At 47.5% G+C, this 71,169-nt stretch overlaps 1 protein-coding gene across 4 annotated transcripts; it reads right to left on the bottom strand.

Moving 5' to 3' along the window:
• Nucleotides 1–34,804: 34,804 nt before the first annotated feature.
• On the bottom strand, nt 34,805–62,223 carry DNPEP (aspartyl aminopeptidase). 4 transcript variants are annotated; one of them, XM_050752415.1, is made up of 15 exons: nt 62,055–62,223; nt 48,861–48,954; nt 48,683–48,771; nt 48,455–48,568; nt 48,082–48,207; nt 47,769–47,899; nt 47,433–47,508; nt 47,238–47,345; nt 46,174–46,251; nt 44,514–44,597; nt 43,182–43,342; nt 42,751–42,790; nt 42,540–42,641; nt 35,466–35,633; nt 34,805–34,953 (listed from the first exon to the last, which is right to left on the bottom strand). In XM_050752415.1, the coding sequence occupies exons 1-15, from the start codon at nt 62,112–62,114 to the stop codon at nt 34,903–34,905; spliced, it is 1,482 nt and encodes a 493-aa protein (XP_050608372.1). In that variant the 5' UTR covers nt 62,115–62,223; the 3' UTR covers nt 34,805–34,902. The 4 variants fall into 4 exon arrangements, with proteins under 4 accessions (XP_050608372.1, XP_050608373.1, XP_050608375.1 ...); XM_050752416.1 differs by lacking the exon at nt 62,055–62,223 and adding an exon at nt 49,548–49,718; XM_050752418.1 differs by lacking the exon at nt 62,055–62,223 and adding an exon at nt 49,548–49,578 and having other exon boundaries at nt 48,683–48,739.
• Between the last annotated feature and the right edge of the window lie 8,946 nt (nt 62,224–71,169).

Here is a 71,169-nt window from a genome sequence, read left to right as displayed (position 1 = left end):
ACACTGTCTTACCTCCAGACAAGCCCGCTTAAAGAATTTTCATGAAAACCCACTTTAAAAAAACCAGTAGCAAGTTGTCCTAGAACTGCCTCTCTGCAGGGTAATGGGGCTGGGAGAGGAGGAAGGCCTTCCAATCTGTGACAAAATTTTGCTCAGAGAAGGAAACAGTTCAAAGAAGCTCTAAAATGGGAGGAAAATGGGATTTGAAATTTGTGTGTATATGTGCTAGGGGCTCCTCCTCCACAATATAAGCTCCCCTCACCCCACTATATAAGAGCCTCTAGTAGCAGTCTTGACTTGGGCAAGTCTTTAAGAATGGTGACTCAGCAACCACCTGACAGCTAGCTTCCCCTTGGCTCCAGTGTCACGATCTTCTCTCCCTCCCTGATTTTTCCTTAGGTACAGAGCTAGTCAAGGACCCTGAGCCTGCAAAAGAAAGGCAGATTCTTGTTTGCATAATTAGTAGCACCATGGCAACCAGTTCTTATTGTGAGGATCAGTCACTCAGTGCTGATGATGCCACTCCAGCGACCAATCCAGGTAGGAGAAGTGTAGCTGCCATGGTGACAGGAGTCTAGAAGCAATTTCCTTGGAAGCATAAGGATCTAGAGCCCCCTGAGGTTCAGGCTGCCTGTGGGGGTAGTGCAGGGCCAGATGGAGGTGCTCAGCTCCACTGTGATTGCCTCGTCCAGGTCACCACAGTCCTTCTTGGACCAAGACAACACTTCTTAGCTGATCTATTGATTCCACTCTTTCCCCATCAATACATTCTCAAATAGCCTTTTAAAATTGTATATCACATCATTCTATTCCGTTCCTTAAAATCCCCAGTGATTTTTCCTCTGTACTTTGCATAAGATCTAGATGCTCTACTGTTGCCTACAAAGCTCTGTCTAGGCAGTTTTGGGCTTATTTCTCTAGTCCCATCTCCTGTCATTGGTTGTTCTGTTTGTTCTTCCAATGTGCCATTTGAGAAATGAAAAAATATAATAACCAAAATAAAAACTCACTGGATGAGCTCCAAGCAGGATAGAAATGACAGAAGAGTCAGTCAACTTGAAGATGGGTCAACAGAAATAATCCAATCAGAACAAGAGGGAGAAAAAACACTGGGAAAAAAAAAGTTAACAGAATTTCAGAGACCTGTGGGACAATATCAAGAGTCCAAAATCAATGTCATTGGAATTCCAGATTGAGGGGAGAAAGTGTAGTACACACAAAAAATCTGAAGAAATAATGGCTGAAAAATTCCCAAATGTGTCAAAAGACATAAACCTAAAGATTCAATAAGCTTAATGAATGCCAAATAGAATAAACTCAAAGACTTCTATATACTCAGACACATTATAATAAAAATTCTAAAAACTGAAACAAAGAAAAAATCTTAAACAACACACGACTAAAGAACAATGGGATTCAGAAAACCAAATTTTTCATTATAAACCATGGGGGCCAGAAGGAAGTGAAATAACATCTTTAAAGTTGTGAGGGAAATGAGCTGTCAACTAAGGATTCTATATCCAGTAAAAATATACTTTAAGAATGAAGGTGAAATAAGGATATTCTCAGATGAAGAAAAACTAAGATAATTAATTGCTAGTAGAAACATCAGGAATGAAGAAGAATAGAAATGACAAGTGTCTGAATAAATATCATAGGCTATTCTTCCCCTTGTGAGTTATTTAAAATATATTTGGTTAAAAGCAAAAATTCCGGCCTGGGCAACATGGCAAAACCCTGTCTCTACAAAAAAAAAAAAAAAAAAAAAATTAGCCAACCATGGTGGCACACACCCATAGTCCTACTTACTCAGGAGGCTGAGGAAGGAGGATTATCTGAGCCCGGGGAGGTCAGGGCTGCAGTGAGCCATGATTGCACTACTGCATTCCAGCCTAGGCAACAGAGTGAGGCCCTGTCTCAATCAATCAATCAATAAATAAAATAAGGTTGGGCACAGTGGCTCACACCTGTAATCCCAGTACTTTGAGAGGCTGAAGTAGGAGAATCACTTGAGCTCAGGAGTTGGAGACTAGCCTGGGTGACATAGCAAGACGTCATCTCTACTAAAAATTAAAAAAATTCCAGCCTGGAAACATGGCGAAACCCTCTCTCTACAAAAAAATACAAAAATTAGCTGGGTGTGGTGGTGTGTGCCTGTAGTCCCAGCTACTTGGGAGGCTGAGGCAGGAGGATTGCTTGAGCCCAGGCGGTGGAGGTTGCAGTGAGCTGAGATCATGCCATTGTACTCCAATGTGGGTGACAGAGTGAGCTGCTCCCTCAAAAAAAAAAAAAAAAAAAAAAAATTCACTGGGTCTGGCTGGGTCTGATGGGACAGTATGCCTGTAGTCTTAGCTACCCAGAATGCCGAGGCACAAAGATCACTTGAGTTCAGGAGATAGAGATTGCAGTGAGCTATGATCACACTACTGCACTCCAGCCTGGGCAACCTGTCAAAAATAAAAAAGCAAAAATTATAACATTGATAGAATTTTCAATGTATGTAAATGTAATTGATTCTAATAGACAACTACAGCATAAATGGGGAAGGTAAAGAGATCTGTATCCTGGTAAGATTTCTATATTACACTTAAAATGGTAAAATAGTGATTAAAAGTAGACTTGAAAAAATTAAGTATGTATACTGTAATCCCCAAAGCATCCACTGAAAAAATTAAACAAAGAAATATAGTAAAAAATTACAACAGATACATTAAAATAGAATATTTAAAAGTGTTCCAATAATCTAAGGAAGGAATGGGGAGGAAAGGAACAACACAATGAAAAAAGAGGAAACAAACAGAAAAGAAACAATAAAATGGCAGATGTAAATCCAAAGATACCAAAAATTGTACATTGTCTAAACATATAGATTAAAAGACAGAAACGACCAGAATGACTTTAAAAAATAACCCAACAACATGTTATCTACAAGAAACACACTTTAAATATAACTATGTAGATAAGTTAAAAGTAAACAAATGAGAAAAAGTATGATGAATCAAATAAAAACTGGAGTGGCTATATTAATATCAGATTAACTGACTTCAGCACAAAGAAAAATACCAGGGTAAAGAGGAACATTACGTAATGATAAAAGGGTCAGGTCATCAAGAAGACAGAACTCTTGATGTGTATGTACCTAACACCAGAGCCTCAAAATACATGATGCAAAAATGAACAATCCTAAAAGGAGAAATAGACAAATCAGTAATAATAATAATAATGGTTATTATTATTATTCGAGACAGAGTCTCTCTGTCACTCAAGCTGGAGTACGGTGGCATGATCTCGGCTCACTGCAACCTCTACCTCCAAGGTTCAAGTGATTTTCATGCCTCAGCCTCCTGAGTAGCTGGGATTACAGGTGACTGCCACCATGCCCAGCTAATTTTTCCATTTTCAGTAGAGACGGGTTTTCGCCACGTTGGCCAGGCTGGCCTCGAACTCTTGACCTCAGATGATCCACCTGCCTCGGCCTCCCAAAGTGCTGGGATTACAGGCACGAGCCATCTCACCTGTCCCAAATCCATAATTATATTTGGAGACTTCAACATTTCTCTCTCAGTAATCAAGAGAACTAGTAGACACAACAGCAGTAGGCTTACAAGAACTTAATCACACCACAAACCAGTTGATTCTAACTGACATTTACAGAACACTCCACTCAACAACAGCAGAGTACACATTCTGGATTTCTTTCTTCTTTTTTTTTTTTAATCCTGCATATGTTTCTTTGGGATTTCTTTTTTTTTGAGACAGTAGAGTGGTGCAATCTCAGCTCACTGCAACCTCTGGCTCCCGGGTTCAAGAGATTCTCCTGCCCCAGTAGCTGGGATTACAGGTGACCGGCATAATGCCCGACAAATTTTTGTATTTTTAGTAGGACGGGTTTCGCCATGTTGGTCAGATTGGTTTCGAACTCCTGACCTCAGGTGATCCTCCCACCTCGGTCTCCCAAAGTGCTGGGATTACAGGCCTGAGGCACCGCACCTGGCCGGGAATTTTTACATTGAAGGCTTACATATGTTTTTGTAAAACTCTAAGCCATTAACGCTAAGTATTGTATCTCCCCATTCTGTCTCACCTCTCCTTTTCAGTCTTCAGTGAAGTGCGTGTTAAACATTATTGCTCTATCCTATATAGTTTTTTTTTTTTTTTTTGATACAGGGTCTTGCTCTGTGTCATCCAGGCTAGAGGGCAGTGGCACAGTCACAGCTCACAGCCTCAACCTCCTGGGCTCAAGTGATCCTCTCACTTCAGCCTCCTGAGTAGCTGGGATTACGGGCATGTGCCACCATACCTGGCTAATTTTTGTATTTTTTGTAGAGGCAGGGTTTTGCCATGTTGCCCAGGCTGGTCTTGAACTCCTGGACTACAGTGACCCATCTACCTCGGCCTCCCAAAGTGCTGGGATTTCAGGCCTGAGCCACTGCTCCCAGTTCCTGTATAGTTCTTACCCTCACTTCTGTATTTTCAACAGCCTTTATTCAGTATTTTCTTCTTATTTGTACTCCAGTTTATGAATGAATTATCTATTCCACTGTTTTAATCTGTTATTAATACTATCCCATGAATTTTTAAACTGGGGTTATATATATATATATATATATATTTTTTTTTTTTTTTTTTTTGAGACGGAGTCTCACTCTGTCACCCAGCCTGGAGTGCAGTGGCGCGATCTCGGCTCACTGCAAGCTCCACCTCCTGGGTTCATGCCATTCTCCTGCCTCAGCCTCCCCCGAGTAGCTGGGACTACCAGCGCCTGCCACAATGCCTGGCTAATTTTTTGTATTTTTAGTAGAGACGGCGTTTCACCGTGTTAGCCAGGCTGGTCTCGATCTCCTGACCTCGTGATCCGCCCACCTGGGCCTCTCAAAGTGCTGGGATTACAGGCGTGAGCCACTGCGCTCGGCCAGAAGATTACTTTTAAGGCACAAGTTACAGTTATGCCAATAGCAATAATGGCACCCAAAAGATACTATACTGATGTCCTCAATGTGCCAAAAGAAAATAATGGACAACCTAAAATTCTTTTTCTTTCTTTCTTTTCTTTTTTTTTTTTTTGAGTTGGAGTTTCACCCTTGTCGTCCAGGCTGGAGCGCAATGGTGCGTTCTCGGCTCACCACAACCTTTGCCTCTTGGGTTCAAACCATTCTCCTGCCTCAGCCTCCCGAGTAGCTGGGATTACAGGCGTCTGCCACCATGCCCAGCTAATTTTTTTGTATTTTTAGTAGAGACAGGGTTTCACCATGTTGGCCAGGCTGGTCTTGAACTCCTGACCTCAGGTGATCTGCCTGCCTCGGCCTCCCAAAGTGCTGGGATTACAGGCGTGAGCAACTGTGCCAGTACTAGAATTTTAAAATTCTAGAATTTTTCTTTGGTTCTTTTCCAAATTTGTTTTGAAATTTCTGATGGTTTTCAGTTCTGACAATATTTTCAAATTTGTCCTTTATTGCCATGAGCAGAGTAAGCTGTGATTTTTCATCTGTATCTGGCGACACTGTGGTACTATTTTTGTTTTCTATTATTTTTACTGCTTCTCACTCAAATTGTCTCATTTCCTCGTGTGACTGTGACTGTTTATCTTTGATTGTGTGCTGGACACACCGTTTGACCAAAAACATAGCAAAGCAAAAAAAAAAAAAAAAAAGCAGAAATAATTTGAGACCTACCTGCACTAGCAATCTAAAATCACCTTAATCTAATTTTAGGATTCCTCGGATGAGTTGAAGCTTGACTGCTTTATGAACAAGAGCTAGTGTACCTCAGTTTCGCCCTTCTCGGGTGTAACTCTGCAGTCCTAAGGGAAAATGAAGAAGCTTTTTGTTCTTGTTGTTTTTTGTTTGTTTTAAACCGGAGACCTTACTCTTCACAGGCTGTGAATTTCCACATTTGATTCTCTAGTCCCACAAGGCTGGCAGAATTCTAGCTCAGCCTCTCAGCTGCTTTTACCCAGTTAGCAAGCTTTCTTATCCCTCTGGATTCTGTCCCCTCCTGGATGCTATCTGGCCCCATTATTTTCTCATTATCTTGATAGTTCCTTGGTGCATTAAGAAGGTACGCTTTAGATCTCATCCATAATTTTTAGTTGTATATTAGACACGGCTCGTGCTCCACCTCACATCCTCCCAGCCCATCTCTACTCCAACCATTGTTGTGGAAGCCAGATGGGAGTAGATGTAGCCTGAGAGCAACTTGTCTCGGCTGTGCAGTCAATGCCTAGCTTTCTGCCCTAAAACTTATCTGTCCCTGCAGTGCGGGGTGCCTGCAAGAATCTACTCAGACATCCTAATGCATGAACAAACCTCCTCTATATACAGATTTCCTTGACTTGGGCTATTCTTGACTAATCAGGGACAGAAGCTGGTCAATAAGCACTGCCTTCCCCTCAGTCTTAGGCAAACAAATCACAGGCATATTCTCCTTGGCTCCTCAAGAGTCCCTGGTGAGCTTGAACCCTAATTGTCCACAGTGGTAAGTAGTTCAATTACACACTCTTAAATTGATTCTCCCTACTTTCCAGTTTTAATTTCTCACTTCCCCGACCAACGCCTGTTCTTTAGGATCATAGCCAAAAATAAGCTACCTGCATTTAAGCCCAATTCTTGAACTCTTAGGGGAAGTTGGGGGCTAAACACAAACTAAGACAAGGTGTCTTCAGCAAGATTGGTATAAATGATCAAGTCTACCCTTGCCAGGAGCAGAAATCAAGTTTTCTGTTGTTCTTCTATTTTTAATACGGGAGCTATTCCAGGATGTTTGTATGTGTATGGGAGCTATCTAGAAATGAGGAGAAAATGATAGAGAAAAGAGAGGAGAGAATTTCTTTCTTCTTTTTTTTTTTGTTTGAGACAGAGTCTTGTTCTGTCGCCCAGGCTGGAGTGCAGTGGTGCAATCTTGGCTCACTGCAACCTCCGCCTCCCAGGTTCAAGCGGTTCTCCTGCCTCAGCCTCCCAAGTAGCTGGGATTACAGGTGCCTGCCACCACGCTCGGCTAATTTTTGTATTTTTGGTAGAGACGGGGTTTCACCGTGTTGGTCAGGCTGGTCTCAAACTCCTGACTTCCGGTGATCTACCTGCCTTGGCCTCCTAAAGTGCTGGGATTATAGGCGTGAGCCACTGGACCCGGCCAAAAGAGGAATTTCTAGAGTGATGATCCTGAATAGGCCTCTGGCTTGCCCCTCTCTCCCTCCCCTCCCCTTCCTTTCTCCTTTCTCCCTTCCCTTCCTTTCTCTTTCTTTCTTCCTTCCTTCCTTCCTTTCTCTTTCCTTCTTTTTCTTTCTTTCTCTCTCTCTTTCTTTCTTTCCTTCCTTCTTTCTTCTTTTTTCCCCTAGAGATAGGGTCCTGCTCTGTCACCCAGGCTGGAGTACAGTAGCATGATCATAGCTCACTATAACCTCGAACTCCTGACCTTGAGGGATTCTCCCACCTCAGTCTCCCAAGTAGCTGGGACTACAGGCAGGGGCTATCACACCTGGCTATTTAGAAATTTTTTTGTATATATGGGGATCTTACTATATTGTCTAGGCTGGTCTTGAATGCCTGGCCTCAGGCAATCCTTCTACTTTGGCTTCCTGAGTCACTGGGATTACTGGCGTGAGCCACCGTGCCAGCCTCTGGCTTTAATTCTTAGGAGTAAACCAAATTTCTCTCTCAAATCCTTCCTTCTCCAGTCACCCCTTTTTCCTAAGTAGCATGATTATTTTCCCAGGCAATAGTTCTCTAAATTTAGGTGGCTTCTCTCTTTATCGCTTCACTGAAACCCACATAGTTGCCAAGGCCTCTCAACTCACTCTTCAGCACAACTCTCAAAGGTGTCTCCTATCCATTTGCTCCATCTCTGCCCAATTTCAGGCCCTTAGAGCACATGTACGTCATCGTATCACTGTTCTAGTTGACTACCTCCTTCTCATATATTTCCCCCCTCTCTCTCTTCCTGCATTCATCCTTCAAATATGTTGTTTCTTTGACTACAAAATATCAGTGTTCCCCATGGCCTCTTAAAAATGAGACCTAAATTATAAAGCCTGGAGCTCCGTCATCAAGCCTAAACCTACTTTTCCAGACTTACCTCCAGCTGTTCCAGAAGTACTCGTTCACCCACTAATCTTCCTGCTTTCCAACTTCTTCATCTTCTGTGCTATTGTCCATACTTTATCACCTCCTACTGAAATCCACCCCAGAGCTCCAGGGCCAGCTCAAAAAGTTTCTTCCTTGTTGGGGCCTTTCCATATCACCCAGCTGCATGTACAATCAAGGGTCACAGACTGTCAGAGTGGAGAGGTCCATTTTTAAGGACAGAATTCAACACCAATTTCATGGATGGAGCAGTACAGTCTTCCAGCTGTAGCTCTTTTTCTCCACTATGTTTATTTAACTCTACTCAATAAATATGTGTTGAGTACCTGTGCTGTACCTAGGTACTATGCTGGGTACTTATGACACAGAGATGAGTCAGTCATATACAGACCCCAAGGAAAAGCAAGGTATACCTACTTACAAGGTATAAAGTCAAACACTGAGTTTGCATGGAGAAGAGGGTGATGAAAAAATTGGAAGGTCAGAGAAGGCACAGTAGAGAAGGGGATATTAAGCTCATATTTTTAGGATAAGATGGATGAGGTGTGTTGGTGGGTACTTAGAGGTAGAGAGTACTGTGGGTATAAGGACTGAGCTGTGTAAACTAGCAAGGCCCAATTTGAGAAACACAAGGAGGGGCTGAATTGCTGAAGCACCCACACAGGCAGAAAGGAGAATGCCTTTAAATGAGACAGGAGAGGCTGGCAGGAGACTGAGGGCCATATGGACCATATAAGAAACCTGGACTTTTTCCTGTGGGTTATAGGGTCATTAAATAGCTCCAAGCTCATGGAAGCAAGGACTTTGTCTTGTTCACCACTGTATCCCTAGTGCCTAGGACTGAGCCCAAAACATAATAGATCATCTTAGTTTGGATTCACCCAAAAGGAAACTTGAAACGAAAATTGGGTGCAGGTGGTCTAGGTGGCAGGTCATCCCTGAAAGCACAAGTGAAGGAAGGGGAAAGTGAGAGAAGGAAAGAGAAAAGCCAATAAACAGAATGTTGGTGAGCAGGTTGTTGCTGTGGGCAATTGGAAATCAACCCTGCTGGGGGCTCCTGAGGATCCCTGCGGAAGTTGTCTCAAATTTATCCCACCAAGGGGAGGATACATTGGAATATTTACCCACTAACTCAGCCTTTTTCTTTTCTTTTCTTTTTTTTCTTTTCTTTTCTTTTTTTTTTTTTTTTTTTTTTGAGACAGAGTCTTGCTTTGTTGCCCAGGCTGGAGTGCAGTGGTACAATCTTGGCTCACTGCATCCTCTGCCTCCCGGTTTCAAGGGATTCTCGTGCCTCAGCCTCCCAAGTAGCTGGGATTACAGGCTCCCAGCACCACGCCCAGATTATTTTTATATTTTTAGAGATGTTGGCCTGGCTGGTCTTCAACTCCTGGCCTCAGGTGATCCACCTGCCTCGGCCTCCCAAAGTGCTGGGATTACAGGCGTGAGCCACCACGCCCAACTAACTCAGCTTTTAACGTGTTGATGATTGCCCCTGAGGGTGTTAAGTCCCAGGCACTTCAGGGCTCTCTGGTGCACAGGTATGCAAGTTCTCCTGGCATTCCAGAAAACCCACAGGACAAGAATCAGAGTGTTTCCAAGGTTCGAGGTGGGAAGCTGTCAGCACATTGACGTTGTCCACTTGCTGCTGCAGGTAACCTCAGAGATGGGCCATTGGATATGAGGCAGGGCACCTGCCTGGTCTGCTGCATAGGTGTTCAATATCTATTGCACAAGTACGTTGTATGTATGTCTTACTTTCCTGCCTAGCCTTCAGTTGCCTTGAGGCAGGAAGTATGTATTGCAGAGGCCAGGCACAGGGAAGCACAAATCTTTACAAATGTGGGTTGAATAAAAGAAAGTAAAATGTTTGATGGGGAAAAGTAAAGTGTGTGGCAAGGGTCAATCTAGCTAATAAAAATAGGTATAAATAAATATGAGTAGTTGAGCATTATATTTATCGATGTCCTTACAAGCAAAGCGACAGGGGAGAGGACATATATTGGTGGCATCATTGAGCCTATATACCAAAGGACTCTCTTGTAATTTCTCTGCATTCCATAGTGGAGGGGCTTGATATTTTCTCCTGTGCTCCCACTTATGAGGATTGAATGAGCTGACTACCCAATGAACACTGAAAATTGACAAAACAAAACAAAGTAATTGAGTTGAGTGTGCAAGTGCTTTGAGAAACATAAAACTCAAGGCATGGGACCCGCTGGAGCTTGGTTGGGTTGAACATTGGTGGCTAGACTCCCCTTTCCCAGGGGAAAATTGACCATAGGTACCAAAAGTGAAATGTGCATAGCATTTGGCTGTGGAATTGTTTGTGGATTCTTGGGGTGGGGCTTGTATGACTGCTGTGTAGGGAACCCTAATGCTGAAAGGGTACCTTGGACCTCTGAAGGCAGAGCAGGGTCCCAGAACGGCTTGACCAGGAGTTTGGAGGGGGAGATTTCCTTCTGTCAGGGGAAGGAAGACCAGTAAGACACATCTGAAGGCTGTGTGGGGATGGCTGCCTTGCCACCCTGCCTTTCACCTGCTTTAGAAATGACCCATGGAAGGAAAAAGGCATCTGAAATGAGGCCTTTGGACAACCAGGGGCTGGCTCTCTGCGCCCACTCCCCAGGCTTCCCTGCATTTGGCTCCCACCTCTCCCAGCTCTCACCTGGAAGGCTCTGGCTTGGTCCCCCAGCCCACCCATCCTGCCTTCAGACAAGTCTGCTGAGTTTTTTTGAAAATTGACTTTAATAATCCAGATTTGGTTCAGCCTGAAATTGTCCTTCCCGAGAGCATCAGGGAAAGTGTGAGGATGAGAAGCTTCCCATGTGGCCTTAATCAGCTACGAGGTTGTGACTCAGAGTAGGGAATGGCTTAAAGACATCCTAAAATGGGAAGAAACAAGGGATTTTCAGTTAATGCACCCAGGCAGTGGTTGCCACTCCCCCTGCTCCCCTCCCCCACCAAGTGCAGAACCAATCTCAATAACAGTCTCAAGACCCTTCCCTTGTTCCTCATCTCTAATCCCATCTCCTTCCTGGGATTTTCCATGAGACACATTAGGGATTTCTCAGGTTCCCTGAGCCTGAGGCATAGCAGCTCCTTGTTTGCATACTTGACAGAACCATGGCAACCAGTCCCCATCATGGGGTCAGTCACAGGACTAATGATGTGGCCCAGCAGCCAATCCAAGCAAAGGAGCCCAGCTGCCATGGTGATGGGGGGCGGGGACCACCAGTTTCCTTGAAGGGCTGAGGGGCTGGAGCACCTCTGAGGTACAAGTTGCCCTAATGGAACCCATCTAGAAGTTTTCCAGATCCACTGCCACGATCTTAGTTCCAGGTACCTAGGATCCCACCTGGACAACCTGGTTGCACCAAACAGGTCTAGCTGTTTCCACTCTTGTCCATTTCAAAATCCATTTTCCAACAGCATCAGTGTGTCTTTATAAAATGCTTATCATATTGTCCTACTCTCTTCCTTTAAAATCCTCCAATGCCTTCCCACTACACTTTGAATAACACCCAACCCCCTGTCTATGGACTACAAGCCCCAAGTAGTCCTGGGACTATTTTCCAAGCTCGTCTGCTGTCACAGGCCTGTGTCTGTTCCCCCAACAAGCCCCGGAATCTCATCTAACAGCAGATGTATTTGAAAGCCTCTTTGCCTTGGGGACTTTTCCTCCAGATCTCGCCCTGGCTGCCTCCTTGTCATTTAGGTCTAAGTTTAAATGTGACCTCCTGAGGCCCTTCTTAGCCTAAGGTGTGTGAAACAACCCAACCTCTATGGGGGTCGCTGAGAGGAAGGGTAGGGGCTGTGCAGGGGGAAGGTGTGGAGTCAGGATATGGGGGCCAGTCCTGGCTCCACACTTGCCCAGCCTGGACCTGATCTTGTCATCTGTAAAGACGGCTGGAGGCACAAGATAGGTAGTTTTCCGTTTGAGCTCCAAAGGGCTCAGAGGTCCCAAGGAAATGTCTGAGAGCCTTGCCCAGGTGACTTAGTCAACACCACAGAGATGAACAAGGGGGTTGGGGGGCTGATGTGAGGGGCTCTGGGCCCTCCTCTCTCACTCAGGGAGAGAAGTGCCCCCCACACGCATACATACATATGCACATATATGTGTATACAGTGTATGTATATGTAAGAATGGGTGAGGTTGGGATTGGGGTCATGGCACACTTGGAATTCTCAGAAAAACAGAGAGCCCATATGTTTTTGTTGGTGGGGGGGTTGTGTTTTGTGTTTTTTGAGACAGGGTCTCACTTTGTCACCCAGGCTGGGGTACAGTGGTGCCATCACAGCTCACTATAAACTTGAACTCAAGTTCAAGCTAATCTTGCCTCAGCCTCTTGAGTAGCTATGAATACAGGCATGTGCCACCACACTTTTAAATTTTTGTAGAGACGGGGATCTTGTTATGTTACCCAGGCTGGTCTCCAACTCCCGGCCCTAAGTGATCTTCCCAATGTGCTGGGATTACAGGCATATAAACCACCACGACCAGCCCACAGAGAGCCTATATGTTTTTAAAAAACATTGAAAAACCTCTGAAGCAGATTTCTGTAGACCCTTCAATTTCTGTGCCCATGATTGATGGTATAGGACCAAGCCCTAGGAAGCCCCAGTCCCTGCTTCCTGAGTTGCAGCAATCTATGAAAAGGAGACTCTGAGAGACAGAGAAAGTGGGGCGCCCTCCAGTGGGGAAATGAAGAATTTTCCTTCCATCAAGAACTGCTGACTGGCCTTTATCATATTGCCTTTAATCCTCACAGCAGCCAGGGAGGGTGGCCGTTACGACCACTCCACTGATGTGGAAGGAGGGCTTGTAGAGCTTCAGTAAGGTAATGACTGGGAAGCAGCAGTGCCAGGACTGGCCTGGGTCTGTCTGTGTGGAAAGCTGTGTTCCTTCCCATCCATCAGGCCCATGCTTCCAGAAGATTCTCCATGAGGCTCTGCCTTAGTGAAGCCCTGTCAGTCCTCATGCTGCCAATGTCGATCCCCTCCATCACTCTGCCTCCCTCTTGAAATAGGCCTTGCTGGGCTCAGGCTTCCTGAACAACGCCAGGCCCTTACCTGCAGCGGGGCCTTGGTGTGGCTGGTCACCTCTTGGTTCAGGACCTCTGAAACCCGTCAGAGTTAAAGCATTGCTCCCTGCTCACTCTGGTCGTGGGGCTCTGATGGGAGGGCAGCCAGGAGCCAAGAGTGAGGAGAAAATGGTGAACAGGCCCAGAGGAAAAGAGAAGGGGCCCAAGTGAAGGATTTCAAAATCTCTGAGGGAACCTCACCTTAGGAAAAAAGAGTCTCCTTGTGCTTGCCCCTAGAAAACAAAGATTAAGCAGGGATAACAAATGGGAACTGTACCTTCCAGCCCCTTCCCCGTGCAGACATCACTAATGGATTGTGGATTCCTTCTGGTGGAAATCAGATGGGAGCTCTTATTGTTCCATTCCCTGAGCTCCTGATGGCTGCTGCTTGCAGCCCTGATACTCATGCCCTTCCCAGCTCCTCTGTCTACCGGCAGGTGCAGTGAGGACCAACCATAGGCCCAACACATCTCAGACAGGCCTCTGGGGCATGGAGCCAGGGCATGTGCTCTGTCTGCTGGGTCCTCACACCTTGAGTGATATCATCCTTCCAGAACAGTCCTGCAGAGTGAAAGGATGGGGTGAGTTGACACTTGGGGCACTCTGATTGGCCCATCCCAGAAACAAAAGTGTGATTAGAATTTTTCCTTTCTCCAAAATGCACAGGTACCACAATGTAGAGGGCCAGTGGAGGGGGGTCTGGAAGCTGACTGGGGTACAGGAGTTTGCCTTCTGCCCACCGCCGTGGCTTAAACCCTTGCTCTTTCTAACCCTGTGGCCATGAGAAACAAACTTGCTGAGCTTATTTCTCGCTCATGAAGTGATGAACTTCATAGGATTGAGAGAATGAAAGGAGATAGTGCACACACATTTCCTAGCTTATTGTTTGGCAAGCAATAAGTGATCAAATAGGAACTGTATTTTATTTTCACTTTTAATTTTTTTTTTTTTTTTTTAGCTACACCTGTTAGAAAGGGACAAATAGGAATTTTTAAATGATGCTGCTGTGAGAATCAAATAAGGTTAAAGATACAAAGTGTGCTTCCAGGCCAGGCATGGTGGCTTATGCCTGTAATCCCAGCACTTTGGGAGGCTGAGGTGAGCAGATTGCTTGAGGTCAGGAGCTCGAGACCAGCCTGGCCAACATGATGAAACCCCGTCTCTACTAAAAATACAAAAGTTATCCCGGCGTGATGGTGCATGCCTGTAGTCGTAGCTGCTTGGGAGACTGAGGTATGAGAATCGCTTGAACCCGGGAGGCGGAAGTTGCAGTGAGCCAAGATTGTGCCACTATGCTCCAGCCTGGGTGACAGAGTGAGACTCTGTCTAAAAAAAAAAAAAAAAAAAAAAATCTAGAACCTTAGGACATTACACATTATACACTATGATTATTAGTAGTAATCTGAACTCAAAGCGGATCTCCCTTCTGAAGCCTGAAGTCACACACTCTGCTTTCAGAAAGCGTCAGATACTTTTCCCCAGGAAAAATATCCTTCCACCCTCCACTCTGGCCTTTCATGTCTTCCACTTGTCATAGTCTCTGAACTGCCCACCTCCTTAATTCAGAGTCTGAAGTATGTGTGTGGGGGTGGGAGCGGGGGCTGGTTCTGGCTGAGGACTGCAAGATTCCTAGCTCTGGAGCCATCAGACAGTACCAGGGGTGGTAAGCCAGGCCCAGGGAGATGGATGCTGGCCTCTTCTGGGGACTTCCAGTGGCCTCTGCTGTGTTCCTCTAGAGTCCATGTGGGAACGAGTCCCTGGCTTAGGTTGCACCATGACTCTGTCTTGCCCATCTCTAGCACAGACTGGTCAGGTAAGGCTCCAGAGGCGGTATGATGCAAAAGTTTCAAGCAGGGAAGTTAAGGGAGGAGGTTTTAATGTCAAGCTGGAGATTCCCTCTATCTGTATCTACCCCTGTATTTGACCAAACCCAGTCCCTCTCCTTAGCCCTCCCAGGTCTCACCTTGAGGCACCGGCTGCCAGAGTACACCTTGCTAGTATCGGAAGGCCACGTGGATGCTGTCTTGGAGGGGCGTGGCCTGCAGTACTCCCACCTGGGTCTGCCCCCTAAGGGAACAAGAATGAAATGAGTAGGTAACTGGGCCAAAAGCCTTCAAAAGGCAGCATCCTCTCCATTGTCACTCCCATATCCCCACGTCTCCATTCCTCTGCCGGTCCCCACTTCCCAGCTATCTATCCTGTCTCCCTCCCTGGCCACCCTCTTCCTATTCTGGGTCTCACGCACTCTTGATACAGACTTCCAGGTAAGAACAGAGTCTTCAGGCAAAGAGGCAGCCTGTGGAGGGAGAGTTGAACAGAGTCTCAGATGGCTACAAAAACTGAATGCACAGACAGGTGGGCAGGCTAGATAATGGGGGAAGTTCAGCTGCTTCCTGGGAGGAGTTCTGGAATCCTTGGAAGACTACAGTATGGAACCTAGCTTCAGACAGTTAGGGCTGGTGAGTCCAGATCCTTTTCCTGGAAGCCACGGTATACCCAACTCACTATGGGGGCATGGCCTTTCTATGATACAGACCCTCCTCCTGGATACAGATCATCTCCATCCAGGTAGATGGGGTCAGGTGGAAGAGAAGTCAGGTTTTCCCATCCTAATTTTTCTTATCCTCCAGTTCACAAGCAGATCCTAACAATGATGCCAAAAAAGGCGAGGGCCCCACTAAAAAGACAAATAACCCAATTTAAAATCGGAACAGACATTCTCAAAAAGGATAAACAACTGGCCAATAAGCACATGAAAAGATGCTGAACTCCATGAGCCATCAGGGAAAGGCAGATCAAAACCACAGTGAGGCTGGGCGTGGTGACTTATGCCTTTAATCCTAGCACTTTGAGAGGCCGAGGCAGGCGGATCACTTGAGGTCAGGAGTTTGAGACCAGCCTGGCCAACATGGTGAAACGCCATCTCTACTAAAAACACAAAAATTAGCGAGGCATAGTGTTGTGTGCCTGTAATCCCAGCTACTCAGGAGGCTGAGGCAGGAGAATCTCTAGAACCCAGGAAGTGGAGGTTGCAGTGAGCCGAGATCGCACCACTGCAACCCAGCCTGGGTGAAAGAGCAAGTCTCCATCTCAAAACAAAACAAACAACCACAATGAGACACCACTTCACACACACTAAAGTGGCTACAATCAACAGGACAGTTAATAACAAGCATTGGTGAGGATGTGCAGAAATTGGAATGTTTCCTTCCTTCCTTCCTTCCTTCCTTCCTTCCTTCCTTCCTTCCTTCCTTCCTTCCTTCTTCTTCCTTCCTTCCCTCCCTCCCTCCCCCTCCCCCCTCCCTCCCTCCCTCCCTCCCTCCCCTCCCTCCTTCCTTCCTTCCTTCCTTCCTTCCTTCCTTCCTTCCTTCCTTCCTTCCTTCCTTCCTTCCTTCCTTCCTTCCTCCCTTCCTTCCTTTCTTTCTTTCTTTCTGACGGAGTTTCACTCTTGTTTCCCAGACTGGAGAGTCATGGCGCGATCTCAGCTCACTGCAACCTCTACCTCCTGGGTTCAAGCGATTCTCCTACCTCAGCCTCCCAAGTAGCTGGGATTACAGGCATGCACCACCATACCCGGCTAATTTTTTTTTTTTTTTTTTTTTTTTTTTTTTTTTAGCAGAGACGCGGTTTCTCCATCTTGGCCAGGCTGGTCTTGAACTCCTGACCTCAGGTGATCCCCCTGCCTTGGCCTCCCAAAGTGCTGGGATTTACAGGCATGAGCTACCGTGCTGGGCCAGAAATTGGAATGTTTCTACACTGCTGCTGGGAATGTAAAGTGGTCCAGATGCTGTGGAAATAGTCTGGCAGTTTCTCAAAATGTTAAACAGGCTGGGCACAGTGGCTCATGCTTGTAGCCCCAGCCCCAACACTTTGGGAGGCTGAGGCGGGTGGATCATCTGAGGTCAGGAGTTCGAGACCAGCCTGGCCAACATGGTGAAGCTGTGTCTCTACTAAAAATACGAAAATTAGCTGGGCGTGGTGGTGCACACCTCTAGTCCTAGCTACTCGGGAGGCTGAGGCAGGAGAATCACTTGAATCTGAGAGGCGGTGGTTGCAGTGAGCTGAGATCGCACGATTGCACTCCAGCCTGAGCAACAGAGCCAGACTCCATCTCAAGAAAAAAAAAAAGTTAAATAATAGAGTGACCATATGACCCAGCAATTTCACTTCTAGATATATGCTTAAGAGAAATGAAAACAGATATCCACACAGAAACCTGTACATGAATTTCATAGCTATATTATTCATAATAGCTACAAAGTGGAAACAACTCATATGTTCATCAATTGATGAATGGAGAAATAAGATACAATGGGAATACTCTTCATCAATTACAGGAAAAGAAGTGTTGATACACGCTACAACATGAAAGAGCCCTGGAAATATTATGCTAAATGCAAGAAGCTAGTCACAAAAGGCCACATGTTGTATGACTCCATTTATAAGAAATGTGCAAAACAGGGAAACCCATAGAGGAAGTACATTGGTGGTTGCCTAGGGCTGAAGAGGGTGGTTGGAGGAGGGAATGGGAAGTGGCTGCTAATGGTCACAGTTTTCTTTTTGGGGTAATGAAAATGTTACAAAATCGATTGTGGTGATGGTCGTGCAACTCTGTGAATATACTAAAAGCCATTTTAAATGGGTGAATTATATGTCAATAACGTTGTTATTTAAAAATCACTAATAACTGGCCGGCTGCAGTGGCTCATGCCTGTAATCCCAGCACTTTGGGAGGCCGAGGGGGGCAGATCACCTAAGGTTGGGAGTTTGAGACAAGCCTGACCAACATGGAGAAACCCCGTCTCTTACTAAAAATACAAAATTAGCCGGGTGTGGTGGTGCATGCCTGTAATCCCAGCTAGTCGGGAAGCTGAGGCAGGAGAATCGCTTGAACCCAGGAAGTGGAGGTTGCAGTGAGCCGAGATGGCGCCATTGTGCTCCAGCCTGGGTAACAAGACCGAAACTCTGTCTCAAACAAACAGACAGACAAACAACAACAACAACAACAACAAAAACACTAATAACTTTAACGAAATGGAAGCACAGCTTTCCCCAAACTTTAGTTATTTGAGAACCACCAATGTGATTTTTTTTTTTTTTTTTTTTTTTTTTTTGAGACGGAGTCTCGCTCTGTCGCCCAGGCTGGAGTGCAGTGGCCGGATCTCAGCTCATTGCAAGCTCCGCCTCCCGGGTTCACGCCATTCTCCTGCCTCAGCCTCCCGAGTAGCTGGGACTACAGGCACCCGCCACCTCGCCCGGCTAGTTTTTTTTTTTTTTGTAGTTTTAGTAGAGACGGGGTTTCACTGTGTTCACCAGGATGGTCTCGATCTCCTGACCTCGTGATCCACCCGTCTCGGCCTCCCAAAGTGCTGGGATTACAGGCTTGAGCCACCGTGCCCGGCCCACCAATGTGATTTTTGACTTATCTTTGTACCATTGTGCTATTACTGGCTTACTCTTCAAGTTGATGATTCATGCTTTTTATTTAAGTGAAATTATTTTAAATTTATTTATTTATTTAGAGACAGGGTCTTACTCTGTCACCCAGGCTGGAGTGTAGTGGTGCAATCTCGGCTCACTGCAACCTCCGCTTCCCGGGTTCAAGCAATTCTCGTTCCTCAGCCACTCGAGCAACTGGGATTACAGGTGCGCACCACCAAGCCCAACTAATTTTTGTATTTTTAGTAGAGATGGGATTTCACTGTGTTTTGGCCAGGCTGGTCTCGAACTCCTGACCTCAAGTGATCCACCCGCCTTGGCCTCCCAAACTGCTGGGATTACAGCTGTGAGCCACTGTGCCCAACCAAGTGAAATTGTTTTAAAGGGCAACTTTGCTACTGTAAATGGAAAAACCGGTGTTTCTTGGCATAAGTAGAAGCTAATTATAAAAAATAAACTCCAGAGAAAGAGAGAGAAGATAAAAACATATAGAGAGAGGCCCCAGCTCCCTACACGTGGGGAGGGACTTCAGGACTGAGGCAGCAGTCCCAGGACTGACAAGTAAAGGGCGACCTTGGGCGCCGCCCCTACTGTCATCAGCGCTGACACCCTGGGCCGAGGCAGCAGCGGGGTTTGGTTTGGAGGTGGCTCCCAAAGGCGAGGGCGGAGCGGGGGAAGTGAGAGCACCCAGGCATCCTCACAGGCGTGACCCTCTGCCCACCAGGCACCCTGCCCACACACGGCGCCGCAGGAAGCCCTCCGCGTTGGTGGCCAAGCTCGAGCACCAGGTGGAGGAACCCGTGGCCATCGGGTGTGGGGTGTCGGGGGTAGGGGGTGAGGAGAAGCCTAGGATTCCTCCCAATCCTCTGCTGCTTCCTCCCCCAGACGCCTCCCTAGGTAGAGGGGAGGCCCCGGCCCCGGAGTGGGCTCTTCCGTCGGTGGAGACTGGATGTCCGCGGTCCGGGCTCCTTCTGCCGGAGATGCCAATCCCTCCAGCGCTGGGTACCTTGCCCTGACCCTTCGGCGCGTCTCGCATGACCCGGATCTCTGTCCCTTGGGCACTCCCTCCTGCCCAACTCCTAATTGGAGTCCTCCTAGTTCTTCTAGTTTCCACTCCATCTTCCGACGTTTAAGACCCTGCCTCCAAGACGCCCTCTGGCTTTCTCTTCCCATCCCTCACACTTTCCCGGCTTCTGAGCTGTGTGCGCGGCCAATCGCGGGCCGGCTGCGGCAAGGTCCCCAACCCCGGCTCTCCCCTGTCTTGACGTCGGAGTCCTGCTTTTAAGAGTAGGGTGTTGCTTGAATATGGTCGACCTGTATCTAGAATCCCAACCCTCTACCCCGCTACACACACACGCACACCATATTGCCTGCCCCTCACTCCCACTTCTTATCACCAGGGATTAACGATGGAGGTGGGGGTTTGATAAAATCCAGAATTGAATATTGGCAAATGACACTGGGTATCCTTCTTGAGAAGCAGTGTCCCTTACTTGCTAAAATAGTGTGCTGGGACCGGGTGCGGTGGCTCACACCAGTAATTCCAGTACTTCGGGAGGCTGAGGTGGGAGGATCGATTGAGCCCAGGAGTTTGAGATCAGCCTGGGCAGCATAGTGAGACTCCGTCTCTAAAAAAAAATTTAAAAATTAGCCGGGTATGGTGGCATGCACCTGTGGTCCCAGCTACTTGGGAGGCTCATGTGAGTCCAGGAGGTCAAGGCGTCAGTGAGCTGTGATCCTGTACTCCAGCCTGGGCGACAGAGCAAGACCCTGTCTCGCTCTTCCTACCCCTCTCTCCCCAAAAAAGACAGTGTGCTGAAGCCAAATCCAAGTACCTGCAGGCAGTTTTTTGCTTCCTCTGTGCCCCAGTTCCCTCATCTGTAAAATGAGTTTGACAGTAACATCTAGCTTACAGTATTCTTAGAAGGATTAATAAATTTAGCACCTTTGAAGGATTTAGAAATATGATGGGACCGGCACATCATAAACATACATCATAAGCATTCAATTAGTGTTGGCTGTTACTGTTCTTTTTGATGCTCCTTCTCTGTCAGTGGCACCTCCTACGCATTGTTCAGGTTTCTCCCTGCAAAAATTTTCTCCTACAGTTTACATCTTTTCCCAGACCCAATGCCTTTGCCCTTGTTCAAACCACCATCATCTTTCTTTTTTTATTTTTTAAATGTTTATTAGAGACAAGATCGCGCTATGTTGCCTAGGCTGGTTTCAAACTCCTGGGTTCAAGTGAACCTCCTGTCTCAGCCTTACAAAGTGCTGGGATTATAGGCATGCGCCACCATGCCCAGTCGGCCATCATCTTTCGCCTGTTACTGAAATTGCATCTCATCAAGTTGCATGGAGTAACTAATGACTTGGGGTATGTTCTAGGAGCCTGGGATTGTGTCTGGTGTTCTGTAGGTGCTCAGTCATTCTTGTTGAATATTTGTTGTTCTACTCTTGCCTCCCTATAATCTCTTAAGCACCGGGAGAAGCTTTCTAAAATATAAATTAAAGCATGTTACTCCCTTGCTTAATACTGTCCAATGGATCACCTCCTTTACACTTTTGAATAAACGCTAAATTCCCGACCACGGCCTATGAGCCCCAGCATGATCTAGCCTTGCCTTCCTCTCCTGTCTCATTTCCTTCTCTCATCTTGCTCTCTCTGTTCCCAGCCTCCTTTCCATTCTTTGAACACCTGAGTCCTTCTCAGAGGCCATTTCTGCTTCTCCCCACCCTCCATTGCTAATCTCTTTGTTTTAGTTTCTGGTCCCTAGGAATGATCGTTACTTCATTACCTTCATGACACTTGCCACTGTGCATGACTTCGTGTTTTTTGTTTGTTTGTTTGTTTTGTTTGTTTTGAGATGGAGTTTTTGCTCTGGTGTCCGTTGGAGCACAGTGGCGATCTCAGCTTACTGCAACCTCTGCCTCTTGGGTTCAAGCAATTCTCCTGCCTCAGCCTCCCAAGTAGCTGGGATTATAGGCACCTGCCACCACATCTGGCTAATTTTTGTATTTTTAGTAGAGAAGAGGTTTCACCATGTTGGCCAGGCTGGTCTTGAACTCTTGACCTCAGGTGATCCGCCTGCCTTGGCCTCCCAAAGTTGTAGGATTACAGGTATGAGCCACCGCGCCCAATGGACTTCTTCCTTTGTTTGCTTGTTTATTTGCATCTCCCCACTGGAATGTAAATTTCAAGAGGACAGAAGACACGTCTGTTTCATTTGCTGTCACACCCTCCGTGTCTGGCTCAGGACCTAGCTCAGCCTGGATGCTTAAAAATGAAACAGACTTTGGGTCCTGAGGAACAGATGAAACACCTCTGCCTCAGTGCTCTTATCAGATGGGCAGCTCATGAGGATGACTGTGAAAATGAAATGAGTTGACGGATATGAAGCAGCCTCGTGTTGCACAAATGCATTGAGTCGAATTCTAGTTCCTTTCAGCTTCAGCCTCCCTGGGATTTGTAGATCTTGGCCCATGCCCCAAGGTTTCAAGGTGAAAGACTTTGAAACCTAGAAGGGCAGAGAGGCCTGGTCTGGTAGAGAATCAGGAGCAGAATCCAGGAGACCTGCCTTACAGCTCACCAGGGGGAAGGCGTGAGACAGCCCAGCTGACCCCAGGGAACAAAGGCTGCCCATCTTGATAGGGAGAGGGTGAGGCCTGAGTCAACCTCATCACAACTGGGCTCGGTACTGGAGGCCGCTGAGGAGTTGCCTGTCTGTAGGTCATCTTGGCTGGGAGACAGTGAGGCACAGGCCGCCCGTGCCTGTGCCTCTTCTTGGATAGCCAGTGGGGATGGTGCTATCATCGCGTTGAGGTCTACAAGAGCCAGGCCACCACCCTTTGTCGGGAAACAAGGTCTTCCCTCAAGGACAGGATCACCTCTGGTGGGAATCTCCTAGAGAAGGGGCAACTCCTCAGGGCGGGCACGGTGGCTCACACCTGTAATCCCAGCACTTTGGGAGGTCGAGGTGGATAGATCACGAGGTCAGGAGTTTAAGACCAGCCTGGCCAACATGGTGAAACTCTGTCTCTAGTAAAAGTACAAAAATTAGCCGGGCATGGTGGCGTGTGCCTGTAGTCCCAGCTACTGCGGAGGCTGAGGCAGAAGAATTGCTCGAACCCAGGAGGCAGAGGTTGCAGTGAGCTGAGATTGCACTGCTGCATTCCAGTCTGGGTGACAGAGCAAAACTCCATCTCAAAAAAAAAAAAAAAAAAAAAAAGAGAGAAGAGGCAGCTCCTCAGAGATGGGTCAGGGGTCAGAGCTCTGCGGGAGCCTCAGGTGGGCATCTAGATGGTGATGAGCCTGAAGACTCTAGAAGTGGGTTCTCAGGACTTGCTCATGTGTACATGTGTTTGTATGTGTGTACATGTAGAAGAAGCCACTCTTTTCCTCTTTCCATTTAGAATAGGTGCGTGCATGTGTTTGTATGAATCAATGTGTGCTGTATGCATGTGTGTTTGTGTGTGCGTATGTAGGTTTGTATGTGGTGGAGATGTATTTGTGTATGAGGATGGGATGTGTGTGTCAATGTGTATATGTGTACGTGTAGTGTACTTGTATTCATTATCTATTACTTTTTTTAAAACTCCAGTTTTAGTAAAGAATATCTATGGCTTATTGCTACATGACAAATTACCCCAAAGCTTAGTGGCTTAAACTACAAACATCTCTCTCACAGTTTCTGTGGACTGGGAATGTGAGAGAGGCTTAGCTGGGTACTTTTGGTTCAGGGTCTGTCTTGAAGCTGCAGTGAAGATGTTACGCGGGGTTGGCTGTAGCTTCTGAAGGCTTGCATGGGGCTAGAGGATGTACTTTCAAGATGACTCACTCACCCTCCTGGCAAGACGATGCTGGCTGTTGGCAGGAGGTCTCAGTTCCCTACCACATCAGCCTGTCCATATGGCTGCTTGAGTGCCTCATGACACAGCAGCTGCCTTCCTCTGGAGTGAGTGACCTGAGAGAGAAAGAGTGAACTGGGCAAGAGCCACAGTGTTTTTAAAACCTAGCTTTGGAAGTTTTAAAAACTTCATTTCTGCCATATTATACCGGCCGCAGAGACCAACCCTGATACACTGTGGGAGGGACTACACAAAAGCATGAATTCTAGGAGGTAAGGATCACTGGAGATCATCTTGTAGCATGGCTGTCACGAGCAGTACGTGCCTGTGGGTATGTGGGGTGTGTGTTTGTGGGTGTGTACGTAAAGCTGTGTGTGTTTGTGTGTATATGTGTTTGTATGTTTTTGCATATGTATATATGGGTAAATAAATAGCAATATGTTTGTGTGACATGTATCTATGTATTGTCTGCATATGTGTATGCTTGCATTTATGTATATGTGTCTGTGTATTGCACATGTGTGTGTTTTTTGTGCACACGAGTATGCATGCATGTATATATTATGCCTACATGCATGGGTCTGTGTTTGTATGTGTTGTGCATGTGTGCATATGTGTTTGTGTATGCCTTTTTGTACGTATTTGTAGTATGTGAATGAGCATATGTATGTGTGTGTGTGATGGGTTTGTATATGTATCCAGGTGTATATGTGTGTCTATGCCTGTGGCTGTATATGTATGCACATTGTATGTGCATGTGCACCTGTGTTGTGTGTGTGTATGTATGCTTATGTGTATGTGTTTCCATATAAATGTCTATGTGTAAGTCTGCATGTGTGTGTTTATGTGTGTGTAGGTATATATATGTTTATGTTTGTGTGTGAGGTGTATGTGTGTAGGTTTGAGAATATATGTATGCATTACCATGTACATATTGCACTTGTATATATAAATGTGTGCTGGCACATGCATACAAGCTTAGTAGTGTCACCTGCTGTGGGAGGCAAGCCTGGAGTCAGGAGTGGGGAGACCCAGGGAGGAGTCCCTCTTATTCCTGGGGTAGCCCATGCGTGGAAGGCTCTGGAGCCCAGAGAGCAGGCTCTCCCTTGCATTTAGGGTATGTGGATCCATGATCCTCTGCATCTGGCTTTCCTTTGTTGAGGCTTTCTGTTGTTGTTCATTTTTATTTGAACATTTCAGTCTTTCCTAACCTGTCAAATAAAGCAGCAGAGAAAGGGCTGTCTCTATTGCCTGGAAGTTGAGAGTTCAGTGTAGACTAGCGCCCCTTTGGGGCTGGCCTGGGGAAAACAAGTGGATTTCCCTGGAGAGCCCAGCTGATGGTCTCTCTCATCTCTTCTCTGCTCAAGGCCACTCTGGGAGCTTCTGTGGTTTATTGGGCAAGAAGCGGGGCATTTCTTTACTTCTGATAATCCAGTCGTCTTAGAAGCCACTCTTTTCCTCTTTCCATTTAGAATATTTCTGACACCAACTTTTGTGTTTAGAAGCTTTTATGCTTTTTTCTTTTATAAAAAAGTATTTTTACCTTTTGATTATGAAAGGTAATACACATGAACAGGAGTAGACAGAATGTAAAGCTACAGCTCAACAGATTATTAGAGTGAATAGCCATTTATACTATCCAATGACAGGGTTCAGGACACGCCACCTGAAAACATGGCACACTGGCATGTTGAATATTTCAAGCTGGAGGGATCTGAGAAACAGCATGTGCAGGACAATCTCTCTGACCTCCCTGATCCTTCTCCCCTGACGGGGGCCATGTGAAAAGTATCCTTCCTCCAAAGATGGGGACACAGAGAGGAATCTGAACACAAGGGCCTTACTAAGTCTCTTGGGTAAATAAAATTAGTTTTAAGATTGTTGGCAGGCTGGGTGCAGTGGCTCACACCCCTAATCCCGGTGTTTTGGGAGGCTGAGGCAGGAGCATTGCTTGAGCCCAGGAGTTTGAAACCAGCTTGGACAATATACTGAGACTTGGTCTTTACAGAAAGTTAAAAAATTAGGCTGGGCTTAGGGGCTCACGCCTGTAATCCCAGTACTTTGGGAGGCCGAGGTGGGTGGATCACTTGAAGTCAGGAGTTCAAGAGGAGCCTGGCCAACATGGTGAAACTCTGTTTCTATTAAAAATACAAAAAATTAAACCAGCATGGTGGCGGGCGCCTGTAATCCCAGCTACTAGGGAGGCTGAGGTGGGAGAATCACTTGAGCTCAGAAGTTCAAGGCTGCAGTGAGCTGTGTTCACACCACTGCAATCCAGTCTGAACAGCAGAGTGAGACCTTGTTTATATATATATTTTTAAAAAAAATCCAGGCACAGTGGCTCACGCCTGTAATCTTAGCACTTTGGGAGGCTGAGGCAGGTTGATCACAAGGTCAGGAGTTCAAGACCAGCCTGACCAACATGGTGAAACTCCATCTCTACTAAAAATACAAAAATTAGGTGGGCGTGGTGGTACACGCCTGTAATCCCAGCTACTCAGGAGGCTGAGGCAGAAGAATCGCTTGCACTCAGGAGGCGGAGGTTGCAGTAAGCCGAGATGACTCCATTCCATTGCATTCCAGCCTGGGAGACAGAGCCAGGCTCTGTTAAAAAAAAAAAGATTGTTGATAAAATAAAAACAGAAATGTCTTCGGAGTTGTCAGCATTAGATAGAATGCAGACATACAGTTTTACTCTACCTGGGTTTACCGGTCAAACAGTGTTATATCAGCTAGATGTTTAAGGCTATAAAACTATAAATCCAAACGAAGAATAAAATATACAATAAAAATAAATTGCTTGATGCATATCAAGCACAGCAGTTTATTTTTAAAAAGACAGAGAAGAACCATATATTTAACTTTTTAGGTTTTTTGCTTCTGTGATTTTTTTTTTAAACAGGGTTTAGCTTTGTTATCCAGGCTGGAGTACAATGGTGTGATTATGGCTCATTGCAGCCTCAGCCTCCCAGGCTCGAGCTATCCTTACCACCTCAGTCTCCCAAGTAGCTCAAACTTCAGGAGCATGCCACCATGGCCAGAGAATTTTTGTATAGACAGGGTTTGGCCATGTTGCCTAAGCTGGTCTCGAACTCCTGGACTCAAGGGATGGATCTGTCCACTTCGGCATGTCAAAGTGCTGGGATTACAGGCGTGAGCCACCGTGCCCGGCCATTTTGTACACTTACCTGATTTGTCAACAAATGTGTGTGTGTGTGTGTGTGTGTGTGTGTTGTATGTTTTGAGACACAGTCTTGCTCTGTCACTCAGGCTGGAGTGCAGTGGTGCGATCTCAGCTCACTGCAACCTCCACCTCCTGGGTTCAAGCGATTCTCCTGCCTCAGCCTCCCTAGTAGCTGGAATCACAGGCACGTGCCACCACACCCAGCTAATTTTTGTATTTTTAGTAGAGATGGGGTTTCACCATGTTGGCCAGGCTGGTCTCCAACTCCTGACCTCAGGTGATCTGCCCGCCTCGGCCTCCCAAAGTGCTGGGATTACAGGCGGGAGCCACTGTGCCCAGCCAGCTGTGGGTTTTTCATAGATGCCTTTATCGGGTTGAGCAAGCTCTTTTCTACTTCTGAGTGTCGAGTATTTTTATTATGAAAGGGTTTGGGATTGTACTAAATGCTTTTTCTGCATCAATAGAGATAATGTGGGTTTTGTTCTTTATAATATAATGTATTACATTAATTAATTTTCATATGTTGATGTAAACCTGCATTCTTGGGATGTCCACTTTATCATGGTACATGACCAGCCTGGCCAACATGGCGAAACCCCATCTCTACCAAAAATGCAAAAATTAGCTGGGCGTGGTGGCACGTGCCTGTAGTCCCAGCTACTCAGGAGGCTGAGGCAGGAGAATCACTTGCACCCAGGAGGCGGAGCTTGCAGTGAGCCGAGATTGTGCCACTGCACTCCAGCCCGGGCAATGAGCGAAACTCCATCTCAAAAACAAAAACAAAACAAAACAAAACAAAACAAAATTGCCACTTTTGTCATAAATCAAGTATCAAATATTCATTTGTCTCTACTCTGTTCTATTGGTCAGTTTTATTCTTTTTTTTTTTTTTTTTTTTTTTTTTTTTTGAGACGGAGTCTTCCTCTGTCACCCAGGCTGGAGTGCAGTGGCTGGATCTCAGCTCACTGCAAGCTCCGCCTCCCGGGTTTACGCCATTCTCCTGCCTCAGCCTCCCGAGTAGCTGGGACTACAGGCGCCCGCCACCTCACCCGGCTATTTTTTTGTATTTTTTAGTAGAGACGGGGTTTCACCGTGTTAGCCGGGATCATCTCTCGATCTCCTGACCTCGTGATCCGCCTGTCTCGGCCTCCCAAAGTGCTGGGATTACAGGCTTGAGCCACCGCGCCCGGCCTGGTCAGTTTTATTCTTGAACCAAGAATATACTTTCTTAATTACTATAGCTTTCATAATAAGCTTTGACAACTAATAAGGCAGTTGTCTTCTTCAAATCTTAAAAAAATTTTTTTTTAAGATATTGGGTCTCACTATGTTGCTCAGACTGATCTCTAACTCCTGGGATCAAGCAATCATTCCAGCTCAGCCTCCCAAGTAGACAGGACTACAGGCACGCACCACTACACCCAGCTTAAATCTTGGCTATAAAAAAGTATCAGCTTGTCAACTCCCACACAAAAAGAAGAAAAGCAAGGAGGAGGAGAGAAACTGTTGACGTTTTTATTAGAATTGCACTGAATCTATATATCAGTTTGGAGGATAACATATTTTTATAATATTGAGTTTCACATCATGTATAAGAGATATCTTCCAAATCGTTTGGACCTTCTTTCATTAAATTGTCTCTATAGAGGTTGGGTGTGGTGGCTCACACCTGTGATCCCAGCACTTTTGGAGGCTGAGGCGGGCAGATCACCTGAGGTCAGGAGTTCAAGACTAGCCTGACCAACATGGTGAAATCCCATTTGTACTAAAAATACAAAATTAGCCAGGCATGGTGGCACATGCCTGTAATCCCAGCTATTTGGGAGGCTGAGGCGGGAGAATCGCTTGAACCCGGGAGGCGAGGGTTGCAGTGAGCCAAGATCATACCATTGCACTCCAGCCTGGGTGACAGAGCAAGACTCTGTCTCAAAACACACAGCACACACACACACACACACACACACACACACACACACACACAGATTTTCTCTGTAGAGATCTTGCATAACTTTATATTTATTGACAGGTACTTGATTTTTATGCTTTGTAGAAGTAAACCTTTTAAAAATTTCATTTTCTACCCATTTTTTGTTGGTATGTAGAAATAAAATTGATATTTGTATGTTGATTTTTCAGTCAGCTGTATTGATAAACTCTCTTATTACAACCGGGTACAGTGGCTCACGCCTTTAATCCCAGCACTTTGGGAGGCCGAGGTGGGCCGATCACGAGGTCAGGAGATCAAGACCATCATGGCCAGCATGGTGAAACCCTGTCTCTACTAAAAATACAAAAATTAGCCGGGCATGGTGGCGCATGCCTGTAATCCCAGCTACTTGAGAGACTGAGGCAGGAGAATTGCTTGAACCCTGGAGGCAGAGGTTGAAGTGAGCCAAGATCACACCACTGTACTCCAGCCTGGGAGACAGAGTGAGTCTCGGTCTCAATAAATAGATAAATAAATAAATAACTTTCTTATTAATTCAAATAGTGTAACTTCCAGATTTTCTACATAACAAATAATATAAAAAGAAAGGTTTTTTTCTCCCTTTCCACCTTTCTTTTATTCCTTTTCTTGTTTTAGTACATAGTTAAAGACCTGGAGTACAATGCTGAATCGTAATAGAATAGCAGATATCCTTATCCAAAAATCTCAGAAGATTTCTAACTTAGTTTCAGTTATCCCAGAAGCAGACCCTGAAACAAGGATCTGTGTACAAGGAATTTATTGGGAGGTGAAGGAACACGTTGGTTAGGGAGTGGGGAAGTGAGACAAGGAAGGGGAGGTGGCCAATCGAGGCATGTGTTATCAGGCTTAACTCTGGAGCGAAATTCTGCTAGGGGGCCTCTGGGAGCCAGTGTAAACTACACGCCTCAGAGTTCTCTCACCCCAGGTGGGAGGGAGCTGCGGTATTCAGACACAAAGTCTTGCCAGTTATTGGTTAGAGCTGCTCTGGGATGGAGCTTGAATTCCCCAGCACTTCCAACTGCCATGGGAGTGGAAAACTGTAGTCAAGCAGCAAAAGAAAGCCCTTGGGAAAGCCCTTGGGCAAGAAGCGCAGATGCTGGCAGCTGAAAACGGTACTGTGTACACTGAAAAGGTAAAAGTGATGGATACAGGTAAGTTGTCAACAATGTCTTCTACAAAACCCTTCAACATTTTACTGCATTAACAAGTAACATTTGCAGTCCCAATAGGATAACGGCAGCTGCATAAGTCCAACCTTTCTAGATACTCTCCTAAAATCATTTTGTCAATAAAGAGAGAAAGAAGGGGAAGAATACACATAATTGCTGGGCATGGTGGCTCACACCTGTAATACCAGGCCAAGGTGGGGGCATTGGTTGAGTCCAGGAGTTCAAGACCAGCCTGGGCAACATAGTGAGGCTGTGTCTCTACTAAAAACTAAAAAAATTAGCTGGGTGTGGGGGTGCATGCCTGTAGTCCCAGCTATTCAGGGGCACTGAGGCGGGAGGATCACTTGAGCCTGGGAAGTTGAGGCTGCGGTGAGCCAAGACTGCACCACTGAACTCCAGCCTGGGCAACAGACCAAGACACTGTCTCAAAACAAACAAACAAACAAACAAACAAACAAACAAAACACACACACAATCCATGCTTACAGCATAATTAGGAGACAGAAAACACCACAAACTATGATGGTAAAGTGCTGCCACCTGGCCACTGTTACTCTGAAGTCCTACTATCACCATTAACACCAGGGAGCTCAGTTCTCTGGTAGCATTCCCTACTGTGAACCCTACTGTGAACTGGCCTACAAAGGACAGCCACCTCTCAGTGAAAGTCTAGTAACTGTCATACTACAGCATGCAGGGTTTACCACCACCACACTTAGCATTAACAAACAAATAAGAATCCTGGTACTTAGAATAGAATAAGAATACACAGAATAGACTAAGTTAAGGAAAAGAGGAGAATGGACAAATACAAGAGAAAGAAGGCGGAGGAGGAAAAAAAAAAAGGAGAAAGAGGAAGAGAAGAAAAAAGGGGCTGGGCGTGGTGGCTCACGCCTATAATCCCAGCACTTTGAGAGGCTGAGGCGGGCACATCACCTGAGGTCAGGAGTTTGAGACCAGCCTGGCAAACATGATGAAATCCTGCCTCTACTAAAAAAAAAAAATATTAGCCGGGTGCGGTGGCGGGCACCTGTAATCCCCACTACTCAGGAGGCTGAGGCAGGAGAATGGCTTGAACCCGGGAGGCAGAGGTTGCAGTGAGCCGAGATGGTGTCACTGCACTCCAGCCTGGGTGACAGAATGAGACTCCGTCTCCAAAAAAAAAAAAAAAAAGAAGAAGAAAATAAAAGAAAATTCTAGAAAAGGTAAACTAATCTATAGCGACAGAAAGGAGATCAATGGTTACTTGGATGTCAGGAGTGGAGAGAGAGATTGACTGATTGCAAAGGGGTACAAGAGGATGATGGAAAGGTTTTATATCTTGATTGTGGTGGTGGTGTCCCAGGTGTATAAGGTATATCTGTCAAAATGCATAGAATTTTACACTTTAACTGTATAATTTATTATATTGAAATTATACCCCAATAATTTTTTTTTTTTTTTTTTGAGATGGAGTTTCGCTCTTGTTGCCCAGGCTGCAGTGCAATGGCGTGATCTCGGCTTACCACAACCTCTGCCTCCCCGGTTCAAGTGATTCTCCTGCCTCAGCCTCCCGAGTAGCTGGGATTACAGGCATGTGCCACCATGCCCGGCTAATTTTGTATTTTTAGTAGAGACAGGGTTCCTCTGTGTTGGTATGGCTGGTCTTGAACTCCAGACCTCAAGTGATCCGCCCACCTTGGCCTCCCAAAGTGCTGGGATTACAGGCGGAAGCCACTGCACCCAGCCTTCATGTATAACTTTTAACTCTCCGTAAACGTAATTACTGTTGACTGGAAGCTTTACTGATAACATAAACAGTAGATTATCACATATGATGTATGTTCTATGTATTATACACTGTATTCTTACAATAAAATAAGCTAGAGAAAAGAAAATGTTATGCCTGTAATCCCAGCACTTTGGGATGCTGAGGCAGGAGGAATGCTTAGGACAGGAGTTCAAGACCATCCTGGGAAATGTAGTGAGAATCTGTTTCTACAAAACATTTAAAAAATAGCTGGGTTCAGGAGGCTGAAGTGGGAGGATCACTTGAGCCTGGGAGGTGAAGGTTGCACTGAGCCAAGATCTTGCTACTGCACTCCAGCCTGGGCAACAGAGCAAGACACTGTCTTTAAAAAAAAAAAAAAGCGGGGGAGAGAGAATATATTTACTATTCATTAAGTGGAAGTGGAAATGGCTCATCATAAAGTCTTCATCTTCATCATCTTCATGTTGAGTAGGCCAAGGAGGAGGAAAAGAGGGGTTGGTTGGAGTATTAGTGGGAGAAGAGGCGGAAGAGGTAGAATAGGGGGTTGCGGGGGCGGGGGTTCAGAAGAGCCAGGCATATCGGTATAACTTTTTTTTTTTTTTTTCGAGATGGAGTCTTGCTCTGTTGCCCAGGCTGGAGTGCGGTGGTGTGATCTTGGCTCACTGCAACTTTCGCCTCCCAGGTTCAAGTGATTCTCCTGCCTCAGCCTCCTGAGTAGCTGGGATTACAGATGCCCACCACCACAACTGGCTAATTTTTGTATTTTTAGTAGCAATGGGGTTTTACCATGTTAGCCAGACTGGTCTGGAACTCCTTTCCTCATGATCCACCCACCTCAGCTTCCCAAAGTGCTGAGATTACAGGTGTGAGCCACTGCGCCTGACCAGTATAACTTTTATTGGAAAAAATCCACATGTAAGTGGATGGATTTGAATTGCACAGGTCCATTTATATGTGGATTTTCTTCCATCTCTGGGGTAACATTTCTATCACCCTCTTAAAGTTTTCTTGCACCCTTTTGCAACCAAACTCTCTCTTAATCCTTGACATTCGAGCAACCACTGGTCTGCTGTCACTATAGTTCAGTTGGCATTTTCTAGAATTTATCCCATGAGAAAAATGTAGGCAAATGTACAATAATATATGTATATTTATCTCAGTGTTGTTTAGACTTGTCAACTGAAGAAAAATATTAAATGACCATTATTAAAAGACTGAATAATGACCATCTATACAATAAAATACTGTACACCAATTGTAAGAGTAAATATAGTGCTAAGGTAAAATTTTTTATGTAAGTAATACATGGTACATTCTGTTATACAAAAGGAAACCATTACAAAAAGGGTAAGGCTCTTTTGTCACTCCCAACCCAGAAAATCACTATAAAAGTTTGATATGCATTTTTCCAGGCTTTTTCTATGCATGTATACATCTACATGCATATTTATACACACATAAAAATATATATTAATTTTTTTTGAGACAGTCTTGCTCTATTGCCCAGACTGGAGTACAGTGGCACGATCTTGGCTCACTGCAACCTCCGCCTCCCCGGCTCAAGCTATTCTCCTGCCTCAGCCTCTCAAGTAGCTGGGATTACAGGCACCTGCCACCACGCATGGCTAATTTTTTGTATTTTTAGTAGAGACAGGTTTTCACCATGTTGGCCAGGCTGGTTTTGAACTCCTGATCTCAAGTGATCTGCCCACCTCAGCCTCCCAAAGTGCTAGCATTACAGGCATAAGCCACCATGCCCGGCCACATAATAGTATTTTGAAGGTACATGGGTTTTGCACAAATTCCTTATCCTATGTCCAGTTCTGCAACCTGCCTTTTCTACTCAACAATGTCTTTGTAATCTCTTCATGTTAGTACATACAATATACAATTTACCTTTTTCTCAATAGCTACCTATAACAGACATTTCATAGTGTATTTGGCCTTGCCTTTACTGAGAAATCTTTAGATGAATTCTAACTTTTTGCCATTGCTAAATTAAATTTATATGTATTGATATAGAAATATCTCTATATTATATTAAGTTTTTTAGAAAGCTGAAGTGGAATATTTATATAGACATAAACTTTTATATAGATATCAAAAAGATTGGAAGGACACCAGTTTGTACATTATTTTAGTGGAAGGAAGGAGATTGGTTTATAAACAGACTTTGACTTTTTCTTCTTTTTTTTTTTTTTTTGAGACAGTTTCACTCTTGTTGCCCAGGTTACAGTGCAATGGCACAATCTTGGCTCACTGCAACCTCCGCCTCCTGGGTTCAAGTGATTCTCCTGCCTCAGCCTCCCAAGTAGCTGATATTACAGCATGTGCGACCACGCCCGGCTAATTTTGTATTTTTAGTAGAGATAGGGTTTCTCCATGTTGGTCAGGCTGGTCTTGAACTCCTGACCTCAGGTGATCCACCCGCCTCAGCCTCCTAAAGTGCTGGGATTACAGGCATGAGCCATCGTGCCCGGCCTTTTTTCTTTGAGACAGAGTCTTGCTCTGTTGCCCAGGCTGGAGTACAGTGGCACCATCTCAGCTCACTGCAACTTATGCCTCTTGGGTTCAAGCTATCCTCCTGCCTCAGCCTCCCGAGAAGCTGAGATTACAAGTATGCGCCACCATGCCTGGCTAATTTTTTTGTATTTTTTCACCATGTTGGCAAGGCTGGTCTTGAACTCTGACCTCAAGCGATCCACCTGCCTTGGCCTCCCAAAGTGCTGGGAATACAGGTGTGAGTCATGGCACCCAGCCAGACTGACTTTTCCAATTTTTTCAGTGATAATCTTTTTTCCTGATAATATGTTCACAACCAAGTAATACCAGGGACTGCTGAGAAGTGGATGATGAAGGGTGATAAGGTATAGACTGTGCCCTTCTCTTTGCAGCTCCTGAGAGGGGTTGGGGAGGGACTGGGGGAGGTGGGAAACAGCTTTGGCTGCCCAGAGCAGCTCTGAAGGGGGCCCGATGCTGAACAGGATATCTGAGGGCAGAGCGGGACACCTATTCTGGGGATGGAAGGAGGAAAGACCGTTGAGGCCACTTCCTAGGAGGAGGACTAGGGGTGGGAGAAGTGATCTTCCGCTTAAGGACCCAGCCCACCCTTCACCCACTTCAGGTATGGACTTGAGACAGAGAAGAGATTTAAAATCAGATTTAAAACCATCATCTCCCAGGAGTGTGGCCTCCTCCACCTGCTCCCCAACTGTTCTGGTTCCAAAGGTTCAAGCCAGGTTCAACTCCCACTCCTCTAGTCTCCAAATAAGCATAGCACGGAGAGTCTGAGTGAAAATCCACTTTAATAATCCAGCTTCAGCTCAGCTAAGAACTTCCCCTCTCAGGTGCAAAGGGATGGCAGGGAAGTCTTTCCAAGAGGGCTCAATCCACTAAGAGATTATGGCTCAGAGAAGGGAACAGCTCAAAGAAGCCCTATAATGGGAGGCAACATGGAATTTGAAATTAGTGAGTGACCAGATGGAGATGTCCTACCACCCACCTCATACCAACATTATGTTCCAGCAGGAGAAGCACCGAGGTTTCATCTGTTCTTGACAGCCACCCCAGTCTTCTCAGCCCTGATACCCTCTTCCCATCCCTTCATTTTCCATTTCTTTGGGTCAGGGCCCCTGAGCCTTTAGAATAATATGTACCGTTGTTTTCTCTCTTTTTTCTCTTTTGTAGAGACATGGTCTTGCCATGTTGCTCAGGCTGATCTCAAACTCCTGGCCTAAGCAATCATCCTACCTTCCAAAGTGTTGACATTACAGCATGAGCCATTGTGGTTGGCCAGGACCCTTGTTTTCCTACATGGCCCCAGTAAGACAACCAGCCCCCACTACTCAGGCCAGTCACTTTGTGATGGCAATGCTGTCCCAGCAACCAATCCAGGCACTAGAGGGGAAGGAGCCCAGCTGCCATTGAGAGGGTCTGGGGTGGGTTACCTTGAAGAGGGTGAGGGTCTGGAGGACTCCTGTAGTACAGGCCATCTCCCGGATAGAGTGCATGGCCAGTTGGGGGCTGCCTAAATCTAGCACCCGCAGCCCCAGCCGAGAAGCCAAGATAGGTCCAATGGTGGTTCCACAAGGGGAGTCATTCCGGACCATGAGATCCTAGGGGGAGAAGGAGACTCATGAGCAATATGCAGTGTGTGCTTATCAGAGCCAAGGAGGACGCCATCTTAGAACTGCAGGGCGGGAAGGGGCTTGGGAGACAGTCCATTCGGAGCAAAAATCAAAGCCAATGCTAAATGGCAGACCCCAAAGGACAATATATTCTGAATTGGTCCCATTCGCTCTCCATCACCACCACCCTAGTTCCAATCCATTCTCCACACAGCAGGAAGGGGGATTTTAAAAAGTATCCATCCTTGTCACCCTCTTGCTTAATATCCACACCCAGAGAAAAAGAACACTCAGTGATATTAATGTCTTTAAAAATATTGCTACTGACATTTTGAAATGATTTTCTTTATATTATGGTAAAAGAGTCAATAAGAAAATGAAAATACGATGCTAGATATCAAGGTTTTCAGTGTAAGAGGAAACAGAATTACAAAATCAAATTGGTAATAACTATTTAACTAACCAAGAATAATTTTATGAATAAGAATTACGGTATTAACTCATGATTTTTATTTAAACATTTTTATTTTATTTTATTTATTTTGAGATGTAGTCTCCCTGCGATGCCCAGGCTGGAGTGCAGTGGCACGACCTCAGCTCACTGCAACCTCTGCCTCCTGGGTTCAAGTGATTCTCCTGCCTCAGCCTCCCGAGCAGCTGGGATTACAGGCACCCACCACCACGCCCAGCTAATTATTGTGTTTTTAGTAGAGATGGGGTTTCACCATATTGGCCAGGCTGTTCTCGAACTCCTGACCTCAACTGATCCATCCATCTCGGCCTCTCCAAGTGCTGGGATTACAGGCCTGAGCTACTGCACCTGGCTTCATGATTTTTAAAATATGTACTTTTTTCTTGCTGTGTCCATGGAAATGTTCCCAAAGTACCATCCCCTCCCCAAAGAACAATGAACACTTGCAGTGCCAGACCATGGTCTCTAATACCATTGCTCATCAAAAGCTATTGAGTCTGGGGGGTGAAATGAACAAGACACGCCTGCAATTTTTGTTGTTCCAAAGAGCAAGGAGACTTCCAAGAGTCAAAGGCCACAGGGGTTATGCTGAAGGGGCTCCCATTGGTCAAAGCCATGACAATTCACACATCAAATATTATAATTATAGTGGACACTGAATAAATGAAATTCCATGATCTATGATAGTCAGAAAGGGAAAAGCAGGCCAGGTGTGCTGGCTCACACCTGTAATCCCAGCACTTTGGGAGGCCAAGGCGGGCAGATCACATAATGCCAGGAGTTCGAGACCAGCCTGGCCAACATGGTGAAACCCTGTCTCTATTAAAAATACAAGAAACAGGCCGGGTGCGGTGGCTCACGCCTATAATCCCAGCATTTTGGGAGGCCGAGGTGGGCGGATCACGAGGTCAGATCAACACCATCCTGGCTAACAGGGTGAAACCCCGTCTCTACTAAAAATACAAAAAAATTAGCGGGGCCTGGTGGTGGGCGCCTGTAGTCCCAGCTACTCGGGAGGCTGAGGGCAGGAGAATGGCGTGAACCCAGCAGGTGGAGCTTGAAGTGAGCCGAGATCACGCCACTGCACTTCAGCCTGGGTGACAGAGCAAGATTCCAACTCAAAGGAAAAAGAAAAAAAAAAATACAAGCAACAGCCAGGCATGGCGGCTCACGCCTGTAATCCTAGCACTTTGGGAGGCCCAGACGGGCGGATCACGAGGCCAGGAGATCGAGACCATCCTGGCTAACACGGTGAAACCCCATCTCTACTAAAAATATAAAAAAATTAGCGGGGCGTGGTGGTGGGCGCCTGTAGTCCCAGCTACTCGGGAGGCTGAGGGCAGGAGAATGGTGTGAACCCAGGAGGCGGAGCTTGAAGTGAGCCAAGATCATGCCACTGCACTTCAGCCTGGGCCACAGAGCAAGATTCCAACTCAAAGAAAAAAGGAAAAAAAAAAAAAAATACAAGAAACAGCCAGGCATGGTGGTGCACGCCTGTAATCCCAGCTACTCGGGTGGCTGAGGCATGAGAATCTCTTGAACCTGGGGGGAGGAGGTTGCAGTGAGCAGAGCCTGGGCGACAGAGCGAGACCCTGTCTTAAAAAAAAAAAAAAAGGAAAAAGGAAAAGGAAAAATCCTTCTTTGTCACTATTTGAGATGACATTTCACCTTGAAAAGTGGATAACAGAAAGAATTAGCATTTATCCTGCTTTCCAATAGGAATGATATTCCATGATAACCAAAGAACCCTAGTTGATTGGAGGGAAGAAGTTCCACTTCACAGAAGAATGGAAGACTGAAAGAATTCAGGGGAAGCAGGCATTTTTCGGTAAATTCTAATGAAATTACTGATTTAGGCAAGGATTACTGTGTTAAAACCATTAGGTGTCTGGTTAATAGGGAACTCATCACTTATATGGGTCACTGTCAGGTCAATAGTGGGAAAACCACCATATAATGAAGGGGTAAGAGGCCATCACTGGTCCAGTGGTCAATCTTTGCAAGGCTAAGGGTGGCCCACCCAGATATCATGTGTGTGATGCCATATGAATACACCAGCCATGTCTTCTAGCCAAAAATGTTTAACTTGAGGCTGGGCACAGTGGTTACGCCTGTAATCCTAGCACTTTCGGAGGCTGAGGTGGATGGATCACTTGAGGTCAGGAGTTCAAGACCAGTCTGGCCAACATGGTGAAACCCTGTCTCTACTAAAAATACAAAAATTAGCTGGGCATCATGGTGCACACGTGTAATCCCAGCTACTTTGGAGGCTGAGACAGAAGGATCGCTTGAACTGGGGAGGTGGAGGTTGCAATGAGCCGAGATCACACCATTAGACTCCAGCCTGGGCAACAGAGTAAGACTCTCACTCTGTCAAAAAAAAAAAAAAAAAACTTTAACTTGAATGCATCAAGTCTTTAGAAATTCCAGTTGATAGGAAATACAGGGCTTACAGACAAGCGAAAGACACCATGGGGCAGCAAGGAGACATATCCAGAAGTTTCTTGAATAAGCCAATGTAAAAAGGGGTGGAAGGAACTGTGCTACGTTAGAAGACATTTAAGCAACATATTAGCCAAATATAACGCATGGTCCTGAGTTGGATACTAGGGTGGGTCAAATAACTGTAAAAAAATATTTTGAGGATAACTGGGGAAAATGGAAAGTTATCTGTGCATTAGATGAGGTACAAGTTTACTGAAACAACAATTTCCTGAAATGGGATTGAGACTGGTAGATCATGCCTGTAATCCCAGCAGTTTGGGAGGCCAAGATGGGAGGATTGCTTGAAGCCAGGAGTTCAAGACCAGCCTGGGCAACATAGCAAGAACCTCATTTTAACTAAAAATAGAAAATTAGCCAGCATGGTGGCATGCATCTGTAGTACCAGCTACTTGGGAGGTTGAGGCAGGAAGATCTCCTGAGCTCAGGAGTTTGAGGGTGCAGTGAGCTATGATCATGCCACTGCACTCCATCCTGGGAGACAAAGCAAGACCGTTTCTAATTTTAAAAAAACAATTAAAAAAAAACTGAAATAGAAAGGTGAAGATGACTGAGTGAAAAGAGGCAACAAAAATATATCCAATATAATATCATTTTTAAAAACTGTATATGAAGTTCATGCATAGAAAAAAATCTGGACGACTACACCAAATTTCTGCAGATTAGTGTTTTACTTTCTCATCTCTATCTGTATTTTCTAATTTTCTAAAATACATGTGTCCTACTTCTGCCGTAAGTTATTAAAGAAAAATCTCCCAATGTCTTCTCACTGCCTTAGAATAAAATTGAAATGCCCTTCCATGGCCTAGGTATTCCTGCATGATCACTGAGCTGGGCCTCTTCCCTGACCCCCTCCTGCTCTCATCCTGGCTCTACCATCCTGCCTTTCTCTCCTCCTAATAGAGAGCTCATTCCTGGTCCCCTTGGGGCCTTTCTACTTGTGCCCTCTGGCTGGGACCCTCCCATAGCTGCTTGTTTCTCAGTGGTTAGGTATCAGCTCCAATATCCAATATCAGAGAAGGCTTTCTGGGGGCAGAACAATTCAGCTTTCTGAAAGGAAGAGCTAGCACTGTACAGCAGAAAGAGCCCTGGGCTGGGAGTCAGGATGCTGCAGTTCTACGCCTGACTATGCCAGAACTTGCCTGCTATGATTGTCACTGGACCACCCATGCCCGAGTCCCTGATATAGACAGGTAGATAGATATAGAAATAGACAGTCATGTACTACATAGTGACATTTCAGTCAAGGATAGACTACATGGCAGTGGTCTCATAAGATTATAATGGAGCTGAAAAATTCCTGTCGCCTAGTGACATCACAGCTGTCGCAATGTTGTGGCACAATGCATGACTCACTTGTCTGTGATGACGCCGGTGTAAATAAATCTACTGTGCTGCCAGTCATATAAAAGCATAACACATGCAATTATGTACAGCATGCAATACCTAAGAATGATAATAAATGACTATGTTATGGTTTATGTGTTTACTATATTATGCTTTTTATTGTTATTTATTTATTTTGAGACGGCGTTTCACTCATTGCCCAGGCTGGAGTGCAATGGCGCCATCTTGGCTCCCTGCAACCTCTGCCTCCCAGGTTCAAGCGATTCTCCTGTCCCAGACTCCTGAGAAGCTGGGATTACAGGTGTGCACCACCGCACCCAGCTAATTTTTGTATTTTCAGTAGAGACGAGGTTTCACCATGTTGGCCAACTGGTTTTGAACTCCTGACTTCAAGTGATCCGCCCGCCTCGGCCTCCCAAAGTGCTGGGATAACAGGCGTAGCCACAATGCCCGGTCTATTGTTATTTTAGAATGTACTCCTACTTAGTGGGGGGAAAAAAAAAGTTAACTGTAAAACAGCCTCAGGCAGGTTCTTTAGGAGCTGTGCCAGAAGGAGCTTTGCCAGAAGAAGGCATTGTTATCATAGCAGATAGCAGCTCCCTGAATGTCAGTATCCCTGAAGACCTTCCAGTGGGACAAGATGTTGAGGTGGAAGACAGGGACATTGATAATCCTGATCCTGTATAGGCCTAGGCTAATGTGTATGTTTCTGTCTTGGTTTTTAACCAAAAAGTTTAAAAATTTTTAAAATAACTAAAAATTTTAAAAATAGAAAAAAGCTTATAGAATAAGGATACAAAAACGAAATTATTTTGAATAGCTGTACTATGTGCTTGCGTTTTAAGCCAAGTGTTATTACAAAGGAGTCAAAAATTTAAAAAATGGAAGTTTATAAAGTAAAAAAGTTGGCCGGGCGCAGTAGCTCACGCCTGTACTCCCAACACTTTGGGAGGCCGAGGCAGACAGATCACAAGGTCAGGAGTTCGAGACCAGCCCAACCAACAGGGTAAAACCCCATCTCTACTAAAAATACAAAAATTAGCTGGGTATGTGGTGGGTGCCTGTAATCCCAGCTACTCAGGAGGCTGAGGCAGGAGAATCGCTTGAACTAGGGAGATGGAGGTTGCAGTGAGCTGAGATCGCGCCACTGCACTCCAGCCTGGGTGACAAAGCGAGACTCCGTTTCAAAAATAAATAAATAAATAAATAAATAAATAAATAACAGTCAGCTAATTTATTGTTGAAGAAATACAATTTTCAAAATAAAGCCTAAGTGTCCAGCATTGATAAAATCTGCACTAGTGTACAGTACTGTCCTAGGCCTTCACATTCACTCACCATTCAGGGCAACTTCGAGTGCTGTAAGCTCCATTCATAAGTGCCCTATACAGGTGGACCATTTTTAATCTTTTATAACATATGCTTGCTGTACCTTTTCTCTTTCTTTCTCTTTTTTTTTTTTTTTTTTTGTTTTGTTTTTTGGAGACAGGGTCTCACTCTGTCACCCAGGCTGGAGTGCAATGGCAAGATCTCAGCTCACTGCAACCTCCACCTCCTGGGCTCAAGAGATCCTTCCCAAGTAGGGAAGGCCTCCCAAGTAGCTGGGACTACAGGCATGCACCACCACGCCTGGCTAATTTTTGTATTTTTTGGTAGGATGGGGTTTCACCATGTTGGTCAGGCTGGTTTTGAACTCCTGACCTCAAGTGATCTGCCTGTCTTGGCCTCCCAAAGTGCTGGGATTACAGGTGTGAGCCAACGTGCCTGGCCTCCTGTACCTTTTCTGTTTAGGTATACTTACCATTTTGTTACAATTACCTACAGTTTTCAGCACAGTAAGAAGCCGTACAGGTTTGCAGCCTAGGAGCAATGGGCTACACCACACAGCCTGGGTGCACAGCAGGCTGTCCGTCTCGGTTTGTGTACATACACTCCATGATGCTCACACAACAACAAAATTGCCTAATGATGCCATTTCCCAGAACGTATCCCTATTGTTAAGCAATGCATGACAGTATATGTGTGTATATATGCGTACGTACAATACTGTGTTACATACATATATGTATACAACATATATATGTACACAAACACACACAAACACACTGAGGAGAAAGGACTAGATGGCTGATTTCTCAGGCAAGAGAGAAAATGAGTAGCTGGGGTTCCATACTCCCCAGCCCTGAACTTTCCCTATGGAAGCTCCTAGGGTGTGTACGAGACACAGGAAAGTGGGGGTGCTGCAGGGAAAGACAGGCCTACCGTGTGCCAGGAGCACACTGTACCTTCAGTCTTCATAGAAATCCAGCAAAGTAGGCATCACTATCACTATTCTACAGATGTGGAAACTGAGACTTAGAAAGGCTAGGAGACTAGTCCAAGGTCACACAGCTAGCACCGCAGCAGAGCCAGCATGGAATCCAGCTATATTCCAAATCCCTACTTTTCTCACTCTACTGGGACCCCCTCCACTGAAGGCCATCTACCAGGTTCCCTGTTCATGGGGGGCCCATCTGTTTGTGTCCCCACCAAGCTCCCTCCATCACACCTTGCCAGGCAGGGCCCGCCCTCACCTGCAGGGGGACCTTGACTTTGTTGGCCACCTCTCGGATCAGGGCCTCTGACACTGCGTTTGAGGCATAGCGTTGCTTGCTGTTCACCTTGATCACGGGGCCCTGGGGAGAGTCAAGGGTGAGGCAGAGGTAATGACAGGCCCAAAGGGAATGAGTGGGGGCCCAGAACAGCCAGGCCTCCAAGTCCCCAGGGAGAAATGGCACATCTCACCTTGTGGAATAAGGGCCGGTGGTTCTCCTCATGCTTGTCCCTGTAAGAGACAGGTAAGGGCCAGGCATAGCAAACAGGAGGAGGCCTGTCAACACTCACCACCCTCCCATGGCAGACATCACTAATAGATCACCACTCTTTCCCGCCCAGCCCAGTGGGACTTTAGAGTCATTCCATACACAGGGTTCCGGGCAGCCTCTAGTAATAGATGGAAACAAGTTTGTAGACAAAGGCTATTCCACACACCTGGGTTAGGCATTGCATGACTTTGATCAAGTTGGTCTCGGAGTAGTGAAAAGGAAGTGCCCCTGAACCTCCCAGCAGAATGAAGAAGGGAGAAAGGAAGAGGCTGGGGCCAGGGCAGAGCCTTGAGGCAGGCTATGCTTGGGTCCCCAGTTATGTGAAGACTGTGACTGGCACTAGAGACTCACAGGTAGTTGGGATGCACAGCATGGGCCATGTCTGCGCTGATCATGAAGGACTTGGGTATGGCTTCCTCAAAGGCCGTCGGGTGCTGGCACGAGGCTGAGATCCGCCGCAGCACCAGCTCTGTCAGCAGTGACTGTGCTCCCTGTGCACTCTCAGACCCCACCTGGCGACAGCAGAGTCCTGACTCTGGGAATCTGGGCTCAGGGGCCTGATCTTGGAAGCCAGTGAGAGGGGTCCACTGCCCAACTAGCCCAAAACCCCACTGAGTCACTGGGTGTTCTTAGCAACACCCCTAACCTGGGGTCATCACTGAACACTGGACAGTGGGCTGAGGCCAAACTAACTCGCAGTCTTAACAGTACTGATGGGTTTCCTGCACTACTCCCCTTCCTCCTCCTGTGACCCTCACATCACAGGATGACAGGGTCATCCTGTGACCCTCAGCAGAGGTGCCCCACCACACTGGTTAATTTTCTTTTATGCATATGACAGAGACTGCTAACTGTCCATGATATCTTTTATAACAGAACACCCAAGTTGTAGTTGAGCACTTAACTACCTAGCTAGAGATGACATTCCCAGGCTCCCCTGCAGCTAAGTTCTGTGGAATGTAAGCAGTGATGAATGTCATTTCTGGATTACACCCTTGAAGCCAGGGGGTGTCTACTGCCCCTTTTGTATTTTTAGTAGAGACAGGGTTTCACCGTGTTAGCCAGGATGGTCTCGATCTCCTGACCTCGTGATTCGCCTGTCTCAGTCTCCCAAAGTGCTAGGATTACAAGCGTGAGCCGTGCCCAGCCTTCTTTTCTTTTCTTTTTTTTTTTTTGCCAAATTCAAATTGCCCTTCCTACTAACTCAGTGCAGACATGATGGCCAGAGCTGGAACGGCCACCCTGAATCCTGAAATGGAAGTCATGTGTTCAGGATGGCAGGGACCCCTACTAAACTGTTAACTCTGACCTGGGTTGTTACATGAGAGAGCACTATCTGTTCCAGCTCTCTTATGCAGCTGAGACTGCAGCCTCACACACACAGGCATCATGAGGACCTACTCTGTGCTGAGCCCTGGGGCTACGAGGAGGGACTGGGTAGAGTCCCTGTCCTAAAGGAAGAAGCTCACCATGTGGCACAAAGAAAGATACAGGAAAGACGGTCACCCTCGAATAAGCAGATGTATGTTGAGTCAGAGGAGACACCAAGTGCTAAGAAGGCCCAGGTGGCATCTCCTCTGTCTTTGGGGCCCCCAGAAGAGCCCTGGCTCATGGTGGATGCCTGGCACAAGTTGGCTGTGGAAGACTCTGCAGAGGGGACCCTCCCCAGAACCCTCCACGTACCTCTTCGTTGTCATACAGTGTGATCATGCGCACATGAGGCTCCGTGGCCAGGGAGCCAGGGCCTGCACAGGAATCTATCAAGGCCTGGTTCAGGGAAGGAAATGAGAGCATCATCTCCAACTTCCTTCTGCTGGAACTCAGCCCACCAGCACTTTGGGTGTGCACACTTCCCCGTCCACCAGCACCTTGGGTGTACACGTTCCCCTGTCTGCCTTCCGTGGCCATGGCTTTTATCAATTAGGGCACTGCCTGGCAGAGGGTGTGGTGGGGACCTTTCTTTTCTTTTTTTTTGTCGAGACAGAGTCTCGCTCTGTCGCCCAGGCTGGAGTGCGATGGTGCGATCTCGGCTCACTGCAAGCCCCGCCTCCAGGGTTCACGCCATTCTCCTGCCTCAGCCTCCCGAGTAGCTGGGACTATATGTGCCCGCCACCACACCAGGCTAATTTTTTTTTGTATTTTTAGTAGAGATGGGGTTTCACCGTGTTAGCCAGGATGGTCTCGATCTCCTGACCTCGTGATCTGCCCGTCTCAGCCTCCCAAAGTGCTGGGATTACAGGCGTGAGCCACCGTGCCCAGCCTTCTTTTCTTTCCTTTTCCCTTTTTTTTTTTTTTTTTTTGCCAAATCAATAGCTACATAGGTAGAAACCTTTAGGGTGTGGTAGGGACCGACTTCCTTCCTTCCTTCTTTCCTTCCTTCCTTCTTCCTTCCTTCCTTCCTTCTTTCCTTCCTTCTTCCTTCCTTCCTTCTTCCTTCCTTCCTTCCCTCCCTTCCCCCTCACTCCTTCCTTTTCTTCCTTTTGTTGCCAAATCAATAGCTAGGTAGAAACCTTTTCAACTGGGACAGGAGGCACCATCCTTTGGGTGTTCTCTACCTTCCCATGCAAAAGCCAGTAGGAAGATGTGGAGGAAGAAGAGAGGAAGAGCTGAGGGTCCTGGAAAGTCAAAAGGCTACACAGATCACATAAACTGATTGGCCTCAGGGAAAAGACTAACGTTCAAAGAGGTGACAGACTCCATCAAGGTGACATGACTGGCTGGCTGCCTGCAGAAGTGGATGCAGGTCCCAGGTCCGGCTCTGGTCTCAGTTACAGCTCAAAGCCTATCTCCAGCCACAGGATTACAGGGAAGGAAAGGCAGAAAAAGGCAGAGGGAGATCAAGGGCAAGAGCAGAGAAAGAAAGTGAATTGACTAGGGTGGAGAGAAGGTGGGGAATAGCAAGGTGACTAGGAAGACAGGCTACCTGACTGAGATCCCAAGAAACAGGGAGAAGGCTGGGGCTTAAGCCTGAGGGGTGGAGTAGGAAGCAGAAGGAGGTGGATGATACTGCCTTGTGGGATGATAAGGCCTTTCCCTGAGGCAGAGGTTAACTTCAGGAGAAGCAGCAGGAGCAAGGCTAGGATAAGACACCATGGTGCTCTAATCAACTTGTCAGCCTTCCTCTTGCCTCAACCCCCTGACAGTGCAAGGACAGAGTCCAAAGGTAGTGATGCTGAGGCTGCAGCATTTAGGGCCCCCTCCTGGTCCATCCAGCACCAGCAGACTGAGCAGGTAGACAATGGCCCTCTCTCACAACCTGCTGGGGCTTTAGGCAGCTCTTCCGACCCCAAACATGCCATCTCTGCTGGTGGTATGTACTGCCTAGGGTGCCCCAGCTCCTCACCTGCAGGGCACAGAAGCAACTGTGCAGATTGTCCAGCCGAGGAGCAAAGATGAACTCATCATAGGCACCACCCAAGACCTAGAGAGATAAGACAGTCAGCCCGACCTTCAACCCTCCACCCTTACTCACCTTTCTTTTGCTCCCAAGGGCCTCCTTGGTTTCTTGAGCAACCTCTCCCTGACCCCGGGCTTAGTGCACTATTTTCTTTTTTCTTTTTTTTTGAGATGAAGGTTCGCTCTTGTTGCCCAGTCTGAAGTGCAATGGCTTGATCTCAGCTCACTGCAACTTCTGCCTCCTGGGTTCCAAGGATTCTCGTGCCTCAGCCTCCTGAGTAGCTGGGATTACAGGCACGCACCACCAGGCCCAGCTAATTTTTGTATTTTTATTAGAGACGGGGTTTCAACATGTCGGTCAGGCTAGTCTTGAACTCCTGACCTTATGTGATTCCTCCCGCCTCGGCCTCCCAAAGTGTTGGGATTCCTTGCTGGGCAGGACTGAGCAGAGACTGGAGAAGGGGGCTGGGCTGGCACTGAGGAACAGAAGGGTGGAGGCCAATAGCTCTTGACCTCTTCCTGTGGGTCAAGAAGAGGAAGGGCTGAATTGTTACCAAAAAGCCCAAAGAAGTGAACAGAGGAAACCAGTCAAAAAACAGAAACAGAAACTCAGTACATGTTCAAGCAGTACAGAGCATCCAAAGATTTAGCAATCTCTGACCATCAGCAACAGCGAGACAGAGAACAGATGGCCACATCCAGACCTCTTTCCCTAAGCAGTTCAGTGTCAGTGTGGGTCAAAGCAGACAGGGCCCACCTATAGAAGAAACTCCTGTGGAATCTGTAAAAAGGGCCAATTCCAAGACAGTCCTAGCAGGTAGGTCTGGGGTGGGGAACTTGTCTTTTTGAGAATCACCACCTAGAAACAGTGAGGGATGTGTCTACTGCGAAGAATGGGGATGAGAGTCACTGAGGGCTTGGTGGAGGTGAAGGGTGCTTCAGCAGGACTGGCTACGGGTGGCTGGGATCCTGGAGGCCCTCCACCCACAGGTTCCTACAGCCAGTCCTCACCGCAGGCTGGGTGTCTGCAAGGCAGAGCTCCATCTCCACTATGTCCTTGGGGCTCAGCCCCAGATGGGCACAGAGCAGAGACATGAGGACCGAATGGTGCCGCTCCTCCTGCAGAGCAGAAAGACGCTGGGAAGAGTCCATTCCTCCTCTCCTCCCCTCTTCTCAGGGGACTCCCCATGATCAGGGGACTCTTACCGCAGCACTGAGAGGCCCTGGCTCAGGAGTCCCCTTCTCCAGCTCCTCCTGGATGGCTGTGGCAAGAATGGGGACTCTGTGGGGAGACGTGGGTTGGGGGGGGATTGTGAGGAGGGCACAGCAGAGTGGGGCATCTGGTAAGTTCAGGTGCCTCCTGATGGGCAACTGCCCCTGCCCTTCAATTCCCAGCCCACTCCCCAAATGGCAAGGCTGTGAGGACCCTTAGAAATTAACTGGGTCCCAAGAGTAAAATGTGACTGTGGCTACCATTAGGTAATAATCACCTGATATCATTCTCCACCCCTCCCAGCCACCGCAGCCCCACCCCAGTCTCACAGGTGCATCTCTGTGTTAGGCCCAAAGTTCTCGTTGATGTTTTGCTGCAGATGGATGGCCAGGTGTGGGATGCGAAGAATGGGCCGTTCCACATGCACCAGCCGCTGCTCCAGCCGACCTGAGGTAGGGCACTGTGGCCAGCCAGACCAAGTCAGCCCAGGGTGCCTCCTATCCCAGTGGTCAGTCTTCACTCAGACTAAGCAGGACGGTCCCCTGACCAGACTGCCTCCACCCCTCTTCCCCACGGGTACCCTGAGGAGTGTGGCAGTCAGTCTTCCGAGGAGGCTCTGCCATTCCCAACCTCGGTTCCCACCTTGACAATGACGCGTCCAGCCAGAGTCAGGTCACGGTCAAACCAGGTGCTCCAGATCCCACCACCATAGGTCTCCACACCGACTTGCTGGAAGCCCACCTGGCTGCGGCGAGACCGACGTTTCACCTGAGTGTAAAGATGGGGAAGAAATCAGAGAAGGCTTCATGACGAGATGTGGAGATGAGACTTCAGCTACACAGACAGCGGATATTAGTGTCACATGAAAGACTCAAAGTGTGGAGGAAGAGGCCAAAAAGTTTAAGTTCTCCCTTACTCCAGGGGATAGAGGCTCCAGTTTGTACCTCCTGGTTCTCTTTTGCCCTGTACTCCCCCTGACATCTCCTCCCACCCCAACACCGTCCCATTTCCTTACCCGGAGGCAGGGGCTGTCCGTGTGGGCCCCGATGAGGCTGAAGCCATTGCCAGGAACATACTGGCCCCCTACAGCAAAAGCTATGATGGTAGAGGAGTTCCTAGTCATGAAGTACTGAGGAGAAGGGGAGGAAAGACAGGGGTGTGAGTTGCATTAGCCATCTGGCACACAGGGCTTTGAGACCCAGCCTAGGGACCCGCCTTTCCATCCCCACCCCACCCCCAGTACCTTGCTCTCCGGCTTAATATTCCATTTCTCAGTCTCCTTGAGTTCACTGAAGCCAGCCTGGAGAAGGCGGTTGCGGCATTCAGCCACAGCTGTGGGAAAAGCACCCTCTCACAGCGATGGAAGCTGGTGAGGGACACATCAGCCTCCACTCTTCTCCCTTGCCCTGGCCACCACTTACCGTGGAAAGGAGAGGGACTCCGGTTCACGAACTTGAGGAGTTCCTTGGCCGCAGTCTGCACCGCCTCTTGGCGGGCCTTACCGTTCATGGCCACCTAGGGGAGGGTGCGCTCAGACTTTTAAGAGGTCTGGGACCCCTGACCTTTCACCCAGGTTCCGAGGATTCTCCCATCCCCACCCCCAGAAGTGACCACTCCAAGGCACAAACCTCTGCTTATGCCCGTTCCCACCGACAGACCCAAACCCAGGGCTGAAACTCTCCGTTGAAAGCTTCAGCCCGCCGGCCCAGGATCACGACCCGGGCCCGCCCCTTAATCCGAACTTTAGCCCGACTCCCTAAGTCCCACCCCCATGTTCCTGCCCAGCTAGGAAATACTGTTCTGCTCCCAAACTCCGGGATCCCAAGCGGGCCCTATACTCTGAGGCGGCCTGCATCACGTGCGCGTCCCCAGCCCGGAGCCAAAGCCCTGTACTCCAAGGAACACCCTGACTCCTCCTCATCCACCTAGTCTCTCGCAGGACTCCCCCTTCCAGTCCCAGGAACGTCGTCAGGTCACCCTCCGCGAGGCTTTCGGTTTCGCTTTGGGTCGGGCGGCCCCACTGCAGCACCGCGCTAAGCTTGGGCCCGGGAGGGCGCCGGACCCGGTTTGGGATCGAAATTCAAGCGGGGCCGTCGGGAGCCACTTACTTGCATGGCTCCGCGCGTCGGGTCGTGTCCGCTCATCCGGCCTCCGGGCTCGGCCCGCCCCCACCGCGCCGCCTGCCCCGCCCCTCACCAGCCCTGCAAGTCCTCCGCTTGCCCCTTCAGGCCGAGCCGCACGCGCAGGCAGTCATCAGGCTTCCCCGGCCGCCCAGCCCCGCCCCGCCCCAGGACGGGCCGCCCCGCCCCTCGGCGGGCTTACCCTATGCGCTCCGCCCCTAACTGGGCCCCCACCACCTGCCTTGCACCCGCCCTTGCTCCGCCCTTGCTCCGCCCCTAGCTTGGCCGCCCCGTCCGCCCCGCCCCTCGCCAGGCAGCACGGCCCGCCGTGCCCTTAGTCAAGCTTCCTCGTCCGCCCCGCCTCTCGCCAGGCTGCACCGCCCTCCCCGCTTTGCCCCGCCCCTCACCGGGTTTCCCCCCTCCGCTTCGGCCCTCGCTGTACCCCACCACTCGCCCTGTCCCCGCCCTTGCTCCGCCCCTAGTCTGGCCGCACAGCCCGCCCCGCTCTTCGTCAGGCCTCCCTGCGCTTCCCGCCCCTAGTCAGGCAGTGGCGCCCACTCCGCCCCGCTCCTCCCCAGGCTGCGCCACACGCCCCGCCCCTAGTCACGCTTCTTCGTCCGCCCCGCCCCCTCGCCGTACCGTCCGCCCCGCTTCCGCCCCATCCCTCTCCAGGCCGCGCCTCCGCCTTCGCCCCGCCCCCGTCTCCGCCCCTGCGGGGGCTGCCCGCCCCGCACCCCCCTAGCCCCCGCCGAGCGACCCGCAGCTGCCGCCAGGGCCCTCTGCCGCCGCGGAGGTGCTAGGACAGCCGCGGACGGCCTCCTTCCCCGTGCCCCGTGCAGCGAGGGCAATAAAAAACTCGCCCCTTCCAGCTCACCGGGTCCAACGGGTACGGTACAAAGTGCTGTCTCTCGCCACAGCCGCCCTTGTGACAAAGCAATAAGGCTAATGTCCATGGGGAGCTCACGGTGAGCTTTAGCTTTATGATAAAGCTTGGCTTGTTACCTCGTTTCATCTTTACATCTGGCCCATCAACTATGTACTCTTACTGTCCCCAGTTTATGCATGGATAAGGAAAGCTGAGATACGGAGACGAGTGATCCATCGAGTAATAAACGGCACAGGTGGGGTTTGAGCTCCATCAATTTGATTGCAGAGGCTTTGAACAACCCTACAGGCTTCTCTCAGATCTTTTCTGGACCTTTTTCTATACACTTTGGTAAGTATTATGTTACATGGGAGGTCCACAAGGGACACAGAAGTTGACTTGCCCAAGATCACATAGCTGTTTGGGTGAATCTGTTTGGGTGAATTTGACTCTGATGTCTGTGCCCTTTCCATTTGTTAAAACAACAGAAAAAAAAATTCCATATTATTGGCATTTCCAGTATTCCCATGTCAGGAGTAGTGAGTAGCAGTTTTAAACCCTATGCACCTTCCTAGATGCAGGAACTGATCAGGACTCTTGGTGGCCTCTAGATCCCAAACAGGGCCCAGCTACTAGGGGTCCAATCAAAATTCCAGACATCACAGGTTTATGGAGCAATCTGCCGTCTATATACGTGGGGTCGGGAGTGACAGGGTGGGATAGGGAGAGGCTGGAAAGGTCCTGCAGCCCTCACTTCAAACTAGTAGATATGGCAGGGGAGTTTTCAAGAATTCACGCACTAGATGCTGGCTGAAATTCATGGCATTCCCTAACCGTTTGTTGAAATACCGTTATGGGTCTGGTGCAGTGGCTCACGCCTGTAATCCCAGCACTTTGGGAGGCCGAGGTGGGTAGATCACTTGAGGTCAGGAGTTCGTGACCAGTCTGGCCAGCATGGTGAAACCCTGTCTCTACTAAAAATACAAAAATTAGACGGGCGTGGTGGCGCGTGCCTGTAATCCCAGCGGCTACCCAGGAGGCAGAGGCAAGAGAATCGCTTGAACCCGGGAGGCGGAGGTTGCAGTGAGCCGAGATCGTGCCACTGCACTCCAGCCTGGGCGACAGCGTGAGACTCTGTCTCCACATACATACATACATGCATACATACATACCATTATGTATAAAGCTCAATGCTGAGCAGGACATGGAGAGAACGTTCTTGTCCTCCACCTCCTGGGGAGGGGACACATTCAAGGAGGACAGTGAAAGGGCTGAAATAAGGCTACAATGTATAAGGGAAGGAGACAACCTGAATAAGGAACCACTTTTAATGTTCTTTCTGATCACAGGAAAGAGTACATGCTTGTGTAATAGATTTAAACATCACCAAAATGCATAACTTAGAAAGTGAGCCAGGCGCGGTGGTTCACGCCGATAATCCCAGCACTTTGGGAGGCCACGGCGGGCGGATCACGAGGTCAGGAGATCGAGACCATCCTGGCTAACATGGTGAAACCCCGTTTCTACTAAAGATACAAAAAAAAAAAAAAATTAGCCGGGTGTGGTGGTGGGCACCTACAATCCCAGCTACTCGGGAGGCTGAGGCAGGAGAATGGTGTGAACCCGGAAGGCAGAGCTTGCAGTGAGCAGAGATTGCGCAGTTGCACTGTAGCCTGGGCGACAGAGCAAGACTGTCTCAAAAAAAAAAAAGAAAGTGAAAGTAAACATTTGATAAATTGAACCTCCATTCTTGATTAAAAAAAAGAATCCCCTAAGAAACCAGGAAGAGGATAAAGGACATCTACAAGAAATCTAGAGCAAACATTACTGGGGAAATACAGAAGTGTTCCTATTCAAATCAGAAGTGAGACACTGATGAGCTATTACTGCTGCTAGACAATGTGGAGCTGTAGTCAGAGCCAGTACCACAAAACAAAATTAACAATTGTATACGCAGAAAAGTAAAATTGGTCATTATTTATAGATTATATGATTACCTAGAATCCCCAAGAAAATAAACGATCAAGCTATTATTAGAACTGGTAGGAAGGGTAGCCTAATTTAAAAAACACTGACTTTCTTGTACAATAATCACCTAGAAAATATAAAAATAAAAAAGGTTCTTATTGACCATTTTTGGTTTGGGTAAAAAAGAAAAAAAAAGTAAAAAGGCTGTATTTACAGAGCAAGAAATATTGTTAAATTTCTGGTTATGAACATATGAGACACCTAATCTTACTTTAAACAGGAAAATGCAAGTTAAAAATGAGATACTGGCTGGCCGTGGTGGCTTATGCCTGTAATCCCAGCACTTTGGGAGGCAAAGGTGGGGGGATCACGAGGTCAGGAGTTCGAGACTAGCCTGGCCAACATAGTGAAACCCCATTTCTACTAAAAATACAAAAAAATAGCTGGACATGGTAGTGGGCACCTGTAATCCCAGCTACTCAGGAGACTGAAGCAGGAGAATTGCTTGAACCCGGTAGGCGGAGGTTGCAGTGAGCCAACATCATGCCATTGCACTCCAGCCCAGGCGACAAGTGCAAGACTCCATCTCAAAAAATAAATAAATAAAAATGAGATACCTTTCTTTTTATTTAGCAGATTAACAAAAATGGAAAAGATGGGTAATATCAAGTGTTGGAGAAGGCTTGGGGTAATGCAAGCGTTTTCTGGAGGCTAAAGCAACTCCATCTGGGAAGCTAATCTGCCATGTTGACTTTTCAACAACCTCTGTTCCAGGAATGACTCTAAGTTTTCTACTTTACCTACTATTACCATAAATCCTGCCCTTAGGCAGATTCACATAGCATTCATGACTTTGCCTGAGGGGTCAACTTCAATTATTCAACACACTCTTTCCCTATGGAGCCCTGGATTTGCAGGGTAATCTACCATTTCATCTCTGAAAGTATGGCCTCTATTCATAAGTCCCTATGAAATGTTTCTTTCTGAGAGACTGGATATGTCAGCCTCTTTCTTCGACTTTTCAGCTTCCCTGAACTTTGGGGGTAGGTTTGCATAGACCTGCTCACCCCAGAAGACCTTTATACCCAAATTTCTATGGTGTAAATGTTCCCCATGGCCGATTTCAAGCTGTCGAGATGATGTCACTGAATGGAGTTGGGAAGAGCTGTGCAGAAGCATGCCATTATGTAGATTTCCACCATGCAGACACAATAGATAGACGTAACATCAACAGCACAGATTTAAGAAGGCAGTAAAATGTTTGGAAAAGTGATGGATTTTTGGTTTTTGTTATCTGTAATATAACGTATTTAATTGTAAGTGTATATAATTTAGTTTTTTTTTTTTTTAATGATTGCTGTGTTTAACAACAAACTCACCAAATTCCTGGAAATTTGACAATCAGTTTTCATGAGCTTGTCCAAGTTGGCCCCAGCACACTACTCCACTCATACTGTACATCTTTGCTACTAAATGTGTGATCTGTTGACCAGCAACATCGATAACATCTGGGAGCTTTTTAGAAATGCAGAACCTCAGGGCTTACCCCAGAGTTATTGAAGCAGCATCTGCATGTTAACAAGATTCCTAGATGATTTGAATGCTTGAGACACAGTATTTTAAAGTGCTGTGTAGCAGTTAATAAAAATTTCAAAAAACGAGGTCAATCTTTAGGAACTGTTACAGAAAAGAATTCCAAATATACTGTTGAGTGAAAAAAAAAAGCAATTTCTAGAATCTAAGGTGAGGACATTTAGATAAAACTCACACAATGAGCTAAATTTATATTTCTAGATGTTATGTAAATACATATGTAAATGGATAGAAACAGGTTTGGAAGGATAATGGTCACCTCTGGGTAAGGGAATGGTAATGGATTTGGAGTTCAGATGGGAAAGTCATGGGATGACTAGAGATCAAGAAAGAAAAAGTTTCTGAGAATCATTCCTGCCCTTGGCCTTCTGAGAAAATCTTCCCCGGCAGATCTTAGCTGATGTTAAGAATGCTACCATTATTCATTCATCTTTTTGGTTTAACACATATTAAAGTGCAAATACTTTTGTGTGAACATAGCAGTCATTACATACACTTCATTGTGAGTTGATAGGATACATATATCTTTTCTTTTCTTTTCTTTTTTTGAGATGGAGACTCACTCTCTCGCCCAAGCTAGAGTGCAGTGGCGCCATCTCAGCTCACTGCAATCTCTGCCTCCTGGGTTCAAGTGATTCTCCTGCCTCAGCCTCCCAAGTAGCTGGGATTATAGGCACCTGCCACCACACCCAGTTAATTTTTTTTTTTTTTTTTTTTTTTGAGATAGGTCTCACTCTGTTGCCCAGGTTGGAGTGCAGTGGCACCACTTTGGCTTACTGCAACCTCCATCTCCTGGGTTCCAGTGATTCTCTTGCTTCAGCCTCCTGAATAGCTGGGATTACAAGCACGCATCACCATGCCTGGCTAATTTTTTGTATTTTTAGTAGAGACAGGGTTTCACTATGTTGGCCAGGCTGGTCTTGAACTGGCCACGAACAATAGCTAATTGGTCTAATAATAACACTTACAATAACTGATGAGCTGAAAACATTTCAAAAATATCTCATAATGTTTTAAGAAAGTTTATAAATATGCGTTGGGCTGTATTCAAATCTGTCCTGGGCTGCATGCGGTCCATGGGCGGTGGGTTGGACAAGTTTGCCCTTTTTTTAAAAAAATTTTTTTTATTTTTATTTTTTATTTTTTGAGAAAGAATATCACTCTGTTGCCCAGGCTGGAGTGCAGTGGCATGATCTCAGCTCACTGCAACCTCTGCCTCCTGGGTTCAAGGGATTCTCCTGCCTCAGCATCTCAAGCAGCTCACAAGCATGAGCCACCATGCCAGGCTGATTTCTGTATTTTTAGTAGAGATGGGGTTTCACCATGTTGGCCAGGCTGGTCTTGAACTCCTGACCTCAAGTGATCTATCTGCCTTGGCCTCCCAAAGTGCCGGGATTACAGGAGTGAGCCACTGTACCCAGCCAGACAAGCTTGCTTTAAACTCAACCACTAACCTAAGTGTGTTCTTTGTACTGCCCAGAGGTCCTATTGCATCTCCTGGACCATTTGCTGCTTTGCTCTCCTGGAGGACAGTTTCATCCAGTGTCCTCCTCCATCCCCACTCTCAGCTGAGGACCATTGTTCCCATTTTACTGTGAAAATAGAAGCCTTCAAAAGAGAATTTCCGCAAGTTTTAAGCTGCCACGCCTAGGCTCCTACCAGGATCTGAGCTCCATATTCTGCTGTCCTCATTTCTGTGGGTGAACCATCTGTGCTCCTATCCAAGGCCACCCTCTCCACTTGTGCACAAGATTCCACCCGTCTTGCTTACGTAAGGGCACCATGTCAACAGTTCTTCCCTTTCTCCTGCATTATCAATCTCCACAGTTCTGGTGGGTCAAGCTGATTAACATATACATGTGCTATAATTTCTCCCATGAAAAAATAATCCTCTCTTAACCCCCAGTCTCCCTCCAGCAGTGGCCTCATTTTCCTTCTCCTCTTTATGTAAATCTCTTTTAAAAAGAGCTATCTAGACTGACTTTTCCCCGATTCCTCTTCTCTCTTTCTCTTGTAAACCCTCTAGAATGAGGTTTTACCACCATCCTTCCACCACAACTTTTCTTGTCAAGGTCAAAAACAACCTCCACAATGCTGAACCCACTGGTCAATTTTCAGTCCTCATTGTCCTTGACCCATGGGTCCTATTTGACATAGCTGCTTGCTCTCCTGGGAGCACTCTCTTCACTTCGCCTCCTAGACAATTACTACCCTCACCACCACTCCTTTGGGTCTCTTCTGGCTCCTCCTCATCTCCCATCGTTAATGTTGTTATTATTTTATTATTTTCATGTTTTTAAAATAGAGATGAGGTCTCACTATGTTGGCCAGGCTGGTCTCCAACTCCGACCTCAAGTGATACTCTTATCTGGGGCTCCCAAATTGCTGGGATTACAGGCATGAGCCACCGTGCCTGGCCTCATCTCCCATCTTTAAATGGAAGGCCTCAGGGCTCAGTGCTTAGAATTCTCTCTACCCTCACTCCCTTGCTAATCTCCAATCTCATGACTTTAAATAGCATCTATACCCTGACAATTGTCAAATTTACATATCCCTAGCCCATATATCTCTTCTGAACTATATATATTCTCATATATCCAATTGTTTTTGCACAGTTTCCGTGTGTGTGCCCAATAGGAATCTCCAGTGTAATATGTCTTAATCTGAACTCTTTGCACCCCAAACCTATTCCATCCACATTCTTCCCATCTCAGTGTTGTGCTGAAGCCCCTGTCCACTCCAATAGGGAAGGCTCCAGGTTCAAGAGGCCAAAGAAGAGACCCAGAGCCAGCAAACAAGACAAGATTTTTTTTTGAGAGGGAGTCTCACTCTGTCGCCCAGGCTGGAGTGCAGTGGTGCGATCTTAGCTCACTGCAACTTCCACCTCCTGGGTTCAAGCGATTCTCCTGCCTCAGCCTCCTCGGGATTACAGACATGCACAACCACGCCCAGCTAATTTTTATATTTTTAGTAGAGACGGGGTTTCACTATGTTGGCCAGGCTGGTCTCGAACTCCTGACCTCAAGCAATCTGCCCACCTCGGCCTCTCAAAGTGCTGGGATCACAGGGGTGAGCCACTGGGCCTGGCTGACGTGGGGTCTATTGAGGAGAACTTACATACGAGATGGTCCAGTGGTGGTGAGCTGGACAGTAGAACCGCTGTCACCTGCAGAAAGCATGCATTTTCACTCAACACCCGCTCCATAACAACCTCCACCTGGCAACCTTCATTTAACCCAAAATAAAGGGCTTCGGTCCCCTGTATGTCCCTTGTTCCACAGGATGGGAAGGGGGCTCAGAGGTTCCTCATAGATGAGGATCTCTAGGCTGCCCACTCCAGGATTTCTCAGCTCAGAACTCCAAACACATATCAAGTATATCTGCCATTCAGGGTCATTTTCAGGATGTGCTTCGGTTATTGCTGTCAGATGTGTCTGCCATACATTCAGTAAATGGCAACTCTGTCCTTCCAATTTCAGGTCATAACTCTTGGTGTTAGCCTTGGTGCATCTCTTTCTCTTGCACCCCATGTCAGATCCATCAGCAAACCCTGCCTCCCGAGCTCCTTCACAAAGCCTTCCCTAGCGTCTCCAGAGGGAAGTGCTCAGGGAGGCCAGTCCTCCCCTCCTAGCACCAGTGTCATCTCCTATCTTAGGATCCACAGGAAGAAGTCTCTGTCAACTGGAGGTAACCTGCTGGCCTGTGACATGTAACCAATTTTACTTTGCTGCTGCAATCCTCGGTGCCTGGCAGGTAGTGGATATACAATAAACACTTACTGAATTAAAGAAATTTTGAAAAATAATTGTTCTTTGTGAAAAAGGACCCTCATGGGATAATACTCAGCAATAGAAAGGAACAAGTGGTTGCTAAATGCAATACCATGGCTGGATCTCAGGTGCCTTACGCTGAGTGAAAAAAATGACAAAATTATAGAGATGGAGAACAGATTAGTGGTTGCTCAGGGCTGGGGAGGATTCGGGGAGGGATGTGTGTGACTATGAAGGGGTGGCTCAGGAACATCTTAATGGTGATGGATAGTTATATGTCTTGATTATAGTGGTGGTTATGACTCTACCTGTGATAAAATTAGGGTTGCCAAATGAAATACAGAATGCCCAATGTATTTGAACTTAAGAAAAATAAGGGTCAGGCGTGGTGGCTTATGCCTGTAATCCCAGCACTTTGGGAGGCCAAGGCAGGTTGATCACTTGAGGTCAGGAGTTCGAGACCAGCCTGACCAACATGTTAAAACCCCATCTCTACTAAAAACACAAAAATTAGCCGGGTATGGTAGTGGGCACCTATGATCCCAGCTACTTGGGAGGCTGAGGCAGGAGAATCACATGAACCTAGGAGGTGGAGGTTGAAATGAGCTGAGATCACGCCACTACACTCTAGCTTGGGCAACAGAGCGAGACTCCATCTCAAAAAAAAAAAAAAAAAAAAAAAAAAAAAGGAATAATCTTTTCAGTATAAGTATGTCCCAAATATTGCATAGGATATGCTTATACTAAAAACAAAATTTAACTGAGTTTCCTGTATTTTCATTTGCTAAATCTGGCAAACCTGGAAAAAAATGGCATCAAACCCTATGCACACACATTTTACCTATGTCACTTTCCTGAGTGTAATACTGTGCTGTGCTTATCTAAGATGTAACCATCTGGGCAAACTGAGTGGTGGGCACACAGACCTCTGTGTACAATTTCTGCAACCTCTTGGGAAGGTAAAATTATTTCCAAATAAAAAGGTTTTTAGAATGGCCCTCAAAGGAAAACCAACTGCTCCTGTTAGTGATGAAAACAAAGAGGTATAGGAAAGTGCTGGTTACTAACTCTGCGTGCTTTATGGAATACTGTAAAACTGGCACTTCACAAAGGTCTTAAGATGTATCCCCCTTGAATGTCAATGCTCTTGTGTAGTTAGTGACAGTATAACAAAGCGGTTATGAGTGTGGGCTCGGGATCCACACACCTGGCTCACATCCTGGCTCCTGCATTTATTAGCTGTGGGTCGTGTTTGCCGTGTTGTGCCAGAGCCAGCCCCCCTCCCCTCCCACCCCCATCTCTTTCCTGTTGCACATTCAGAGACATCAGGCAGGAAGCTTGAGACAGGCCTGCAAGTATTTACACTATTGAGATTGGCAAACACTACAAATCAGGCCATTTTTTTTCTTCCAGAGAGCTAGTTGGTTTTTTCTTTTCTTTTCCTTTTTTTTTTTTTTTTTTTTTTTTTTTTTTTTTTTTTTTTTTTTTTTGAGACAGAGTTTCGCTCTGTTGCTCAGGCTGGAGTACAGTGGCGTGATCTTGGCTCACTGCAACTTCTGCCTTCTGGGTTCAAGTGATTCTCGTGCCTCAGCCTTCCAAGTAGTCTCCACATGATTAAGAATGTGGGTGGGGCCGGGCGCGGTGGCTCAAGCCTGTAATCCCAGCACTTTGGGAGGCCGAGACGGGTGGATCACAAGGTCAGGAGATCGAGACCATCCTGGCTAACCCGGTGAAACCCCGTCTCTACTAAAAAATACAAAAAACTAGCCGGGCGAGGTGGCGGGCGCCTGTAGTCCCAGCTACTCGGGAGGCTGAGGCAGGAGAATGGCGTGAACCTGGGAGGCGGAGCTTGCAGTGAGCTGAGATCCGGCCACTGCACTCCAGCCTGGGTGACAGAGCGAGACCCCGTCTCAAAAAAAAAAAAAAAAAAAAAAGAATGTGGGTGGAATAGGTTTGGGGAACAATGAGTTCAGATTAAGGCATTACACTGGAGATTCTTATTAGGCCCACACGGACACTGTGCAAAAACAATTGGATACGTGAGACTATATATAGTTTAGAAGAGATATCTGGGCTGGGGATATGTAAATTTGACAATTGTCAGGGTACAGATGCTATTTAAAGTCATGAGATTGGAGATTAGCAAGGGTTACAGGCATGTGCCACCATGCCTGGCTAATTTTTGTATTTTTAGTAGAGACAAGGTTTTGCCATGTTGGCCAGGCTGGTCTTAAACTCCTGACCTCAAGTGATTCCCCCGCCTTGGCCTCCCAAAGTACTGGGATTACAGGCGTGAGCCACTGTGCCTGGATACTTTTCTTTTTTTTAATTTTTAATTTTAGATGGAGTTTCATCATGTTGCCCACACTGGTGGCAAACACCTGAACTCAAGCAGTCCTCCCATCTTGGCCGCCCAAAGTGTTAGGATTACAGTTGTGAGCCATCACACCTGGCCCAGAGAGCTAGCTGTTAAACATCTACCATCACACCACAGACTTAGAGCCTTAGCGTCCTCATCTGTAAATGAGAGGAAGATAGTCATAACCTCGTAATGTTATGAGGAGTAAATGGGATAATGCATGTAGGGTGCTCATCACTGAGTTCTTCAAATAGTTAAGTGGACAGTACTTGTGAGCCAGTATTATCTCTCATTTTAAACTGTGAGCAACTTAAGCACAGGTCTATGCACCACTTCTTGATATCTTTAGTGCCTGGCCTGACATGTAGTAGGATCTCAATGAATGTTTACTAAATTAGTGAATAAATGGCAAATAATAGTAACTTGGGGCCGGGTGCGGTGGCTCATGCCTGTAATCCCAGCACTCTGGGAGGCCGAGGTGGGAGGATCACCTGAGGTCAGGGGTTCGAGGCCAGTCTGGCCAACATGGTGAAACCCTGTCTCTACTAAAAATACGAAAATGAGCTGGGTGTGGTGGTGCATGGCTGTAATCCTAGCTACTTGGGAGGATGAGGCAGGAGAATCGTTTGAACCCGGGAGGTGGAGGTTGCAGTGAGCCGAGATCGCACCACTGCACTCCAGCCTGAGCGACAGAGCAAGACTCCATCTCAAAAAAAAAAAAAGTAACTTGGGGTAATATGCCTCTAGAAAATGTGGTCTTTTTCAGAAGACTTTTAGGACACACTTCTTAATCTTTAAACATGAGGGTTTTCAGGCCCTGTAGCAGGATGCCAGGGGGCCTGGGGTGCACTCCTACCACCCGAGGGTAATGTCTGCCCTTGCAGGCCCGGCTCTGAGCCCCCAAGGAATACAGCTTCTGACGCACCCCCTCCAGGTGGCGGGCACAGGCCCTTGCCTTCCTCTGGGAGCCAAGATGGGGCATTTCTGGCTCTCAACCCGACTACAGGTCATTTAATCCTCACTGGATTTGTCCTGTTTATTTTAGTGAACAGGGCTGTTTACTTTCAGTTCGTGTTTCTAGGGATGCTTACTCATTTTGCTTCCCGTTTATTTACTCTTTGCAAGCACTTGAGTTTGAGTAAATATGTCTATAAAGTTCCAGGGACTGGGTGATTCTGTGTCTGCTATTTTAATGGCTTTTAAACAGTGTCTGCTCAGGTAGGCATTTTATAGATGGGTTGAAAAGATAGAAAATTCTGTTCTCAGTGGCCTCTGACTCCTTTCCAAACTGACAGCTGGCCACCAGCAGCTTATGAATCATGGCTTTTCATCAGTAATAAAAATATCAAAGGCCAACAACCATCTCAAACAGAAACCGACCCACCCTGGTCCAGCAGACATGGGGCTTGGAAACTGACAGGTGTTTAAACTCTAAGGCAGTGTTTAGGGTGCGAATCCCCTGAGTGCTTTTTAAAATGCAGATTCATGAGCCCCATACCTGAAGATCCTGATTTGGAAGATTTGGGCTGAGGCCCAGGGATCTCCACTTTTAACAGGTGCTGCAAGTAATTCTGCCATCTTTAGATCACCCTGAGAAACACTCATCTAAATTCTCAAAAAACACTTGTGCCGATGGCTGGGTTGCCCTTGAACTCAGTTGTTGGGCAATGTGGAGCCAATAGGGCACCAGACAGGGTTGTTTGGAAAGATTAAATCCTCCCAAGTTAGCCAAGATGATGATGAGTATTATTCTGTTAACCCACTTGCTGGAGGTCTAGTTTGTTAGCAGATTGAGAGCAGGGGACCCTATCTCATTCATCTCTTTATCCCCATAATGCCTAAGCCAGTGCATGGCTCACGGAAGGCCGGTGCCCAGGAACATGTGTCTGCACTGGCTGGGACACTCCTGCTGACCACAGAACTAGACAGGCCCCGGTTACCTTGTGGTAGCCACTGAGCCAGCTGTTGGGGACGAACATGGTGGAGAGGCTCCGAGCCATGGTGACCTATTCGCCTCCTCCCAAGGCCAGAGACTGGGTCTGAGTGGACAGGCCTGAACCGGGTGCCTTTGTTGCCAGATCATCCCCCTGCCTTGGGCCCCAACTTCCAGGGCTCTGCATCATCCCTAGAGCCCATTATGACATCATCAGTGCAATCTGAAGCAGTAACATCCTCAGGGAACCCCAAGCCTCAGGCTGATGTATATGGTGGCCAATGTCTAAATGTTGGCACCTGACCTGGGGGCGGGGTGTCTTGTATTCTGGGAGGCTAAGGATAGAGACTTTCTTCTTTCCTTGAAGAACTCTTCCCTCATTCTCCATTTTGGCCCCTTTGTTTGCTTCCTGCCAGCCAATGCTCTAATTATTTCACTAATACGTGTTTACTTTTTTATTGTCTGTCTCTCCCATCAGAATGTGAGCTCCAGGAGGACATGGCCCTCCCTGTTTCCTTGTTCCCTGCTGTGTCCCAGTATCAAGCACAGTGTCTGATGTAGTAAGTGCTCAATAAATACTTTCTGGGGCATGAAGACATGAATGAGAGGCTTCACTGGCTCCGGTCATCCATTCATTTATTCATTCGAAATGCATGCCTTGTGCATCTGTTGTGGCCCAGGCTCTTGTCGACCTGAATAACTTCTATTTCTGCCCTGAGGAGCAGTCAACCTGGTGGCGGGCTGCTGGAGACACATCCTTTGTGTAATGCACTCTGACAGGGGCTATCTCTGAGCTCTAACAGAGATGAGGTTGCTTGGAGGAGCACGCTGTGGCAATGACAGGCTCTTAAACCAGAGAAATGGTATCTCGTCTAGCAGGATTTCCCGCGCCTGATTCAGGGAGCCCCATCTGCCCTGAGGCCTCTGCCTATGCTGACAACCACTGCTGCTTGTTTCTGCTAATATTGCAGCAGGGTGCTTCTATAGAAGCAATCTATAAAACACCATTTACAGCCATAACTGAACCACAAAAATCAATCCCCAACGCTCACTCCCATCAACAAACATGCTTTGAGGGCCTCCTGGGTGTGGCGCACAGTTTGATGGTGCCCTGGGAGACAGAGGGATGAGTAAAATGAGGACTCTGCCCCTGGGGGAGGATGGATTTCGAATCTCCCAAGGGAGACAGGCCACATGGGAATGGGATAATTACTGGACTCAGCCAAAGTGTGGATGCCAAGTAGAGAATGAAGGCTCTAGAACTGCACTGGCTAGTACAGCAGCCACCAGCTACACAGGGCTATTGAGCCCTTGACATGTGGCTACACCTTCAAGTACCTCTCACACTGAGAAGTGCTATACCTGTAAAACAATGTACACATTGGATTATGTACAAAATGTATGAAATATCTCCATTTTAAGATATTGCTTACAGGTTAAAATGATAGTATTTTGGATACATTGTTAAATATACTATCATTGCTATATTAGTAACGTTAATTTCACCTGTTTTTATTACTTTTTTTTTGGATACAAAGTCTCGCTCTGTCACCCAGGCTGGAGTGCAGTGGCACCATCTTGGCTCACTGCAATCTTCCCCTCCTGGGTTCAAGCGATTCTCCTGCCTCAGCCTCCCAAGTAGCTGGGATTATAGGCGCCTGCCACCACTCCTGGCTAATTTTTGCATTTCTAGTAGAGATAAGGTTTCTTCATGTTGGCCAGGCTCGTCTCGAACTCCTGACCTCAAATGATCCACCCGCCTCGGCCTCCCAAAGTGCTGGGGTTATAGGCGTGAGCCACCATGCCCAGCCTGTTTGTGTTACATTTTAAAATTGCAGCCACTAGAACATTCAAAATGACATACGTGGCTTCCACTGTATTTCTGTGAGACAGCACTGGTCTAGGAGTAGAGGATCCAGCAGGGGACCAATAGCCTGTGTGACTGCAGCTGCAAGAATTCTGAGGAAATGGGACAATGAGGAGCCTGCAAGGGGAAACCGAAGATGGGTGTGGGGAGGACATTTGAAAAGTCTGATCATGAAGGGAAGGAGGGAGGTGGCAGTTCCGGGAGGCCACCAGGGTCCCAGGGACAATCAGTAATAGACACTCACCAGGTCTTCCTCTCCCTCCTGCCATCTTCCAGAAAGACAGACCCTGGGCACTTGCAGACATCCCCCCTGCCCCCCCCGCACACCCCTGGCAATGCTCTAGAGTGAGGGTCCTTCATTTCAGTCCTTGGCAAGGGGGAGTGAGCCAGAGATGGCAATACGCTGCATGTGGCTGCTAAGTCACGGTAAGTAACAGCCTTGGCCAGGCCATCCATTGCAAGGTGGGTTAAAAACACACCTCTCCTCCCTGACTCCCGGCTCTGGGCCCTGGGTAAAGGGCAATGGTGGGGAAGGAGAGACCAGGGATACTGATATAGATGCAGCTGGGAGTTTGGTCAGTGTTTGAGATCAGGGAGGATTTCTCAGAGCAGCAGTGTGGCCCAGGAGGAGGAAGTCAGTTCCCTGACCTAGCCAGACAAAGCTCCCATTATGGATACGTTTCGTCGGGGGAAATCAGGCAGCCTGGATCTGATGTTCACTTCTCTGCCCGTGCCACCCCCCCCCGCCCGCCCCCTCAGCCACACAGAGAAGCTGTAAACACTCGAATACAAGGATTAACTCTGCATGTGGTGTCTGGGACATTATGAACAACTCTTGGTGGCCGTGTTTGTGTCTGTGTTAAATTGATCTTTTTAACCCCCAACACCTAGGACGTGAGGCTGCCAAGCTTGGTATTCAATAAATATTGATGGATGAAGGAACAATTGAAGAAAGGAGTGCATGAGTAAACAAATGACAAATATGTCAAAGCATGGATGCAGATTCTTAGAATGGGCTAATGCTGTTTTCTGCTAGATTTTTGGATGTAGGCAAGTGAGTTCTCTCATAATACAGATCCACAGTGTCTGGGTCAGAGGAGAAGTGATGCTTGGCATGGCATTTCACCATCCTGCCTGCCTGCCTGGGGCCCTGGGCCTACAGGCTTTGAGGACAGGGTATGGCCAAGCTGCAGCCTTCCTGGGCTAAAGCTCTGCCTTTTAGTCTCTTATCCTACTTTTTAGAAGCCCTTTAAGGTCTTTGTAAAATGAAATATAACGTGAAGAATTCCAGGAAAACTGGATAAGCCTGACTATGGGTGGGCGTGGCTGTATTATTTCCCGGGCTGGCTAAGGAAGGGCTCCCCTAAGCTCATCGGAAGCCTGCAGCTTCCCCTTATGGCCACTGGAGGGCACTTGGACCATGAAATACCAGATCGTCTCCGCGTCCCCGGGTCTTTGGAGATGTGTGATTCAATTCAACAAACGTTTCAAAATCAACACCATAATGATAGCGCTTTTGTGTTGAATATCCAATATGGCGCTAAACACTTTATATATATATGTGCGTGTATATATGAACTTGCTTAATATTCACTACAACTGTTGTGAGTTACTTAGGCTATTTAGGAAAAAAAAATCAAGGCTTAAAGAAGTCAAAGTACTTACCCAAGATTGCTTACCTAAATAAAATTTGGGAGTAAGGACTTGAACTCAAGCCCTTGGGCACTAACCATAAGTAATAAGTGCACACAAGGCTGAAATGAGGACTCTCTTATAAGCAGGAAGACGCACACACCACACAAATATTACTGTTCCTGAACAACTTACACATTCTGAAATTGGAAGATGACTTATAATTTGTACATTACATGGTAATGTTTCTTTTTTCCCTTGAAATGATGTTATTAAATAAATGAAGTGTCTCACAATTCATGGTGTCTTAACTTGGATGAAATAAAGTCATAGTAATACAAGGCAGGGAAAGATAATTTTCATTTAACATTTAAATAGCACTTACTATGTCCCCAGAACTATTCAAAGCACTTTACATCAAGGAACTCAATGAATCCTCATAGGCACCCTCTGAGAAATGCGTTATCACCCTCATTTACAGAGGAGGAAATGGAGACACAAGGAGGAAGGCAACTTGCCCAAGGTCACACAGCGAGGAAGAGCTGGGATCAGGGTCTCTGGTAGTTTGGTTCCAGTCTGGGCTCCAAGCCACTCTGGGCTCTGAGAAGAACTTGGGAAATGAGGCTGGAGCTGGCCATGAGAGGGAGATGGTAAGCATTGCACCAGAAGAAATGCCCTGTGGAGGTGAGGGTGTTCCAGGCAGAGGAAAAGCATGAGCAGGCTGGGCGCAGTGACTCACGCCTGTGATCCTAGCACTTTGGGGGGCAGAGGCAGGCGGATCATCCGAGGTCAGGAGTTTGAGACCAGCCTGGCCATCATGGCAAAACTCTGTTTCTACAAAAATATAAAAATTAGCTGGGTGTGGGTGGCAGGTGCCTGTAATCCCTACTACCAGGGAGCCTGAGGCAGGAGAATCACTTGAACCTGGGAGACAGAGGTTGCAGTGAGCTGAGATTGCGCCCCTGCACTCCAACCTGGGCAGCAGGACAAGACTCCATCTCGGGGGAAAAAAAAAAGAAAGGAAAAAAAAGAAATGCCCTGTGAAGGTGAGGGTGTTGCAAGCAGAGGAAAAGCGCGAGCAACCAAAGCCGGGAAGCAGGAAAGCACCAGGTGAGGACTTGGGCTGGGCTTGGAGATGGGGGCTCGGGCCTCGGGCCTGGGCTACTTAGAGGCTGGGACAGCAGAACAGAGGCTTGCAGAGCCAGAGGCCCTGGGGCCTCCTAGGGGTGGGGAAAAAGAGAGGAGTAGAATGTTGGGGCAGGAAGGTAGGGGGTGCTTCAGTCCAGGGAAGAGCTGAGGCCACCCTGCCCCGGCCACTCTCCAGGGAAGGGCCATTTGGGAAGTGCAGTGTGTGCTCAGGAAATGGCCGGATTGGGTTACCGGGAAGATTAAAGGAGCTAAATCGGGCCTGGGCCTGGGAGAGGTGTCCAAGAAGGGAACTGCAGAGGACCAGCAGCTGGAAGGCCAGGAGAAGCAGCCTGGGACCTAGGGGTGGGGGCAGGGATCCTAGTCCAGGCTTGAAGCCCTCTCAACACCAAAAAGCTAGAATGTGGGGTCACCAAATAAAGGCCTCCTCACTTAGACGGGGCTGGGGCTGGCGTGGAGTCCCAGAGGAGAAGAGGAGAGGTTGGGAGAAGTTGGAGCATAGATTCAGCCCCATTCTGAGCCGGTGCCTGGAGCTGCAAGCCCTGTTCTGGCTGGGGAGTAGGGGGGCACTATTGCTTGTAGGGTGTTGGTGGGAACTCACTGAACAGCACAGAGGATCTGCTGGAAACAGCCTGGAGCCCTCCAGCACCCTCTCAGTCCCAGCACCATCCTGCCCACTCCTCTCTGCCCGATCCCTCCCCCAGCCTGAGTGGCAGCACCGGCTGTGGCCCCTCCCAGCTCCAAGGGCAGGCGGTCAGTGGTCTATTCTGGTACCCAGGGTGGCTGGGGCACCTGGGAGAGGGCAGAGGGAGCACCTGCCCCATCTCTTTGAGGCTAGATGAGGTGGGGGCATTAGGAGGGCCCTTTGGGGCAGTTGGGGCATACCGTTCTGACTGCTGTGGTAGGGAGAAAGAAGGCCAGCACTCTGTTTTCAGCAAATTGTAACTCTGGGGATCTTTAATTGGGAAGGGAAGTGGATCTGGGACATTCCTGATGCACTCTGGGAGCATCTGGCACTCACGAGCTGGGGCAGTGGGAATCCCCAGGGGCTGGCAGTGGACCCCGGAATCTTTTCGGAAACTTGAGGCGGCAGATCAAGCCTGGACTTTGGTCTCAGTCCTCCTGGCAGCCTCTCCGGGACAGAGGTGTGGATGCTGCTACCCGAGGCTGCTCCCAGGCCAGTTGGGGGCAGTCTGGGGCCAAGGTGGACTGAGGGGAGCCTCTGTAGCCTGTGGGGAGCCCCGTGCCTGACTAGCCTGTGAGTGGCATAGGGCAGAGGGGCCCCCACTGGATTCTTTATCCCTCAGATGGGAAATTTCCAGTGTCCTCCCCACCCGCCTTTCCTGTGGGCTGAAGTTCAGATTCCTCTGTCAATGAGGCCTGACTCCCTGCCAACCTCCCCCTCCATGCCCAGACCCTCTCTGGAGGGCAAGGGTTTTGGAGAGAGGAGCAGAGCAGAATATTAGGAGGGACTTGTCCAATACTGGACAAGGGACTTTTTCCTGGAGAGTCCCTGATGGGGCCTAGTTAAAAGGGGATGAACCTAGGGCTGTGTCTGCCAAATCAGTATGTGGTAAGGCCTTGGAGACCACACAGAGACATAAGCAGGACTTCTAGGAGACTGACTAGGGTTAATCCAGGCTTTGTTTTTTACTTGCTGTGCAACCTTAGGAAACTTACCTAACCTCTCTGAGGCTAGTATCCACAGCTCTAAAATGGGGATAAGAGTTACTTCAGCGTTGTGAGGATTAGAGAGACAGTGATTCTATATGGCAGCTATCCATAATACTGTGCCTGGTATACAGTAGATGCTCAGTGAGTGGTAGCCGTGTTATTGTCAGAGGCACCACAGCCCATAGGAAGAGCTAGGGCTTTGGAGTCAGGCAGTCCTGGGTCTGAATCTTGGCCTTGACCTGCTGACCTGAAGCAAGGACTTGAGCAAGTCCTTGGCCCCCACTGAACCAGTTTCCTTATTGGTCAAAAGGGGATACAAAAAACACTCGTGATGGCGGGCACTTACGGAGCACTCAAAGTGTGCTGGGCACTGTGCTGAGTGCTTTGTAGACAAGTTTCTCATTGAATCTTCCCAACAACCCTATGCTGTAATTACCATTCACATATGAGGAAACAGGCTCAGAGACGTGAGGAAACTAACCCAGGAGTGGGAGATCCAGGATCTGAACTCTGGCCATGGCCTATCAGATGCTTCTCAAATTCCTCCCCTTGCCCACACCTCTGTAGAGTCCAGTGGAACTGAGGTCATGGGCTGCCTATCTGGCAGGTGTGAGAAGACAGAAGGATGAAGGGCTGGGCTATAAGAACATACAACACTGAGGGCCCAAAAAAGGGCATTGTGTAGAACCCAACACTCATCTTCATTGTGTACTCAGATGGTTCGGAGAATAAAGCATCCCGCACAGCGGCAGGAACAGTTCAGGGTGCCATGGTGGACTGGGGTTTGGAGTGGCAGAGAAGGCCCTGGGGTCTGAGTGGACCCCAAGCTGATCGTGACTCAGCTGGTTGGAGGAAGAGGAGGATGATCCTATAAGGCTATAAATAGCAGCTGTGCATAGTGGCCCTGTGAGGTCATTGCCAGCTTGCTCAGGCCCTGTTTAAAGCCTCACAGCCTCAGAGGGATGTAGGAAACCTGGAAGGGGCCCAGGAGGGCAGGGATCTGACCAAACTGGAGGGGCTGAACCAAAAAAGCCTATGAGGCAAGATGAAAGGAATGGGGATGAATCAGGAAGAAGAGAGAATGGAGTGATGGCACCGAGATCCCAACAGAGAATTCCAAGGAAGGGGTGCAACTCCTTTTCTTCATCTAGGTTGAAATATAAGAAAGAAAGAAGGGGCCCAGGTGCAGTGGCTCATGCCTGTAATCCCAGCACTTTGGGAGGTCGAGGCAGGTGGATCACTTGAGGTCAGGAGTTCCAGACCAGCCTGGCCAACATGGTGAAACCCGGTCTCTACTAAAATATAAAAATTAGCCAGGCGTGGTGGGGGGCACCTATAATCCCAGCTACTCGGGAGGCTGAGGCAAGAGAATTGCTTGAACCTGGGAGGCGGAGGTTGCAGTGAGCGGAGATTGTATCATTGAATTCTAGCCTGGGCAACAAGAGTGAAACTTTGTCTCAGGAAAAAAAGAAAAAAAAAAAGAAAAAAGAAACAGATCTCTCACCCTCTCTTTGGGGCCAGAGTAGGGAGGTATGTCCAAGGATATTTCACTTTAAGCAAGGATAAACCGAGACCCAGAAAGGGGAGGTGACCAGTCCAATGTCACACAGCTTGTCTCAGAGCTGGTCCAGGACAGGCCCCCAGTTCAGCCACGTGCTCCCAATGCATCAGGAAGCCTTCCCTGGGGCGTTTTCTTTTTTTTTTCTTTTAGAGACAGGATCTTTCTCTGTCACTCAGGCTGGAGAGCAGTGGCTCAGTCATAGCTTGCTGCAGCCTCGACCTTCTGGGTTCAGGCAATCCTCCTGCCTCAGCCTCCCTTGTGCAGTAGACTGCAGGTATGCACCACCATACCTGGTTAATTGTTTTAAAAAAAATTTGTAGAGACAAGGAGGTCTCACTTTGTTGCCCAGGCTGATCTTGAACTCTTGGGCTCAAGCAATGTTCCTGCCTCAACCTCCCGCAGTGCTGGGATTACAGGCATGAGCCACTGTGCTGTCCTGGGACCTTTCTTAATGCTACCAAAGCCCCCCTTCCCTTCCGTCCACCCTTCTGTCCCATCCTCTCCTCCCCGTCATCTCTTACTGGGCGAATAACACCTGAAATTTACAGGGTACTGAGAGTCCACAAAGCCCTTTCATCTCTATCATCTCATGAGCTCTTCCCCCTTGAGGCCCAGCCTCCTTCTTCTCCTATCCTCCTTCCTGGGCTAAGCTGTCCTATTTGGTGGAAGAAGTTGGGGGCTGGGGAGGAGGTGAGATTAGCCCCAGACTTGTCCTACTTTGGCAGAAAGTCCACAGCACTCTGTGTCTGTAAAAGGAGCGTGGGGCAGGAGGGGGCAGGAGTCGGGGCTGTGGGGCCCCCCTTGGAGAAGGAGCAAGGTCGGGCTGTGGGGGTGATGAGGATGATGAAGGAGGGGTTGATGAGAATTGGGGTGGGGGTGCCAGTGAAGGAAGGGGCCCAGGAGAGGGTCTGGGGGCTGGAGGTGGAAAAAGTTAGGAGAGGGAGGATATGTCCTGAATGTCTTAAGCCAATGAGATGTGGAGCATGGCTGATAGGAGGGGGGTGGATTGCTGGCTGAGCCTGGGGAGGAGGCAGCGCACCAGGAGAGGGATGAGTTTCAGGGAGAATCCTGACGCCATCCCGGCTGGGCCCCCAACTCTCCAGCCTCCCCCCGGGTGATATCAGGCAGAAACAGCCGCCTCTGGACATTCCTTCCCTTTTACAGTCACTTCGGCTCCTCAGCAGCCTGTGGAGGTCAAGCAGCTGCTCCAGCTGGGGGAAGGTGAATGGAGGGGATGGGGAT

Source organism: Macaca thibetana, chromosome 12 (assembly GCF_024542745.1).
Source record: "Macaca thibetana thibetana isolate TM-01 chromosome 12, ASM2454274v1, whole genome shotgun sequence".
NCBI classification, from domain to species: domain Eukaryota; kingdom Metazoa; phylum Chordata; class Mammalia; order Primates; family Cercopithecidae; genus Macaca; species Macaca thibetana.
The sequence above is the reverse complement of the archived record's forward strand: the minus strand, read 5'-3'. Positions and strand labels throughout refer to the sequence as shown.

Bases quoted from the DNA above. Each gene is read 5' to 3' on its own strand.
- DNPEP (XM_050752415.1), bottom strand. From the start codon at position 62,114: ATGGCTCGGAGCCTCTCCACCATGTTCGTCCCCAACAGCTGGCTCAGT. The intron at 47,509-47,768 runs GTGAGACTGGGG...GTCTCCCCACAG, and splicing joins CCTAACACAGAGATGCACCT to AGTCCCCATTCTTGCCACAG. The intron at 47,346-47,432 runs GTAAGAGTCCCC...TCTGCTCTGCAG, and splicing joins CAGGGCCTCTCAGTGCTGCG to GAGGAGCGGCACCATTCGGT.